The 72,089-nt window shown below is 37.5% G+C and overlaps 1 protein-coding gene across 5 annotated transcripts; it reads right to left on the bottom strand.

Moving 5' to 3' along the window:
- Nucleotides 1-5,065: 5,065 nt before the first annotated feature.
- Nucleotides 5,066-55,536, bottom strand: LOC100340280 (putative P2Y purinoceptor 10). Of its 5 annotated transcripts, none has more exons than XM_070066809.1 (2): nt 55,328-55,536; nt 5,066-6,918 (listed from the first exon to the last, which is right to left on the bottom strand). In XM_070066809.1, exon 2 carries the CDS (start codon nt 6,867-6,869, stop codon nt 5,826-5,828), a length of 1,044 nt encoding a protein of 347 aa, XP_069922910.1. In that variant the 5' UTR covers nt 6,870-6,918; nt 55,328-55,536; the 3' UTR covers nt 5,066-5,825. The 5 variants fall into 5 exon arrangements, with proteins under 5 accessions (XP_069922910.1, XP_069922909.1, XP_008271186.1 ...); XM_070066808.1 differs by lacking the exon at nt 55,328-55,536 and adding an exon at nt 54,949-55,137; XM_008272964.4 differs by lacking the exon at nt 55,328-55,536 and adding an exon at nt 54,845-55,091.
- Nucleotides 55,537-72,089: the final 16,553 nt, after the last annotated feature.

A 72,089-nucleotide genomic window follows, 5' to 3' on the forward strand; every position in this document is an offset into this window, starting at 1 on the left:
TGTGAATTGGTTTCTTTCCACACCTTTATTCTTGATTTACTCTAATGATTTTTATATCACCCTTCCTTCCTTCCTCCTGCCTTCTCTCTCTTTTTCCTACCTCCCTTACCTCTTTTCCTCTTCCTTTTTCCTTCCTTTCTGTTTTTGTATTTTGTATTTATTTGTTTTCACATTGCTTAAAATATAGGGGGAGAGAGAGAGAGAGAGAGAGAGAGAGAGAGAGAGAGAGAATCTTTTATCTGCTGGTTCACTCCCCAAATGTTCACAACAGTCAGGGCTGAGCCAGCCTGAAGCCAGGTGCTCAGCACACATGTGGGTGGTAATAATCCATATATTTGAACCTTCCTCTGCTGCCTCCCAGGGATGTGCATTAATAGGAAAGTGAATCAGAAATAAGGACAGGACTCGAACTAAGCACTTCAATATGTGATATGAGCTTTCCAAACAGTATCTTAACTACTGAGACAGATGTTCCCTCACTGTCTTTCGTTTCTTTTCCTTTCCTTTTCTTTTTTTAAGATCTACTCATGTCAATTCTCTATCTTTGGCAACAAAGTGAAATTTTGAGTGTCAAACATCAGACTTATAAACTGAGTCAAACAAGCATACAGTTATTAAGACAAAATTACTAGTAGTAGAGTTCAGGAATTTAGATGAGAGTGAATTTCAATTTCCACAGAAATAGTTGTATCACCAGGACTTATTTACATATATGACCAAGATTAAATGTCTCCATGAATCAGCATCTATTATTAAATACTGAGAATTTTGTTTTTTTCCCAAGGGCTTAAGTGTCTGCCTGTGCTGGGAACCAGCTCCTAAAAATTCCTTTGATTGCTTACATACTGATATCATGCTTCTGTTTCATTTTGAGCCACACCTCCTAACATCTACCATCTTTCATTCCTTTTGCTTCGTTCTCATGTAAATTTTAAGCTAAAATTGGTAGGCTGTATGGGAAGCAGGATATCGGGTGAAGAGGTTATTCCATGATTTTTCACCATGCCCATCACACAAACTAAATTTCCAGATGGATGAAATACAGTATTAGCTTTACATTAAAAAGATAAAACAATAAAGCCCATACCTTACGAATACCTATTACACATGACACAGATTGACATCATTAAAATGCCTTGCACATCTAATAGATGCCGTAAACCATACTAAGACCTTTCACATATTTTTGCTTCGACTTCATGATAATTCTGTAATGTATGGCTTGCTCATTTCTCTTTCCATTGAGGAAGTCACATCTTCAAGAGACCAAGTAACTCATCCAAAGTTTAATAGTCAATAAAGGAGCTGATATTTAAGCCCAAGTTTACCCAACTTTAATATCCATACCATTCTTTCAGCTTTCAGTATTAAGAGTGAAAATAAATCATGTCTCACTTTTGGAAATCAAAAGTAACAGAGATAAAGTGAAATTGATTTGTTTGATAAACGGAAGTTTGATCCACCATTTTTGGTGTCTATTCAGCTAGAATTGATCTTATATGAACATTGGGGATTGCATTTTGTTAAGACAGTAATTATTGTCTTATAATTATATATATATGGTTTATTTTTTTTTTGAAAGACATAGTTACAGAGTGGGAGAGGCATAGATCTTCCATCTACTGATTCACTCCCCAAATGACCACATCGACCAAGACTGGAATAGTCCAAAGCCAAGAGCTTGAATCTCCATACAGGTCTCCCACTTAGGTGGCAGGGGCCCAAGTACTTGGGAAACTGGATCACAGGTGAAGCAGTCAGGCACCAATATGGGATACAAACATTGCAGGTGGCAGATTAACCCACTGCATCACAATGTCAACCTTGGAATCCATTCTTTTTTTTTTTTTTTAACAGGCAGAGTGGACAATGAGAGAGAGAGAGACAGAGAAAAAGGTCTTACTTTACCATTGGTTCACCCTCCAATGGCTGCTGCGACCAGCGCACCGCGTCGATCCAAAGCCAGGAGCAAGGTGCTTCCTCCTGGTCTCCCATGCGGGTGCAGGGCCCAAGCACTTGGGCCATCCTCCACCGCACTCCCGGCCACAGCAGAGAGCTGGCCTGGAAGAGGAGCAACTGGGACAGAAACCAGCGCCCCGACCTGAACCAGAACCTGATGTGCCGGCACCGCAGGCGGAGGATTAGCCTATTGAGCTGCGGTGCCAGCCGAAAGAAGTGTTTTATAGGCCCCTAGCCCCTAGTAGTTGTTATGGTAAATGCAGAGGAAAATTTCGATTTTTGATTGATTTTTAAAATTTATTAATTTGAAAGGCACAGAGACAGAGAAATAGAGAGACACAGAGAGATCATCCACCTTCTGGTTCCCTTCCCAAATGCCTGCAATGCCCAGGTCTGAGCCAGACTAAAGCCAAGAGAGAGGAACTCATTCCAGGTCTCCCATGTGGACTGTAGGAATACTTTCAAGGGTTCACATTAGCAGGAAACTGGAATCAAAAGCAAAGCCAGGTCCCAAACTTAAGCATGTCAATACGGGATGTGGATATTCCAAGCAACATCTTTTTTTTAAGTTTTTTTTTTTTTAATTTATTTAGTAGAGAGGCAGAGTTACAGACAGAGAGAGCAAGAGATAGGGAAAGGTCTTCATCCACTGGTTCACTCCCCAAATGGCCGCAACAGCTGGAGCTGGGCTGACCCAAAGCCAGGAGTCAGGAGCTTCTTCCAGGTCTCCCACGAGGGTGCAGAGGCCCAAGCACTTGGGCCATCCTTTGCTGCTATCCAAGGCCATAGCAGAGAGCTGGATTAGAAGAGGAGCAGCCAGGACATGAACTGGCACCCATATGGGATGCTGGCACAACAGTTTATTATGCACAATCGCAATAGGACAATTGCCAGAAATGGATTAATGTATCTCAGATAGACTTTAAATACAAAAGGGAATTTCAACAAAGTACTTCTGAAGAGGAAAGAAACAATGGCCAGACTGAAATGTTTTCTAAAAAGCATTACAGAAAATAGAAAATAATCTCACTAAGAGTAATGAAGTAATTTTGAATAAACTATTTCTTTTTTTTTCTTTTTTTTTCAAGTCTTCCTTCCATTGGTTCACCCCCTAAATGGTAGGTTGTACCTGTCTAGCAATTTATTCATCTCTGCAAACTCATCCAATTTATTGGCATATAGTTGTTCATAGTAGATTTTCTCTAGTCTTATTTTTTTAAGTGATTAACAGTACGTTTGACACATTACCCAAGCATACTCTTAGTCACTTCATGGCATATACCTTTTTTTTTAAATTTATTTGACAGATAGAGTTAGACAGTGAGAGAGAGAGAGGCAGAAAGAAAGGTCTTCCTTCTGTTAATTCATCCCCCAAATGGCAGCTACAACCGGCACTGTGCTGATCTGAAGCCAGGAGCCAGGTGCTTCCTCCTGGTCTCCCATATGGGTGCAGGGGCTCAAGCACTTGGGCCATCCTCCACTGCCTTCCCGGGCCACAGCAGAGAGCTGGACTGGAAGAGGAGCGGGACTAGAACCCGGCGCCCATATGGGATGCAAGCAGAGGATTAACCAAGTGAGCCATGGCACCGGCCCCTAAACTATTTCTTGATGAAGCAAATAATGGCTTTGGATAGATCCAAAATTTAAATCTGTATCTATAGCTCTCTACTTATGTCTCTTTCTATCTGACACTAATTATTTTCCAAGAATTTCAAGTGTCAAAAATAGCTAATCACACCTCAGTAATCCAGAATTCAAATACCTGGCAATCTCACCTATCCAAACACAGCTGACAGTGCCAGGAAGGAAGTTAAATAGCTCAGGATTGCCAAAATAGATGTCATAAAACCTATAAATTAAACCCTGTACACTTCGTTCCATAGGAGATTTCCCCCTTTCCACACATAACCTCTCCAAATAAAATAAATAAAGTAGACTTTTACTCATTTTTGTTGAATTACAACTGCCTTCACTAGTTTTGTTAGTGCTTTGAAAGCCACCAAAGATTCGAAAGAATTCATCTAAATGATAGGACTTCTTAAGAAATGCCACTGACAGTGGCAGGAGGTAAGAACTGATAGCTTGAAAATGTGGAGATATAAGCACTAAACATATATCTAAAAATAAGAACAAAAACTCATGGGCCCATTTTAATGTCAACACAGATCTCAATAGCCCTGGGAGAAGTAATGGACACAGTAAAATAACTGATGTTTATAACAATGATCCTTTGTGAACCTGAAAAGATTACATTAAATGTTAGTGTTCAAATTCTTCAACAATAATAACAACTACAACAAACATTTGTGAATTGATTTAGCAATTAGAACACATTTTATAAAAAATATATCTCATATTGATCCCAATATTTTCTACCCCCTGTATATATAGATAATAAAGCTGAAACCTAGAGAGAAGTAATTTGCTCAAAATACATAGCTTAATGTTGGCAGGCCTGAAAGTAGGATCCTGGCCCTTTGAATCTGGATCAGTTCTTTCATATAGCATTTTCCCTTCTTTAACACAAACTGCTTTAGTGGGCACAAAATATATTTTAGAAATATTTGCACCTAACGTATTTTTAAATGTTTGGGTACTTGTAGAGTTACATGATCATTTCTACAGGATACAACAGTCTAAAATATAGTATGCTACCAGATTTCAGAAAATCTAGGTTTCTCCCTGTTTACTCCCGTGTGGTAAGTGTTACCTGCTGTTGTTTTGATAAGCAATCTGTTACCAATAATATTTTCACAAATAAAAACATTTTGTGGATTTCCAATTAGATACCAGCAAGGAAATAAGCCTTTATAATTTCATGAAGCTAACCACTGCTTTTTAATTTCAAGACAGTGATTAGTATTATAAAATGACCTAACTTAATAGATTTAAAAACTAGCAGTTTTTCATTCCCTACCAATAATAGAATTGAATTCAACTATATTTGTTTTACATATATCTTTACTTATGAGAAATGTGATCTGACTAGGGTTTAGCAACTGGAATTCTGTATGAGAGATTTTTGACTCTTATTAACTCACTGATTCATGCACATCAAGGGAAGTTGTGACTCAGATTGTATTCAGAGCAGTAAATCGACACAGACCATGGTACAGTTGACTTTAATGAACAAATATAACAAAATGATTTCGGAATGACTGTCATTATATAAAAACATGCATCACATCACAAACACTCAGATGCCCAAGATGAGAGTCATCATTAGAATTCCTGAAACTCAAGTTTGTGAAATATGATATAATCGAATTTTATTTCGTGTTTAATGTATATGTGCTGTGCATAAATTCCATGATACTTTTGAAATATTTGGGGTCACCTGAATTGTTTATTTACCCAAGAAGAAAAAAGGTCTCATAGATATTTTAAGTTATAGGGTTTTATTTTCATAACTCAAATTAATATTAAAAAGTCTTTCCTCTTCAACATATTCTATTCAAGTAGTGTGTATTTTCTAAATAAAGCTAGGAGTATGTTGTTTTGATATGTAGTTTTCAATGTTAGAAAATTTCCCTAAGGCCACCTGTGTTCAATTCACATTTTTTTCTCTCAGGAGAGGGTGAAAAGATTAGACCCATTGCTGAGGAACAGGTGTGCAATCCATCCTGTTGCTCATCATTTTTTGTAAATTAACATACCTTCTCACATGTTTCATAGGACAGTGTGTATCCGTCTACACAAAACAGGCATGGATAATTCCTTCAGTGGTATCATTTTGGATTATGAAGGAAAGGGGGCCCGGCCATATTTAATTAAAGCACTCAACAGCACCAGTTTTAAAGAGTAAGTCTTCGAAGTAATGTAGCTAAATTGATAGGGTATATAGATCACTTTAGCAAATTATGTGATTACATTGTCTTGGAATCGTCCAAACATTCAAGAGAGATGGTTTGAAGGTCCTCCTTCCTTTGATGAATTTCCAAAGCACTGTTCTTGCATCTCACACATGACTGAAGAACCAAGCCACCATGTTCTGAAAATTGATCACGAAATTCTGAGGTCATAAAATAATATATAACTGGATCAAGACAGCAATTCAGATTGGCAAGACACAGGGAAATGATATGGAAACATAAAGTGCTCTTAATAAAAGAGCAATTTGAAAAGACTTCTTGCTTCACCATCATGAAGAATGGGAAGTTAAGATGGTAGGGAGTGAAACACACAATGAACACCACTGCACACATCAGGACCATCTTCAAAGCCTTTTTCCTCTCTTTGGTATTCTGAGGGGCAACTTGAACTTCTCGTAAAGATTTTCTTGTTTTCCACGTGCAATAAGTAATAATAATAACAGGCAATATAAACCCTCCAAGTTCAGCTGCAGTTACCATGCCAATCGAGGAAGCCATGCTAATATTGTGAAGCCCTAAATCAGCAAAGCAGAATTTGGTGTTGTTGGCTAAGCCAGCACTTCTCAGAATAGGGATTGGCAAGCAGGCAGTCCCCACGACGACCCAGATGGCAGCACTGATGCCCACATCGTACCTCCGCTTCCAGTCTCTGGCCCTGAAGGGCTTGAGGAGAAAGAAGCACCTCTGAAGACTGATGCACGTCAGGAAGAAAATGCTGGCATACATGTTGAGATACTTCAGGTAGAAGCACAGCAGGCAAACGGCCCTCTGGAAAGGCCAGTGGTGGCTGATGTAATAGTAAATCCGGAGGGGCAAGGACAGCACGTGAGCAAGGTCAGCCACGGAGAGGTTGATCATGAAAATGATGGCTTTATTTTTCCTCCTGATGAAGCGGCACAGAACCCACAAGGCTGCAGTGTTGGCCAGAAGACCAGGGACGAATATGAGAATGTAAGTGGTAGCATACAGGGAGTATTGAAATGACATTTGAAGATCAGTGCACTTTGCTCTTGTACTGTTTGTGCTGTTACTTCCCATCTCGAGAATTTATGTTCCTTCCTTAGGGAAAGCATTAGAATGATGATATCTGCAGAAAACAGAACAAAAATATGGTCAAGGGCAAACCAGTCCATATATCAGTATATAGGCATATTTGTTTCCTACCATAGAAACATTTAGGTGTGAACTTTAATAAAAATGAAAACATGTCTATGTAAACCAAAAATATCACGCTCATCTACAAACTGATAACAGCATTGACAAAGATATTTCCATGAATAAAAAAAGATTGGCATTTTGGTAATAACCACAGTCATATTTTCCTTTTAGTTGTAAGAGGCAGTAATTGAACTTGCAGAGGTAATCAACTGGCAAGACTTCACTGCAAAACAGCCCTGATATATACATCCCAACACCTTTGTGGAGTTCCACAGTTCTGTTTTCCAGTCGTTACCATCTGTATTTTCAAAGTTTGAAATGTAACTAAGTTCCCTATCATCAAACCTAAAAGAGAAAAAACTTACTCCATTTTCAACTACAACATTATAAAGGATTCTATGATTGCTGAGGTGTATTTGTGAACTTTGTGAACAAGATATGGGATAGGAACCTGAGGATATGTTGACAGGTCACTAGGCCTTACAAGAGTAGAATCTTGGAAAAGCTAGTACAATTCTGATAATCTTTGCCTCTCTCCTTCAGAATTTTACGAGGGACAGACTTAGTCTTGCTTGCATTTCATGGTGCGTCTAAGAAGCATCTGCAACTGAATTTTTGTGTTTATTAACAAAATCATGGTGTTTTCAGACAATCATGCTAAATTGAGACTATGTTTGTAATCATTTCAGCTACTAAAGTATATGAAGGACTAGAGTGCGTTTGCTATTAGATGCAATAACAAACAAACAAACAAACAATAAATAAATAAGAGTGAAAAGGATTATCTTTCCTTCAACTCTTAGGGTAACTCTGGTGAAAAGTTATTAATATAGAAGGCTATATTTTTATAATCATACTTTTTATAAACATCTTCCCTCTATGAGTCAAAATTTGTTCCTGTCATTTCAACCTAGTTCCTCCTGCCAAACTCAAACAAAAATTGAAGTCTACTCCCTTTACACATGAAATCTCTTCAAATGTCTGAAGACAGCAATTCTGTCCCCTATCAAATATTTTTCCAGAGCAAACATGTGTTCCTAATATGACATGGGTCTTGTTCTTGGTTTTCTTTAGTGTCAGAACATTATTGCTTCTGGCCAAGAGCCACTACAGTATAGCTTATTTTATTCTTGAAAATGTTAGGTCAATTACCCAAGTGTTTGATACTTTTAAGAAATATTATTTATGCACCTTATTGTAGAAGCAAAACTATAAGTGTGATTTTAATACTCCTTTATACTCTTTATTGTTTGCAATGGAAATTTTAGTTTGATACATATTTTACAGAAATAAAGGAAAGGAAGCACAAAAGTAAATTCAAGCACAAAAGTAAATGCACATTTTGCAACAACACTTGAAATATGAGTTTTGAAAACAATATAAAGTCTGAGATAGTGTCTATTCAACTTCAAACACAGTCAGTTAAAAGAATGGAAAAATGTAGCCAACCTATGTACAGCCTGTACAGTGGGAAACAACATGCTTGATACCTTTGCACTGACCATGTGAGGCTCTCAGAAACACTGTATTTACCAAACTGACAGTTTATTGCAGTCAAACAACTAGGTCATTCAGGCGAACAGCTATTCTCAATGAGTTTTTTTGGTGTTTTTGCATTTAGTTAACTGTTTTGCTCAATCAACCAATTATTCTAGTAAACTCTAAAGACTCCACGCCATCTTTTATTGTGGTTTATTTGTCTGTTTATCAAATGCACTAACTAAAATAATCTCATGCTCTGTATAATCAATCTAAATTTTAAAAAAGCACACAATCATGAATCAGAAGTGGTCTTGATAGAATTATAGAACAGTTAATGTACATGAAATCTTTCCTAGTCACCTGTGGCTTTGTTATAAAAATGATTAACAATCACTGAACGCCTACTTTTGACCAGGTGCTCTGCTAAGTACTCTGCATATACTTTCTCAATCAATCTTCTCAGAAATCCTATGAAATAATAACATATTGATGTTACCTTACAGATGAGACTTCAAGAAAGTCAAGACTCACTTCCTACCTGAAACCTTTCCTGATTTCTCCAAACCACAAGTCTTTCCTCTGGCCTCATTGTATGCATGATTTTGAAAATTTTCTTTAGTGAGAATACACTTAGCACATTCAACATGCAGTGGTTATTTACCTTTCCATGCAATCTATTGTGTTGTTCTAAATACATAACGATCTTTTACGTATCAAAGACTGGTCCTCTTCTTCCTTTCCTCCATAGTAAAGTGCTTAGTAAAGTGCCTTAAACATATGAGGAGTTCACTAAGTTTTTGTTGAGTGAATCACAGAATGCATGATGGACAGATGAATCTAGAAGTAAAGAAAAGGTCTCACTGAGAGCATAGGAATGAGTGTCTGGGGGATTAGAATTTAGCTGTGATGTTTGACTTGACCACCAGGTGTCATAAGTATACCAACGTTCAAAAAGCTTTTGATCTTTAACATAATATTTTTTAAAGATTACATTAAGACAGCAATCTTACTAAGAAAGAGAAGTACCAGCAGCATCCTGTCAAACTTTAGAAGCAAACATCTTTAAAGGGCATTTGAGAGACTTTGGGTTTATTTTATGCTATGTTTCTCAACCTCCATCCTTCATACAGCTCTCTAATGACAGTTTGACTTTGAAATGCATTGTAGATCCCTAAAGTATTAGAGCTACTAAAGGCCATTAAGATCGTCTGATTCAGTTACTTTTTATGTGAGAAAACTAAGGCCAGAAAAGGGGGTTCGTACTAAAATTTCCAAACTCATACAAAAAGTTAGTGGCAAATGCTGACCAGGATATCTCGCCTCCCATTACAGAGCTGTTTCTATTTTTCCAGGAACTTCTAAAATGAAAACCATATTTTTACAATTATCTAGTAATAATACAAATGCTCAGAAATGAACTGGTGCCAGATTTTAAACCACTAACCTTGACTATGAACTGTTATAACAAGAGGGATTAGTTGCTTCCAAATATTCTAGGACAAATGCAGTACTTTTTTAAAATAAATATTTCTAGTCCCTAGTGATAAGATTGTGTAAGAAGCCTGTTGAATTTTAGCTTATGCTGTTTTGAAACTTTTGTATTTCTTCGCACAGGGTTGGAGTTTCACATTCAAAAACAGAGATAAGCAAAATAAACACAAATTATATATATATATATATAATATATACATTTCCAGAATTTTCATCGCTAACATTTTGGTATACATCCTTTCAGCTTTTTCTATGTACATACATCAGTAAATGACTACCCATGTAATTATTTTAATGAAATTTTACTCATATATCCTTTTAAAATTATGGTTTATATTCATTCTATAATAATCACAAATGTCTATGTCAATAAATATGCAAATCTAATTTCATATACTATAATTAATTTAACTGGTAGACAATGAAGTAGATTGCCATTGTTTTACTTTTAGAAGCAATGACTTGATAAACATTTCTGAGCACTCATCTTTGTGAATTTATCCTTTGGATAAATTCTTACAAGAAAAATTTTGAGGCTTTTGATGCATAGTGCAACACTGTCTCCAGGAAGGCATCTTATATGAAATTTCAAAACTATTGCTTTCTCATAACATCATATTTTTAAATATGTGTGTTTTCCATATATAACAAATTTTGTTTAGTTGGGAAAAGAAATATGATAGAGAATTCTGACTCATTTTTAATTTTTAAATAACAAATTCGATATAATTATGATGTACAATGTGATGTTTTGAGATACATATACAGTGTGCAATGCTAAAATCAAGCTGATTAATTCATTGCTAACCCATATACTTATTATTTTTGTGAGGATGCTTTAAATCTAATCTCCTAGCAATTTTCAAGTATGCCATACATTATTATTAATTCTAACACTATGATGTATGATAGGTCTCCAGAATTTACGTCTCATTTTTTAAGATCTAACCGAAAAGTAACTTCTGTGTTGTCACAAACCAACCCAAAAAGTATTTTTCATTCCCATCTCAAAACAGTGGTTCTCAAACTTCAGCATGCCTCAGAATTATCAGCGGGCTATCCTATCCAACGAGATTCTGATTAAGTAGTTCTGAAGTAGGGCTTGAGAATTTGCATTTCCAATAAATATTCATGTGCTCCAGAGCCCAGACTTTGAAAAACAACACCTTGAGGCCAGAGCTGTTGCTTAGAAGGTTATGTCGCTGATTGCAGCTCCCGTGTGGACAACAGTTCAAGTCCTGGCTGCTTGACTTCTGATCCAGCCCTCTTCTAATGCCTGGGAAAGCAACAGAGGGTGGCCCAACCCCTGCACCCATGTGGGAGACCAAGTTGAATGTCCTAGATCCTTGCTTTTGGCCTGGCCCAGCCTTGGCCATTGTGGCCACTTGGGAAATGGACCAGTGCATGGAAGACCTCTCTCTTTGTCTCCCCCACCTCCTGTAACTCTACCTTTGAAATAAATAAAATAAATATTTAAAACAAAAAAAGAAAATTATTACCTTAACACTTTGTTAATAAAATCAAGGATTGTATTTTATCTGAGAAATCAACATATTACCTCTTCATAAATATTGTGACTCATTTAATTAAAAAATAATTAATAATTTCTTTTCCACATGGGAAACAAGGAAACCAAGAAAATATTTGTGGCCTAACATTTATCACTGTGTACTGTGATCTGGTCTATTTATCTACATTCAATTATTTCTGTGTCCTGTACGGAAGAAAGTGATAGTAAGATAAAACACAGGAGCCGGTGCTGTGGTGCAGCTGCTTGGCGGCCACTGGAGGGTGAACCAACGGCAAAAGAAGACCTTTCTCTCTGTCTCTCTCTCTCACTGTCCACTCTGCCTGTCAAAAAAAAAAAAAAAAAAAAGCCTGATGGAAAGCCAAGACACTGTTGCAAAAATATCCTACATGAAGGATCTCTGTGTATGAGACCCCAGTGGAAAGAAAGAGCCATCAAAGATGGATGTAATTTTCTCTGAAGGGAGGAGAGAACTTTCACTTCACTTATGGCCTTATCTGAATACTGACGAAGTCTGTGGTCACAAAAGGCTTCCATAGCCTTGGTGGCTCATGGCAAGAGCCTCAGGTGATCACTGAGGTCATAAATAAGAGTGTTAATTGTTAAATTAACAACAGAAGTCACTGTGCATTTACTCCCCATGTAGGACCTCTGTTCTTAATGAGTTGTACTATGAGAATTAACTGCAAAACTTGTTCTCAAACAGTACTTTATACGGTGTGGGGGGGTGCAAACTGTTGAAATCCTTGCTTAGTATAGTGTTGGTCTTCTGTATATAAAGTTAATTAAAATGAATCTTAAAGAAGAATGGGATGGGAGAGGGATTAGGAGATTGGAGAGGCATGGGGGAGGGGGTGATTATGGGGGGAAAAACACTATATTCCTAAAGTTGTACCTATGAAAATTGTATGCATTAAATAAAAGCTTAAAAATTAATAAATAAAATAAAATAAATTAATCAAGATTTAAAAAAAAATACCGGCATGCAGTGCCGGCATCCCATACAGGCACTGGTTCAAGTCCCGACTGCTCCTCTTTGATCCAGCTTTCTGCTATGGCCTGGGAAAGCAGTAGAAGATGGCCCAAGTCCTTGGGCCCCTGCACCAGGGAGACCTGGAAGAAGCTCCAGGCTCCTGGCTTCAGATAAATTCAGCTCTGGCCTTTGCGGTCATTTGGGGGGTGAACCAGCAGATGAAGACTTCTCTCGCTCTCTGGCTCTACCTCTCTCTGTAACTCTGTCTTTCAAATAAAATAATTCTTTTTAAAAAATACAAAATACAGTGATGAAATCATTGCATTGTATTTAGATTTTAGAAAGCAAAGTATCAGGATTCTATGGTTTTTCTTTTATCACTGCATTTGGAAGAATGTCATCACTCTCTTAATACCTTATTGAAAAATTAAACGTTTAGCTGTTATTTTTTACTACTCTACATCTTTGAGAAAAGCTTAAAAAATTATTACTAAAATATTCTAACATTCTTACCCAAATTATTTCAATTTAAAAATTATTATTAATTTTCAGAATTACCACTCTTTTGGGGCCAGTGCTGTGGCGTAGCAGGTAAAGCCACCACTTGCAGTGCTAGCATCCCATATGGGCTCCGGTTCAAGTCCTGGCTACTCTTCTTCTGATCCAGCTCTCTGCTATGGCCTGGGAAAGCAATTGAAGATGGCGTAAGTCCTTGGGCCCCTGCACTCACGTGGGATACCTGGAAGAAGTTCCTGGATCCTGGCTTCAGATTGGTCCAGCTCCAAGCTTTTCAGTCATTTGGGGAGTGAAAGAGCAGACAGAAGACTTCTCTCTATCTCTTTGCCTCTTCCTCTCTGTAATTCTGCCCTCCAAATAAATAATTCTTAAAAAAAAGACTAATCACTATTTTGTGACTTATGCACTTCAAAGAACAATGTTTCTGAAAGTTCAAGACTAGTATAAAACAAAGCATGTATAAGGGTATTTAAAAATGTTCATGGGAAAAATGGACTCATTAGATAATTTGGGGTGGGCATCTGGCATAGTAGTTAGGACACCTGTTGGGACATCCACATTGCACGTGGGTGTACCTGGGTTCCATAAACCAACTCTGGTTCCTGACTCCAGCTTTCTGCTAATGCAGACCCTGGAGGTAGCAATGATGGCTCAAATAGTTGGGTTCTTGTCACTCATGTAGGGGACCTAGATTGAGATCTTGGGTACTGGCTTTGGCCCCTGTTCAGTACCAGTCCAGCCCCATGTTTGTAGTGGTCATCTGTGGAGTGAGCCAGCAGATGAGAAACCAGTCTCCCCACACAGCTGCCTATTGAATAAATACACAGGTAATATCTTAAAATATAAGCTTATGTTGGTGCAAAATTTTTGAAATCCATTCCCACAAGGAGTCTTCAAAGGGTTCATAGAAAGTAAATATTTTGAAAAACCAACTATGCACACACTTCAAAATTCTTCACACCAAAATAAACTTTTATTTTAATTCCATTTCCATGAACTTATAAGTATTCACATATTAAAGTAAGATAAACAATTTTTGAGATAAGTAATGATCTCACAAATCCTATTTTCTTCTTGAATACCAGAAAGTTGAAAACAGTAAATTCAATCAAAGAAAAAAAGTGCATTAGCCTTAAAACTTTTCATTAAATTTTAACGAAGAATGGGATGGGAAAGGGAGTAGGAAGTGGGATGGGAGTGGAGGTGGGAGCGTGGGTATAGGGGGAAGAACCACTATATTCCTAAAGTTGTACCTATGAAATTTGCATTCATTAAATAAAAGCTTTTAAAAAGCTTTCATTAGCATTCAAAATGTAACTGATAAGCACTTTGTTAATTTATGACTGATTTTCATTTGTAAAATGGGAAACATAGTTCTGATTTTTTAAATTTTCCCCCAGAAATTGGAGAGGCATATACATTTTCATGCCCAAACACTTTTTGAAATTCCTATTCTGATGCCAACAAGTTTTTAATTCAATTTTCTAGATTTATTACTTTTTTATTGACAGTAGATGTACTATAGTGGTTCCAACTACAATCTTTGGAGTCAGGAAGACCTGAATTTGAGTATGAATTATATTTCCTAGCTTAGTTGAGCCACAATTTCTTAAACTATATAATTTATACTATTGCCTTTTTTTTACATTCAAAGAGTTAAGCAATGCATATATATATAATACTTCATATTATCATAACTAGTGTGGTTGTTTTTCCATTTCATTGCATGTAATTTTTGTAAGTTATTAAATAAGATGTATATAAATACATTCCAAAGTTCAGCTTAACATTCATGTAACACAGGAAGCTGCTCCTGATTTCTTTGGTTTTTGTTGACTTTCTTGGGATTTTTGAAGTATCTAGCAACTTATACCACATAGCAGCAGTGTTTAACAACAATTACATTTGCTTTGTGCCAGGCATTATCTAGCTTATGTTTAACCTATATTTAAACTTAATCTTCATAAAAATCATATAAGTAAGGATATATTGTCATTATGCCCATTTGAATTTTGAGAAATGATTCTTCTTTTTGTTCTTATTGCTAAACTGCTAGTTCATGATGGAACATGAATTTAAACCCAATAAACCTGGAGTGATGTCGTGGATGCAGCAGGTTAAGTCACCACCTGTGACACTAGCATCCCATATGAGTGCTGATTTCTTGAACTGTAGGACCAGGAATGTCTGCTAAGTAAGGAAAGAGAGAGCTGCTGATTTCAGATAAACAAGGGTTGAGCACAGGATAGTCTGACTACACCTCAGGCTGTTGTTGAATTTCATGTTTGTTACCAACTTCTCAACCAGCAGATTATTTCAGGGCACTACTTCTTCAGAAATATTTAAGCCACAGACCTATAGTAAACTACCTACTTATGTAAGGCCCACCTCATTGGCCCCATCATTGGAGTATTCTACCCACAGAAAATAAAAATTATCATTTTAATTTTTATATTTGTAATCTTTTTTGATGAGGGACAGTTATGAAGTGGCCAAGAAACTTGCCTGAGAATAAAGGACCCTGTTAACTAGATTTTGGATTGTGGCAGTAATCATTCCTCTCACTCTATGAATCATTCTAATTCACCTCACTGTGCCCTAACCTTGATGAGTGAAGGAAATGCTTAGGATATCCCGTCTACTCCCCTATCCAACAAAAATTACAAGGGTCAAGGAAGTCATAGAGTAGATGAATTTTGGTTTTGTGGGGAGAACACAGAGGCATCAATAGGAATTTTTATTACACAGATTTAGCCTTTTCTATCATCTCCCACTTTGCACAAGTGATATTTAAGTCCATACAGTCTTTTAGGACCTTTCCCCTAGTTATATCTTTCATGTTACTTCTAAATGCAAAGCTTTCCTTATCTGGGTCTCAGATCACAGCCTTATCTTCAAATATAATAGATATTAACTTATTAATTTAACATCTTTCATGTCTTCAATGTGTTAGGTATTGTTTTAGGTACTGATGATGACATGGTATACAGACAAAAATGGTCTCTGCCCTCACAAAGTTGCAACCTCCATTGCATTGCGGCAACTCCTCTTTCACACTTAAAGAAATATTACCTATCCATCAAAGTTCCATTTATGTCACATCTCCCTAATGAAGGCTTCTATTGCCACCCAACCAGCACTGTCCTTCCACAGTCTTGCTGCTGAAATCCCTTCCTAGTAGCCTAATCAATAATGTAAAACACCAAAACAAATGCTAATGAATGCCTAAAACTTAATAATATTCTCTGTAATGATATTTGTACTTAAGGGAAAATATTAAAGGAAAATAATAGCTTTATTCAAATATTTGAATGGTGAAATTTCACATAGTAGAACTCAAACTGAAACATACTTTGGGGATCAGAGATCTGTTGGACTCCCTCAAATCATAGCTATTGGACTTAAACATGTAAATCCAGACCTGCTGTAAAGTTTATGGTCCACTACTTTCAGTACTAGAAAGGACTATGCTGCCTATGTTCATTGCATTCTTTCTTTGTTCTTGTTCGCACTCAGGATGGGTGACCCTGGAGTATAATTAAGACTCAGGCAGGAAAAGCACTGACTAACTTCATGGTCAAAACTCCAGTGCCCTGTGCAGAACCCAATAGCTCATTTGTTTCCTTTTACATGACTGTAGCACAGAGAAATAAAATATTTTACTCTAACTCCACGCCCGCTGTCCTGTGACTCCAAGGACACGAGAGTGCCCAAATCTAGTCTGTTAAGGAACTAAATTGGCTAATATTCCATTGATAATGTAGCGTTGTGATGAGGAGCACAGACTTTTTTGAAAAACGGAGTTTGGTTACTGGCTTTGCCACATACTAATTTGGGGAAAGTGTTTTAACTTCCATGTGCTTTGATTTCCTCACTTCATAATGGAATTAACAGAACTGCCATGAGTGTCAAGCCCACAGAAGGTAGTTAATAAATTTTAACTATTATCATTGTTATTTAGAAATTGCCTGGGCCTGTGATCAGTTGGCACAGCCATGTTACATTGGGGTAAAAGGTAGTACGTCACTACAGAAGGAAAAATAAGGCATCAGCGCAAAATAGACTAGTCTCTTAATCTGGAATAATCTTTATCCCTGGGAGATTTAGGATTTATGTAATACTTCTGGATTTATTTGACATTACAACATTGTCACACATTGTTTTGTTATTAAGTTTTCTTTTGCTACATATTTAGCATTTATTTGGCTAAACAACGTTCAGAAAATCATAACTCTGGAAGAGAGCCTATGTATTATCTAATCTATCATTTCTGTGCTAAAAATGAGTAATCTGAAGCTCAGAAATTGATGAGCCTTGCCGAAAGACATATAGAGAACTCAAGACAAAACCAGGTCCAGAATCTAAGTCTTATGACTCTCTGTTCATTGTACTTTTCCCAATATATCACATTAGAAATATTGAATTCTATTTATGCTTGAATAATGTTTTTCAGTAATTAAAATAATTTTCTATAATTATCCCATATTTCACATCTGTTCATATGTAATCTGATCCAAGCCAAATATTGTCAAACTGCGGATCCAGTAAAGACTTTTGAATATGTTGGTTACATTTTGGGATAACTTAGTCACACAAGAGGTGGTATCTCTGGGGTCGCTGCAAATGTAACACTATCCTGACTTTAAAGACTACCTCTGGGGAATACATAAGAATGAACTCATACATCTTTTCTGAAAGCATAGATTGATTCATTGTAAAATCTAAAATCACACTCATCCCCATTTCATTCTTAGTGTCCATACTGTCTTACTATCCTTAGCTCACTGAAACCTACTTTTGTGAAAAGTAATTCATTGTGCGACTAAATATTGAAAACAATTGTTATACCTTCCAGAAGGTTGTAATTTAGCAGAGATAATTGTTAATAATGGTGTACAACTATACTTTTAATGATCCGTGAATATTTTAAAATTGACTGTATATGAGTAAAATACACATATTTTCATTTGATTATTGTTTATAGCCCTTACCCAAATCCCTGCTGAACTATGATCATTTAACTTTTTATTTATTGAGCATTAAGCCTTTGACTATAATGTTAATTAAAAATATTTTCTGTTCAATTATTGTTTATGACTATTGTCTACATTCCCACTAAACTAGGGTCTTTTTTATTTTTACGTGTTAAACTTCTTATTTGATGAACTATTAATTCTTTTATTGTAATGTAAATTTAAAATATGTTATCTCAAAAACTTAAAAAAAAAGAAAGGGAGAAGGAATCAGGGTAGGAGGGGGAAAGGGAATATCATTATGTTCATAGAATTGTTATCTACAAACTACACTGAATCTGTTAAAAGCTAATTAAAATTTTATAAAAACCTAAAAATATATTTACTGCTAAATATATGTTGTCTCAACAATATACTATCTCAAAAATAAACAAAATTTTAGAAAGCCATGACCTAATTCATTTCAGGTATTTTCCTACAAAAGTTTCCAATTGTGTTCTTGTTGCTAAATGTACTAGAATCACATATAACCCCATCATATCTGACCTCTGTTCAGCATTTTATTCGTTAACCATTCCTTACATCACAGAAGACTTTCTTTGGATTTTATGATTACATTTTTCTATTTTTCTCCTTTTCTGAGTGACTCTTATTTTTATAGAATCTTTTTATAATTCCAGAAATGCCAGGGTTCCCAGTTTTGTTCTAAGGATTCTTTTCACACTGCTTAATTTCTCAAGTCTTTCTCATCTACTCTTGCATATAACCTCATGATTCTCAATTCCATTGTTCCAGTCTGTAGCTATCTCCAGAAATCTAGATATACACATACATATATACATATATAAATCTAACATACATACTTATACATAGGTAAAAGTACCTATTGTACTCCAAAATAGTCCCATAGGCATGTAAGACTAAATCGTTTTTATTTGAAAGTCAGAGTTACAAAGAAAGAAGGAGAGACAGAGAGAGAGAGAGAGAGAGAGAGGAAAAAGAGAGAGAGAGATGAGAGAGAGAGAGAGAGAATCTTCCATCTGATGGTTCACTTCCAAATAGCTTCAATGGCCAGGGCTGGACCAGGTTGAAGCCAGGAGCTAGGAACATCTTCTGGGCTTCCATGTGGCTGCAGCGGCCCAAAGTCTTTGGCCACCCTCCGCTGATTTTCCTAGGCTGTTAGCAAGGACTGGGTTGGAAGTAGAGCAGCCAGGACAGGAATCAGTGCCCATTTGGGATGCCGGCATCACAGGCAGTGGCTTTACCAGCTATGCCACAATGCCAGCCCCAAGATTAAAACTTTTTAAACAGAATATAAAGCACATCCTTTTTTTTTTTTTTACTATTATCACCATATGTTAGGTGAATTGTATATATATCCTAATTTGTCTGTCACTCTCCTGGTTTACATGTTATCCCACTCTATAATTAATAATGACAAAGCCTTTCACTCTTAAAAGTATCTGATTTGGATGGTGTTATATGATTACTCAACTCACACAATCTAGGTAATATTTTTAGCATATTCATCTGCTGATACCCTACTCACATGTCAACAAATCCTGTGATTTATGTCTTTTTTAAATTTAGCCAATTCTTTATCCATTATCTTCATTCTAATACAGGCAACCATATCATCTGCTTATTCCTTACTATTATCAGCCTCTCTAAATTATTTCTGCTTATAATTTTGCCCATTCTAATCAACATATTTTACATCCGAAAGATATTTTTAAAGGCCAAATCTATAGTGCCACTTCCGCTTATTTTCCTCAATGATTCTTCCATATTAGAACACATTTTACTATGTTTTATTTAAATCCTGCAGGCCTATCTTTCCAATATCATTTCTACAGTCCTCCTCATCACCATTCTCTACTCTTACCATGATGAAGTACTTGCATTTCCATGGATGTTTTCCTTTGTAGCTATGATTTTGCACAATCCTCTGCACCTGAAATATTATTTCCCATTTTGCATGTAGGTAATTCACTTTCTTTCAGTTCCTGGCTTCCAATGATCCTCTAGGACACGTTTGCTGACTTCTCTCCAGGTCTCATTTCGGCACATCCCTAAGCTCTCATAGGGCCTCGTATTTCCTTTATTGATTCTATCACCTATTAAATTGTACGCTCTTGGGCAGAGACTGTGTTTACCTTTATAAAACTTGAACCAAGAGAACTAGAAATAAAAGAGAGCTAGAAATGTTTCAATCAGTAACCAAATACTCAAAACATACCTGTCAATTAAATTAATTAACATATAGTGTAATTTCAGGTACAAAATAAAAGATAAGATTATTACAAACAGGCAGCCTGCATCCTGATTCCTCCTCCCAAATTATTCCAGAAAGACCTAATGATAATACTACTGTTCCATGAATTTTTCAATATAAGTTAATATGTAGTAAGTTCATTCTGCCCTATTCCCACTACTAATTATGATGAAAATTTCGGTAAGACATGTGAAACAAATGTCAGACAACTGTAAACTGTGAAGGAAAATAGTGTCTTAAAACTTAAGGGGGCCGGCGCCGCGGCTCACTAAGCTAATTCTCCGCCTTGTGGCGCCGGCACACCGGGTTCTAGTCCCGGTTGGGGCGCTGGATTCTGCCCCGGTTGCCCCTCTTCCAGGCCAGCTCTCTGTTGTGGCCCGGGAGTGCAGTGGAGGATGGCCCAAGTGCTTGGGCCCTGCACCCCATGGGAGACCAGGAGGAACAGTGTAACCGTGAATTGTGTGAGTGTGTGTGTGTGTGTTCCTTCCTATAAATCTTGGCCCGACACTGAAGAAGCTCAGAAGCAGAAAAAATTCTTTAAAAAATGATGGCTGAGTTTGGGGTAGCATCACGGCACAGTGGGTTAACCTGCTACCTGTGATGCCAGCATTCTATATGGGTACTGGTTCAAGTCCGAGCTGTTCCACTTCTAATCCAGTTCCCTATTAATGGCACAAGTCTTTGGACCCTTGCCACGCATGTGAGAAAACCAGATGTTCCTGGATCCTGCTTTGGCCTGACAATCTAGGAAGTGAATCAGGAGATGAAAGATCTCTGTATTTCTATATCTCTCCCTTTCTCTTTCTCTCTAACTCTGCCTTTCAAATAAGCAAATAAATTTTTTTTTTGACAGGCAGAGTGGACAGTGAGAGAGAGAGACAGAGAGAAAGGTCTTCCTTTGCCGTTGGTTCACCCCCCAATGGCTGCTGCAGCCAGTGCACCACGCTGATCCGAAGGCAGGAGCCAGGTACTTCTCCTGGTCTCCCATGGGGTGCAGGGCCCAAGCACTTGGGCCATCCTCCACTGCACTCCCTGGCCACAGCAGAGAGCTGGCCTGGAAGAGGGGCAACCGGGACAGAATCCAGCGCCCCGACCAGCAGAACCCGGTGTGCCAGCGCTGCAGGCAGAGGATTAGCCTATTGAGCCGCAGCGATGGCCATAAATAAATTATTTAAAAAAAAAGTTTGATGGCTCAAATTTCCTCAAATCTGGTTCAGGATATCAATCAATGGATTCAAGAAGTTAATTTGTCCCAAACAGGATAAATGGGCAGACATACATGTCTTAATCAACCTTACGAAAACAAGACTTACAAACACATCTTGAGAGGCATTGGAAGGAAACCATACATCATCAGTATGGAACAATTGCTCAAATAACACAGATTTATAATCTTAAATCATGAATCTCAGCAAAAATATCTCTTGGAAATAGCTATTACCAGGGAAGTAATACTAAGCTGTCCTCCTCTAAAAGAACTGCTAAAGCAATTTTTTAAAACACCAAATAAATGAAAATAAAAAAAGAAAACCTTTTGAACACCAAGAACGAAACAGTATCTAAAACACAAAAAAGGAAGAAAAGATTACTAATGTAGGTAATCATAACTTAGTACAAAATTAAGTATAAATACCTATTTGTTGTTTACCTAATGACATGAGGAAATATAAAACAAAGTCTATACCTTTATTTGACTCACTTTTCTTTTAGTTTCTAACTTGAAATATTGCAAAGAGCAACAAATAATGATAAAACTGTGTTGGTGGGTTTATAATGCCTATGGATGTAATTTATATGGCAATAACAGAACAAAACAGGGGGGAATAAACTGGGTTATATTAGAACATTAGAGTAAATTCTTGAAATTGGTATCAGTCTGCACTTGATTGTCTTCAGGTCAGATGTTAATTGAAATACACAGAGGAAGCGCTAAGAAAATACTTCAGAAATGAAAGTAAAAGAAAAAACAAATAAATTAAAGTGGTATACAATAAAATATCTATGTAACACAAATTAAGAAATGGTAAATTAAGGAAAAATATCATGATATCACTTGACATTAAGAAAACAAATAGCAATATAAATATCCACTCAACGTTATCCCTAATTACAATGAAACTACATAAATTAAACATACCAATAAAAAGGCAGAGATTGGTAGAATGAATTAAAATAAAGAACAATATGCTGCTTAAATATACACACACTATATTCAAAAGAACTGATACATTTATACCAAAAGGAGGTTAAAAGATATGCCTTTTGGGGGCTGCCACTGTGGCTTAGTGGGTAAAGCCACCGCCTGCAGTATCAGCATCCCATATGGGCACCAGTTCAAGTGCCAGATACTCCATTTCCTATCCAGCTCCTTGCTAATGCACCTGGGAGGGCACTGGAGGATGGCCCTTGTCCATGGGTCCCTGAACCCATGTGGGAGACCTGATGAGACTCCTGGCTCCTAGCTTCAGCAGTTGTGGCTGTTTAGAGAGTAAGATGGAAGTCTCTCTCTCTTTCTCTTTCTCTCTCTGCCTCTGCCTCTCCCTCTTCCTCTCTGTGACTCTGGCTTTCAAATAAATGTGTGGATCTTCAAAAAAGATATGTCTTGCAAATTGTGTACACAAAAAAAATAGGTAGGAGGATATGCTAATAGCAAGCAAAATACACTTTAGACAACAATTTCTATTAAAGACAAAGGACATCATATGATAAAGAGATCATTTGATCAGGAAATCATATCAATTAAAAATATACATGCAATAAACATAGAACCTTGAAATATGTGAAGTAAAAGCTGGAATAAATTTAAAGTGAAACAATAATAGTGAGAGGATTCATTATTCAGCTTTCAGCAGTGAATAGTACAACTTGGCAGATATCCACAGAATCTGTAATAGTTGAGCAACACTATAAATTAACTAAACTGAGCAGACAATAACACAGCAATTTACATAACAACAGCAGGGTGTGTAAGTTTATTTTTCTCAAGTACACATGAAACATTCTCCAAAATATAACACATGTCAACCCATAAAAGAATCTGAAAAGTTTAAAATGCTTGCCATCAAAAAAGTATGTTCTCTGACCATAATGGTATGGAAATCTTAGGAATTCACAATTATGAAGAAATTTGAATATGCACTTAAATAACAAATGGGTCAAAGGAAAAAGCCACAAGAGAAATTAGAAAATATTTTAAGATGAGTGAAAATTAAAATACAGCATTCCAGAACTTACTGGACAGAACTAAGATATCTGTGAGGAAAACTTAGAGACTATAAACATATATGAAAGAAGAGATCACAAATAAATGATATAATCTACTTTTAGTACACTAAAATATAAATTCAAACTAAACCCAAAGCAAGAAGTAATAATGATTAGAGTATATATAAATAGAAAATAGAATAGAGAAAATCGTTGAAATAGTATTTATTCTCTGAAAAAAATCAACAAAATTGTGTTTCTGTGTGGGTGCAAACTGTTGAAAGCTTTACTTAATATAGGCTAAATTGATCTTCTGTATATAAAGATAATTGAAAATGAATCTTGATGTGAATGGAGTGGGAGGGGGAGGGTTGCAGGTGGGAGGGAAGTTATGGGGGGGGGGAAGCCATTGTAATCCATAAACTGTACTTTGGAAATTTATATTTATTAAATAAAAGTTTAAAAAATCAACAAAATTTATAAAACTTTAAATAGATGGACCAAAAATGGGAAAGAAAAGCTTTAGTCACTAAAATCAGTATTGAAAGAGGAGATTCCATTACTAACCCAACCAATATTAAAAAAATCATGAGAATATTATGAAAAATGCAAATGAACAAATGAAATGAATAAATGTACATAATAACTGAATATAAATATAAAAGAAACTTTAAAAATTGAAGAGTTGTAACAAATCGGTCTTTAAAAACCATGCCACAAAGAAAAGCCTAGGCCCAGGTGGTATCTTCTGTGAATGACACTAAACTTTCAAGTAGCATTTTTTAAAGTTATTTATTTATTTGAAAGGCAGTTACAGAGAGATCTTCCATCCACTGGTTCGCTCTCCAAATAGCCACAATGGCTGGGGCTGGGCCAAGCTGAAGCCAAGAGCCAGGAGCCAGGAACGCCATCCTGATCTCCCAAGTGGGTGGCAAGGGCCCACATACTTGGGCCATCTTCCACTGCCTTCCCAGGTGCATTAGCAGAGAGCTAGATCAGAAATGGAGCAGCCAGAAATGGAACAAACTTTAAAACAAAGTTTGAAAAAACTCTGTACTTGTGGAAAAACTGATATGTGCAGGCAATTACTTTTCTTTCTTTCTTTCTTTCTTTCTTTCTTTCTTTCTTTCTTTCTTTCTTTAAATTTTAGTTACACATATAAGGGAGATTATATATTTGTATTTCTTCATCTTATTTCACTCAATATGATGTCTTCCAGTTCCAACCATTTGGCTGCAAATGATAGAATTTCATTATTTTTATACAACTGAATATATTCTATTATATTTATTTTGATTTATGAGAGAGAGAGAGAGAGAAAGAGAAAGAGATATTCTATCTGCTAGTTCACTGCCCAAACTAGATCTCTCATGTGGAGGCCAGGAAGCTGATCAGAGGCAGGACTTAAACGAGGCACCCTGATATTTCATTTAGGTGTCTCAATCAGCAGCTTAATTCATCATACCAAAATGCCAACCTCTACAGTAAACTTTTAAAGGAGAATTAATACCAATCTTTCACAAATTGTTCCAAATATGGAAGTGGATTTATAGGAATTGTAAATATATCCTAATATAAATATATCCTAATATAGGAATTAATAATATATCCTAATATAAAGAGGATTTTATATAGGCCGTAGCTAGAGACGGTTTAACATAAGACTCAGTCAAGGTAATACAACTAATAAATCAGAAAACAAAAGCCATACCATCATCTCAATAAAAGCAAAAAATTGACAAATCTAACATCTTTCATGATTAAAAACATTCAACAAACGGTACAAAATGACACCCAACCAGAAAAAGGACATCTGTAAAAAACCAAAGCTAATTTTAGACTCTAAAAGACTCAGTGCTTTCTCACTAAGATAAGGAACAAGAAAAATTATTTGCTCTCATCACTTCCATTAAATGTTGCACCATAATTTGTAGCAAGTGAAATTAAGCAAGAAAAGAAAGGAAAAAAGTAAATCTTTGTTTATTTGTAGATGACATAATCTTGTATATAGAAAATACCAAATGTAACAAATGTAACAAAATATCAAATGTTACCAATGTAACAAATGTAACAACATATGTTGTTACATAACTATGGTGTATTAAATACGTTATATATTATATGATATATGTTATATATTATATACATAATATATAATAGTTATATAGCTATGGCGTGTTAGCCTTTTTATATGCTGGCCTGTATTTTACTGAGGGTTTGAAATATTTTTTTAGAGTTATTTGTTCTTTTTGTCACATTTTTACCTGGCTTTGGTATTAAGGTAATACTGACATCCTCATAAAATGTAACAACATATTGTTGAATTAATGAACAACGTCAGCATGGTTTAAGAATACATGACTAATGGACTGGCACTGTGGCAATATATCTCTCTCTCTCTCCACTTCCAATCTAGCTCTCTGCTATGTCCTGGGAAAGTAGTAAAAGATGGCCCAAGTCCTTGGGCCCCCACACACATGTGTGAAACCCGGAGGAAGCTCCTGCCTCCTGGCTTTGGATCAGCACAGCTCCAGCCGTTGCGGCCAACTGGGGAGTGAACCAGCGGATGGAAGACCTCTCTTTCTCTCTCTGCCTCTCCTTCCCTCTCTGTGTAACTCTGATTTTCAAGTAAATAAATAAATCTTAAAAAAGAACACATGATCAATACAAAGATAATCGTGTAATTCTATACACTAACAAAGGGACAATCCTAAAAAATTAAGAAAGTAATAATATTTATAATAGCAATAAAAAGAATAAAATACTTCAAATAAATTTAGCCAAGAGTTTCAATATTTTTAAAATGACTAAACATTTTTGAGAGAAATTAAAAAAAAAAACTAAATGAAATAGCATAGCATGTTGTATATTGGAAGACTTGATAGTTAATATGGCAATATAATGAAGTTATCTACAGTTTAAATGCAATGCCTATGAAAATTCCACCTGCTTTATTTATAGAAATTGATAACCCACTACTAAAATTATATTGAAATGCTATATAGTATCAAAACAGACTGCTTGATAGAAGAAAAAGCTTGAAGGACTCACACTTTCTAATTTCAAAACTTATTGCAGTTATATCATCAAATCAATGTGGCACTAGCATATAGACATTTAGTGGCTAGCACTGTAGTATTATGGATAAAGACACCACCTGTGACTCTGGCATCCCATATAGGCTCCAGTTCAATTCCTGGCTGTTCCCTTTGCAATCCAGATCCCTGCTAATGGCCTGGGAAAAGCAGCAGAATATGGCCCAAGTGCTTGGGCCCCTGCCACCTGTGTGGGAGACCCAGATGATGCTCCTGGATCCTGGTTTCAGCTGTTGCAGCCACTAGGGTGTGAACCAGCAGAAGGAAGATATCTCTCTCTCTCTCTCTCTCTCTCTCTCTCTCTCTCCTTTCTCTTTCAAATAAATAAAATAAATCATTAAAAACAGCCATATAAATTTTTATAGTTTATTTGAGAGTCTAGGAATAAACTCTGGCATTTATGGCCAACTGATTTATTTACCGAAGTGTTAATAAAGTACAAGAAGGAAGGAAGACAATGCTGCTAGGACAATTTGATATCCATGCAGAAAAGAATGGAGTTGGAAGCAATGATGGTCTTTTTTGTATGCCAACTTGTCTGGGCTACAGTCACCAGTTATTCAAATGGTAACATAAGCTTGAAGGTATTTTATCGATATATGTAAAACCCATAATCAGTTCACCTCAAGTGAATTATTTCTCATAATCAGGATAGGCCTGATTCAACTAGCTGAAAGGCTCTAAGAGCATAGTTGAAGTTTCCCTGCACAAGAAGTTCTGCCTGGAATCAAAGCCTGACAGCCTGACCAATGCATTCCTGACTTACCTATCCAGCCTCTACAAATGCATAAACTATTACTTGTAATATACATGTTATTCATATCTCCTACTGGTTCTGTTTCACTGGCTAACTGCTGACTGACACAGATTTTAGTACTGACAGTTGTTTTTGGAGAATTAGCGTCTTAAGGATGAGTTTCTGATTTGCATCTGGGTGTTATGAAATTGCAGTTTTCTCTTTTTAAAACAAGATTTATTCATTTATTTGAAAATCAGAGTTACAAAGAGAGAGAAAGAGAGACAGAGAGACACAGAGAGAGAGAGAGGTCTTCCATCCTCTGGTTCACTCCCCAATTGGATGCAACGACTGGAGCTGCACCGATCTGAAGCCAGGAGCCAGGAGCTTCTTCCTGGTCTCCCACATAGGTGTAGGGGCCCAAGGACTTGGGTCATCTTGTACTTCTTTCCCAGCCATAGCAGAGAGCTGGATCAGAAGTGGAGCAGCTGAGTCTCAAACCGGCGCCCATATAGGATGCTGGCACTGCAGGTGGTGGCTTAACCTGCTTGCTATGCCACAGCGCCGACCCGAAATTGGATTTTTCCAATCTTATTAAAATGAAAGGAACCAATATTTTTCACGGCAAAAATATTGTCGTGTGGCATGATGTGGCATAGAAGATAAGGTTTTGGATGGACATGTATTTATTGCTTAAGAAGATTTGAATCAAATGAACGAATACAATGGAATTGCCTTGCTATTCCTAACTGAGCTAGAAAAAGTGTCAAAAGAAAAGATTGAACCCAGGTATTCAAGTTTTCAGTTCAATCTTCACTTGAATGATTTATGTTTCTTTTATCTTACCTAGAAGAAACCCTTACCACTTTCTGTAACCACAGTTAAACCAACAACAGAGTTTCTTCCTGCAATTGGCTGAATTATAATACGAGTTAAGTTCCCAAACTTAACTGTTCTATTAAAGTAACATATTGATTAGAAAGGACTAGATAATAAAAGGGCAACATATCGGCAGATCCTAATGAAGCCGAAGACATTAAATCGTTCTTCTTTACATTAGGAACACACTCTCCAGCCCTGTCTAAAGATTTTCCTGTCCTTTTGAGAATAAGTCATGACCACCCCTGAGGTAGTTGTTTCTGATTCTCTTCAGCACCTACCCCCATAATGCCTCTTACTTCTAGAACTATAAGTATATTCAAGTCTTAACAAAGAATGAAATGAAAAATGTGACCCATGATAAGTTACAATGTTCACCCCCCCCAGAAGTACATGGTTTTCCCAATTTATTTATTTTTCCCAGAGAAAAATTAGAAATGTGTATGAAAATGTTTCTTAAGGATGTGGGATAACTGTTGGGGCAGTATATCATTGGAACAGGCTGAATTTATCTATAGGATTACACTAAGCAGAGATTCAAGATTCAAAATTTTAGTTCAGAAGATTAGAAAGGGCTCTAAGACTTTGCTTGTTTATTTGGATGTCCTTGTTTATAAGGTAGTATATACTAGCATAAGTATAAATTCTACAACAACCTTGGCTTAATGTACAGGAAGTGATCCAGAAAATAAAAGAGATTTTACTGTTAAAAGTGGTTTCATGTACTATCTGCTCACTGACCTAGAAAGGGTCCAAGTTACACAACTTTCATCAACCTGGAAGTAACACATTATCTGAGAGTACCACAATATCCTTTAAGAGTTGTATGGTTGGGGTCAGCACTGTGACATAGCAGGTAAAACCACTGCCTGCAGTGCCAGCATCCCATATGAGCGCTGGTTTGAGACCTGGCTGCTCCACTTCTGATCCAGCTCTCTGCTATGGCCTGGGAAAGCAGTAGAAGATGGCCTGAGTCCTTGGGCCCCTGCACCCATGTGGGAGACCAGGAAGAAGCTCCTGGTTCCTGGCTTCGGATTAACACAGCTCCAGCCGTTGTGGCCAATTGGGCAGTGAATCAGTGGCTGGAAGACCTCTCTTTGTCTCTCCTTCTCTCTCTGTGTAACTCTGATTTCAAGTAAATAAATAAATCTTTTAAAAAAATAGCCGCATGGTTGTTCATCTCCATAAGTCATTTGCATATCTTTAAAAAAATTTTTTATTTAAAAATCAGAGAGAGAGAGAGGGAAAGAGAGAGAGAGAGGGAATGCTGCATTCACCAGCTCACTACCCAAATATTTGCAACAGCCAGGGTTAGGCCAGACTAAAACCAGGAGCCAAGAACTCCATCTTGGTCTGCTACATGGGTGGCAAGAACCCAAGTTCTTACATTAACAGGAACCTGGATTGAAACTACAGAGTAGCTATGACTCTAACCAAGACTCCAATATAGGATGTGATTGTCCCAAGAGGTAACTTAACCTGCTGTATCACAATGTCTACCCTACATCTCTTAATCTAGGAATCTTCTTCTTTATACCTGCTAGTAAAGACTATCAGAAGCAGTTTGCTTTCAACTAATAAAGACAGAATGAGAGTGGAAGAGGGAGGAGGAAGAAGAAGGGTGGGAAATGGGCAGGAGGAAGTTAGGGTGGGAAGGATCACTATGTTCCTAAATTTGTATATATAGAATGTATGAAGTATGTATTCCTTATATAAAATTAAAAAATAACTTAATTACAAAAGAATATGTCATCTATGAATCACAGAGGAGATGATCAGTTGATACCAAGGTGCCTTGATCTTATACTTGCAAGCCTGTATAAAAATGATAAATAAATTTTGGTTGTTGATAAGCTTCCCAGTTTATGGTATTTTATTAGAGCTGTCCAAATGCACCGAGATAATCACATTTATTGAGTGACTGAAGAAGCTACTAGTTTTGACTGGAGTACAGAATTAGAGAGGCTCTTCAACAAGTTGAGGCAGGCATGCAAGATGTTCCTCCACTTGGATCATTTAATTCAGTAGACCTGATGATTTTTGAAATGTCATTGGGAGATAAAGCTGATATGTGGAAACTTTGGGGGGCTCTATCTGTGAATCATAATACACTCAGAATTTAGAGAGAAGCTCTGTTATCCTCTGCAGATAAATGCTATTCTTTTGTTAAAAAAAAAAAAACACACTTTGATTTGGTACCAGGCCTTAGTGGAGACTGAACATTTAACCATGGGCCTACAAGCTCACCACATGAATTGCTCATCATAAAACTTGTTGCTTGACCCTCAAGTCACAGATTTGTGTGTACACAGTGACATGGAAAATTAGACAGGGAGTTAGGTAGAAATAAATGAGCTGGAATATTGTCCCACAATTTCTTTCTTTGTAGCCAGACACTACAACTCTACCCCATTACCTATTGATGTAGTATGCCCACTTTTCCGTGATGTGTCTGCATCTCATCCAGGATTGTGAAGGAGGAGACACCATAAGGAGCATGTGTGAGCTAAATTCCACATGGAGGAGCCACAAAGCGCCCAGAAAAACATAATTCACACTAAACTCCACCCAAACTTCACCCTGTTTGTATGTTCAATTAGGACACCATCCCTTATTCCATAAAGGGAAGTGTTCATGGTTGGCAATGTGGTGCAATGGGTTAAGCCACCACCTGCAATGCTGGCACTCCATATCAGAGCACCAGTTGGATTTCAGGTTGCCCCACTTTCAAGAACAAGAGGACCCTAGCAGCCCTGACATCTATCAAAGTTTTTGCCATTTTCTCCAAAGAGGACTCATGCAATCTTTGCCAACATGGACCCTAGCTGCAAGTGCTTCTCTAAGCCAATGAATTTATATCTTATAGGCCTTAATATTTAAGTCTTTAACCTGTTCAATAGATTTTTATATATAGAGTGATGTAAGGATTCAGTTTCATTAGCATGTGGATATCCAGATTTCCCAATACTACTTATTAAAAAGAACACTCTTTCCCATCTTTCCCACTTTGTGTTCTTAGCTTAGTTGAAGAAAAGTTTACTATCCATGTATGGATTTACTTCTAGGCTTTTAGTCTGTTCCTTATATTTTTGTGCCAATACCATACTCTGTTGATTTTTAAGGTTTTGTAGTAGATTTGGAGATCAGGCAGCATGATGTCTCCAGTTTTGTTTTTTTGCTTAGGATTGTTGGAGTTGTTTGAGGTTTTCCTTGGTTTCATATAAATTAAGGATGCTTTTTCTATTTCTCTGAAAATATCTCTGGAATTTTGAAAGGGACTAAAAAGAGTTTATATACCATTTTGAGTTTTTATTCACAGTTTAATAGTATTAATTGTTCTACTTTCAATGCTTTCTGACTTCAATTTCATTCATTTCTTTTTCTTAATTGCTCTGGCTAGGACATATAGTATTGTGCTGAATAAAAGAGATGAGAGTGGGAATCTTGATCTTGTTCCTGATATTAGAGAAAAAGCTTTCAACTTTTTACTATTATGACAAGTATGATGTTAGCTATGGGCTTGTGACATGGACAATATTGTTCTGAGGTGCATTCCTTCTGTATTTGATTTGTTGAGAATTTTTTTCATGAAAGAATTTCATCAAAGGCTTTTCTGTATCTTTTGAGATCTTTTGTCCTTAATTCTGTTAATGTGGCATATCATATTTATTATATTGGGTATGATGAATCATTTTTTAGTCCCAGGGATAAATTGCACTTGATATTGATATGTGATTTTATTTATATGCTGTAACATATTATTTGCTAGTATTTCATTGGAGATTTTTGAATCTACACTTATCAGAAATATTGGCCTAAAATTTTTTGTGTCTTTGCTTGGCTTTGGTGTGAAAGCAATGCTGGCCTTTAAAATGAGCTTTGAAGTTTGAGAAAATTTGTGAAAGCTTGCTATTGATATTCTTTTCTTTTTTTTATTTTATTTTTTTTTTTTGACAGGCAGAGTGGACAGTGAGAGAGAGAGAGACGGAGAGAAAGGTCTTCCTTTGCTGTTGGTTCACCCTCCAATGGCCGCTGCGGCCAGCGCGCTGCGGCTGGCGCACCGCGCTGATCCGGTGGCAGGAGTCAGGTGCTTCTCCTGGTCTCCCATGGGGTGCAGGGCCCAAGCACCTGGGCCATCCTCCACTGCACTCCCTGGCCACAGCAGAGAGCTGGCCTGGAAGAGGGGCAACCGGGACAGAATCCAGTGCGCCGGCGCCGCTAGGCGGAGGATTAGCCTAGTGAGCCGTGGCGCCGGCCACCATCATTTTAGTATTCTGAATTTGACCATATGGTTGTGTTTTAAAAATTATTTAATTATTTACTATGAGAGATATAGAGACCGGCAGACAGACAAATACAGACAGGTACATAGAGCTCCCATTTGCTGATTCATTCCTCAGATGCCCACAGTAGCCAATACTTTATGGCTGGTTTTTGGTGGAGAAAGACCTTCGCCTATTAATGGGTGCAAAGAGTCTAGCTGAGTTGCATGCAGCAATTCTGACTCCAGTGAGGACCCAGTGGCATGGTCTTGGTGCAACTTGATGCAACTTGTAGCTGGGATCAACACTGATAAAGATTGCAGGGGTCCTCAGCATCCAGTGTTTTGATTGTCTATAATAGCAGTAAGGGCTTTTGGAGTTTTCAGTGGTACATGTTGTGGGATCCTCTTTTCTCTTTTCCACTACCTGGAAAGTTGTACCCGATGAAATTCCTCTTGACAATGGGTCTGGCTTGAGGGTGTGCTTGCACTTGTGTCTGGTGTGTAGTGCTCATGAAGTAGTCACAGAGCAAGGATCTAAAGTCTAGACACCAGGCTCCAGGATTAGGAGGATGGTGGCACTGATATCGGAAGTACCCACACTTACTCCCACATTGTTAATGGTTAGGAAGATGCAGGGTTTGTGGGGATCACATGCACAGAGCTCATGAGTTTGTAGAGTGACAACATTACCAGAGTGTGTGGGGTTCGGACCACCCATAGTAGTGTTTCCGGTCCTGAGGTGTGGGCATGTGCTATGTATCTATGGAGCCTGGATTTGGAACATGGGCACACAAGGAGCTACAGAAGCTCTGGAGACTAGGGGGTGAGTTAGATCTCTAATTGAGACTCAAATTCCAGAGCCAAAGGCATTTGAGGAATGACTGTGGTGCTGGAATCCATAAATTGGATGCACTCAGAGCAGTCAATGGTTTCAGGACCTGTGATAGGGCTATCCCCTAGCTGTGACAGAGCTGGTGTTTGATGTGTAGGTGTGTGCTGTGCAACTTCAGAGTCTGAGTGTAAAATACTGGCAAGGACGGGGCAACCAGGGAAGACAGGTACAGAAGTGTGAGCTTCTGTGGGGTGGCTGGAACCTCAAGGTCAAGAACATGCTTGGGATTGGGAATGGTGCAATAATGAATACTTCTTGAAAGGGGTTATAGCTGTATCTCCATCTCCAGTGGTCCTCAGTAACAAAGGATGCCAGTGTTCTCTGCAGAGACCACTGGATACTGTGTTGGCACTTGCCACATGGCTGATACTGATAGTTGCCCTGCTGCTTCTTTGTTCCTGCCTACTGCCAGGTGTCTAAAATATCTACTCAGCAATACTGTCTGTGCAGTTATTCTCTGGGTTTATTTGATATTTATTTATCTATTGATTGATCGATTGATTGCTATACTGTGTTGCAGCAGCTGACTCCTCCCAAGGCTATTTTCATTGGTAAGTACACATTTATTTGAAGGATGATGAACACAGATACCTCCAACTTTGCCTTCTTGTTGACATCACTTAAGAAAGATTAGTATAGATCACCTGGATGAGCCTGACTCAATCAGTCGAAAAGCTTTAATTTAGCCTTCCCTGAAGAACCAATTCCACCTGGGGACAGAAGTGCTTGTGCCCAGCAGTACAAACCTTTTATTCCTAAAAACTATCTTACAGATTTTAGAGTTGTTCAGGCAGTACCTACAATTTTATATACCATTTCCTTGTAATAAACAGATATGTGTGTTACTAGTCAATTTTCATTGCAAAGTGCCAGAGACTAGGTGATGTATAAACAAAAGAAGATTGCTTGCTTCACAGTTTTGGAGTCTGAAAGTCCAAGATTGGTTAACTCTATAAATTAATCCTCTGGTGTAGGCCTCATAGAAGATAGCATCACAATGGTGGGAGTGTGTGTGTAGATATCACATGGCAAGACAGGAAGCCATAGTGTGGGGAGGGCTTAGCCTTGCCCTTTTATAACAATTCAGTCTTGTGAGAACTCAGTGTCCCATAAGAATTACACTAATCCTTTCTAAGGGAAGGACCACCAGTGACCTAATTACCTTTCCTTAGGCCTTACCTTTTAAAAGTTTAATCCCCTCTGACTTTACAAAACTGAGGACCAAGCATCAAATATATGACCCTTTGGGGAACAGACCATGATCAAACCATTATCTATCTATCTATTTATACATCCAGGACAAATGATTTTACCAAGTTTTCTGTCTTTTGGTTATGCAATGAATTCGTACATATAACAAATACAAAAACAACAAAAGAATACACAAAAGTAAATAAATCTGACTTTACCAAGACTTAAAATAAAATCTTTGTACTTTAAAGGACACCAATAAAGAAAATGATAAGACATCCACATATTGGGAGAAAATACTTGTAAATCACAATCTGGTAAATGAGTGTACCTAGAAAATCCTTTTTAAAACTTCCACAATTTGGGGCCAGTGCTGTGGGTGTCATGGTTAAGCTGCAGCCTGTGGCCTCAGCATCTCATATAAGCACTTGATCATGTGCCAGTTGCTCCAATTCCCATCCAGCTTCCTGCTAATAGCCTGAGAAAAACAGCAGAGGAAGAACTGAGGTCTTGGGCCCTTGACAAGCACATAGGAGATCCAGATGAAGCATCTGGCTCCTGGCTTCAGCCTGGTCCAATCCAGGCCACTCAGGGAGAGTACCAGTGGATGGAAGATCGATTCTCTCTCTCTCTATCTCCCCCCACCCCCATGTAACTCTGACTTTCAAATAAATAGATAAAATATTTTTTAAAAACTCCCACAATTGAAGTATAAAAAGACAAATAACAAGATCTTGACGTTAGCAGCACCTGCTGCACATTTGAATGGACATTTCCCCAAGAAACTACAAAAAGTTAAATGAGCACATGAAACATGCCTGGCTTAACTAGTTATTAGGGACATACAAATGAAAACCATGAGATAATGCTTCATGTACACTAGGATAGCTAATCTTCAAAAAAGTCAGACAATAACAAATATTAGGGAACATGAGTACCAATTTGAACTCTTATCTATTATTGGTGAGATTGTAAAATGGTGCAGTTCCTTTGGAAAACAAGTTAGCATTTTCTCAAAATGTTATACACAAAGTCACCATATGAACTAGCAATTCTATTTCTATGTATATGAGGACATTTAAAAAGTTCATGAACAAATAAAAGATAGAACAATTTTGGTGCAAAAATTTAAATAAATGCATAAATTTTTCATAATACATATTTCCATATTTCCATGAATATTTTAAAGAACTCTTCAAAACATAGACTTTAACTCCATATTTACATGAAAGTTTCGAATCTCCCTCATCTAACCAAGAGCAATGAAAACTCTTTCCATGCAAAAAATATTGTACATGAGTGTTAGTAGCATCAACGCTTATGATAGTCAAAAGGTAGAAATTACCAAAATGTCCATCAAGTGAAGAATGGATGAGTAAAATGTAATATGCTAAAGAATAGGATATTTATCCAGCAATAAACAGATACAAGATATTGTTACCCAATGAATTTTGTCCTCTCAAGATAGAATGAAGCTCCAATACCTCATTTTATATAGGGTCATTAAGGAGGTGAATAAAGTTATATGAGATTATAAGAGCATAACTCCCACCTGATAGAACTTGTACTCTTTCAAGCAGAGAAAGAGATACCTGAGCTCTCCCTCTACTATGTAAGCTTACAGCCAGAAGGTGGTTATCTTCCAAGACAGCGTCCTCGGCAGAACCTGACTACAGGACCTCAGACTTCTAGCCTCCAGAAATGTGATAAAATAAATTCCGGTTGTTTAAGCTATTGTCTGTGTTATTCTATAAGGCCAACATAAATGGATTAATACAAGTACTGGTACTTGGTATAACACAAATTATTATTGGAAACATTATTATAATTTGCAAAATACTGATCAAAATAAACCAATAGTGGATATATTAATATCAGCCGCACTTCAGAAAATAATTATAAGGGTAAAGAGAGATATTACATAATGATAAAATAATATAACCACTGGAGATAATGTGGCACAGCAACTTAAGCCACCACGTACAATGCCAGTATCCAAAATGGATACTGATTTTAGTCCTGCTGCCCAACTTCTAATCCAGCTCCCTGCTAATGGCCTGGGAAAGCAGTGGAAGATGACCAAAGTGCTTGGGCCCCTGCACTCGTGTGAGACACCTGGATGAAGCTCCTGGCTCCTTGCTTTGGTCTGGCCCAACCCTGGCCATTGCAGCCATTTTTTTTTATTTGACAGGTAGAGTTATAGACAGTGAGAGAAAGAGACAGAGAAAGGTCTTCCTTCCATTGGTTCACTCCCCAAATGGCCGCTATGGCCGGCGCTACACCGATCCGAAACCAGGAGCCAGGTGCTTCCTCCTGGTCTCCCATGCGGGTGCAGGGCTCAAGGATTTGGGCCATCCTCCACTGCCCTCCCGGGCCACAGCAGAGAGCTGGACTGGAAGAGGAGCAATTGGGACTAGACCCCAGTGCCCATATTGGATGCCAAGCACTGCAGGCAGAGGATTAACCAAGTGAGCCATTTTGAGAGTGAAACAGTGAATGGAAGATCTCTTTCGCTCTCTGTCTCTCCCTCTCTTTGTAACTCTGCCTAACAAATGAATAAATAAATATTAAAAAGAATAGATCCACCAAAATGTTGCAATTTTAACTGTTTGTTATGAAAAAATAAAACTTTTAACTACATGAAACATAAATGGATTTAACTGAGAAGAAAATCAAATTCACAATGATACCTGGGGATTTCAATGTCCTCTGTAATATATAGAAATACCAGAGAGAAATATGCAAAATGTTCAACTGGATGCATTAACCAACAAAATCTTTAAAAAGTTATATAACTTGTATAACCTTATCTCATAAAAATGTGTATGTGTTTTTCGTCTTCAGTTCCTGGCACAGAAATTCTAAAACTCTGAATGATAAGAAGCAAAAGAAATCTTTTGATATCCATAATAAGACCCCTTTTGAACAAATGTGAATTCGTGCTAATGAAATGGCATGTGATGTGTCCCTAAATCCTTCATGATTGGGGCTAGTAGCCAAGAGGAACCAACTATGTGATGTGAGGGTTGGAACATGCTCCCCAACCCACACTCAATCTCTAGAGAGTGAAGAAAGGCTGGAGATCGGGTTGAATAACCAAACGAAACTCCAATGATCCAATTGTTCTGACTGCTATGAACTGAACAGGACTTGGCTCATCATATTCATGCATATATTTGAGCCCCACAGTCTTATGTTAATAGTTAATGGACTAATGTTGGTAGTTCATGGATTAGTTTGGAAGGTTTTTTCCCCAAAATATGGCATCTGAAGGTGAAGTCTTTCGGTAAGTGATTGGATTGGATAGGGTTGCTAGGGTGGGTCCTCATAATAGAGTCATGATGACATTATAGGAAAAATCATATAGAGGGTAGAAAAAGGGTGTGGTCACTGTGAGTTGGCTTCCTGTTTCACAACTTGATCATTTCTCCACACATGCTCAGCCACTGCCAACATCCATCAGATGTCTGACTAATAGTGCTGCCTGATTTAGAACTGGGAACCTCCAAACTATAAACCAAAATAAACCTTTTCCTTCTCAAGAAGTTCCTCTAAGTTATTTTAGTTAAGGTAATGAAAAATTGATTAATATGCATCCCTGCATAATGGAAATTCCATAAAAACCTAAACAGTGAGCTTTGAAAATATTCTGGGATGGTAGCACATCCAAAACTCCATGGAGACAGAAGCTTCCACAGCCTAAATCCTTCCAGATATTTCTTATGACCTGTTCACTTGGCTATTCATTTGCACCCCTTATGATAAACAGGAAAATGTAAATAAAGTATTTCCCTGACTTATGTGAGCCATTATACCCTTATAACTTATTGTTGAACCTCTGGAGAGTATATGAGAACTCTCAATTTGTAGTTAAACAGAAGTATGACTAATTTAGAGACCCACTACTTGTAACTGACATTTTAATAAGGAAGCAGACTTGTGTGACTGGATATCTAATATATAAGGTTTGTCCTAAACCCAGGTAGTTAATATCAGAATTGAATTAAATTTAAAATTCTCCATGGAGAATTAGAACACTGTTTGGTATAGAAAACCCATACATTTGGTGTTAGAAATGTTGTTGATAGATAGTTTTATTTTTTCAAAAGATTTATTTATTTATTTGAAAGTCAGAGTTACACACAGAGAGAGGGAAAGACAGACACACAGAGAGAGAAAAATAGAGAGCGAGAGACAGAGAGATACAGAGACAGAGATATCTTCCATCCACTGGTTCACTCCCCAGATGGCTACAATAGCCAGCACTGGGCCAGGCTGAAGCCAGGGGCCAGGAGCTTCATCCAGGTCGCCCACATGGGTGGCAGGGGCCCAAGAACTTGGGCCAGCCTCCACTGCCTTTCCTAGACCATCAGCAGGGAGCTGGATTGGCAAAGGAGCAGCCAGAACAGGAACCAGGGCCCATTTGGGATGCCGGCATTACAGGCAGTGGCCCTACCCTCTACATCATAGTGACAGTCCCAGATAAAACCTTTATTTATTTATTTATTTATTTATTGACAGGCAGAGTGGACAGTGAGAGAGAGAGAGACAGAGAGAAAGGTCTTCCTTTTTTTCCATTGGTTCACCCTTGAATGGCTGCCGCGGCCAGTGTGCTGTGGCCGGCGCATCGTGCCGATCCGAAGGCAGGAGCCAGGTGCTTCCTCCTGGTCTCCCATGCGGGTGCAGGGCCCTAGCACTTGGGCCATCCTCCACTGCACTCCCAGGCCATAGCAGAGAGCTGGCCTGGAAGATGGGCAACCGGGACAGAATCCAGCGCCCCTACCGGGACTAGAACCCGGTGTGCCGGCGCTGCAGGCGGAGGATTAGCCTAGTGAGCCACGGTGCTGGCCAAAACTTTCTTTTAACATATCATCTGTCAAGAGCAAAATCCATGTTCCTTTATAGCAAGCATTCAACGTTCAGGAAGACAGACTGCATAGTAGATCCTGAAAAAATATTTAACATTTCTTAAAAAAAAAAAAGGGTGTGTTCTCTCACTACAGTGAAACCAATATAAAAAATCAAGGTAGAAATTTAACTAATAATCAATAATACCCTAGAACTCAAGTTAGAAGACTGCAAAAACTTTTCTAAACCTTTGGAAATAAAGAGGCACTTTTCTTTTAACTCCACGAATCAAAGAGTACTTCTAGAGGAAAATAATATTATGCATTGAGCTGGGTGAAAGTCAAAATGTAACATGCAAAATGTGTGAGGTGCAGCTAAAAGACACTAAAAGAGATACTAAGATTATTAGGGGCTTATATTAGAAAATAAGGAAGGTTTCAAATCTATAATATAGACTTTCACCTTAAAGAGATAAAGAATTAGAACAGAATAAAACACACAAAAGGAAGGAAATAATAAGAAGAAATCACTGAAATTGAAAAAAATATATTTAATTGGGGAAATAAATCAAACAGAAATCACAAGTCTTTCAAAGATTTTCAAAATGGTAAACATTTAACACTACCAACAAACAGAAATGAAAATAATACTAACTACCAGTTTCAGAGATGAAGGAAAAATGTCACTATACACCCTACAAACAGGCCCATGCAGTGATATTATGAATAATTCTATAAACATAATTTTTTTGACAAGCAGAGTGGACAGTGAGAGAGAGAGAGACGGAGAGAAAGGTCTTCCTTTGCCGTTGGTTCATCCTCCAATGGCCGCCGCAGCCAGCGCGCTGCGGCGGGTGCACCGCGCTGATCCGATGGCAGGAGCCAGGTGCTTCTCCTGATCTCCCATGGGGTGCAGGGCCCAAGGACTTGGGCCATCCTCCACTGCACTCCCTGGCCACAACAGAGAGCTGGCCTGGAAGAGGGGCCACCAGGACAGATTCCGGCGCCCCGACTGTGACCAGAACCCGGTGTGCAGGCGCCGCAAGGCGGAGGATTAGCCTAGTGAGCCGCGGCGCCGGCCTAAACATAATTTTTTTTTGACAGGCAGAGTTAGACAGGGAGAGAGAGAAAGAGAGTAAGGTCTTCCTCCTGTTGGTTCACCCCCAAAATGGCCGCCACAGCTAGAGCTATACTAATCCGAAGCCAGGAGCCAGGTGCTTGCTCTTGGTCTCCCATGCAGGTGCAGGGCCCAAGCACATGGGCCATCCTCCACTGCCTTCCCGGGCCACAGCAGAGAGCTGGACTGGAAGACGAGCAACTGGGACAGAATCCAGCACCCCAACCAGGACTAGAACCCGGGGTTCCAGCGCCACAGGCAGAGGATTAGCCTAGTGAGCCTTGGTGCCAGCCATAAACATAAATTTGACAACTTACATGAAATGGATAGATTTTTTTCAAAAACCACAAATCATCAAACTCACCAAAGATAGAACCTATCATCTTAATAAGTGCTATAACTGTTAAATAAATTAATAAGACAGAAACTTCAAAAAAATAAATCTCCAGACCCCCATGGTTTCACAGACAAATTTTATCAAATATTGGTAAAGAAATAACCAATTCTACACAATCGCTTTCAGTAACAAAGGAAGAGAGAAGACTCCCAAATCATATTGTGCAGTCGGCGTATCCATGATACACAAAGAAAAAAAGAGAAATGTAATACTGCACCATAAATGTGTATAATTGTTAATGAAATATTTTAATCAAAGAGAAATCAGAGTTTCTCAAAAATAAAAATATAATCACACAATGTAACCTACTATATGAATGTGCTGAAGAAAACAACACATGACTATATCCACTAATGCAGGAAATGCATTTAAAAAATTCAAAATCCCTTCAGTTAACAACCTTTCAGAAAACTAGACAACGAGAGGATCTACCACAACTTGAATGGAATATCTTTTAAAAACACACAGTAACTATTATGTTTAAGGATGAAAAATTTATATCTTCCCTCAAAATTCACCAACAAGGTAGTGATTTTCATTCTCATCTCTTTTATTTAAAATAATCTTGGAAATTTTAGCCAGTGCAGTAAGGTAAGGAAAAAGAGTAAAGGGCAAATTGGAAAGGAATAAAAAAAAAAAAAAACGGATTCCTATTTTCAGATGACATAATTATACACGTGGAAAATATCAAGGAATCTACCAAGAAAACACTTAGAAATAACATACACATTTAGAAAGGCTTTAGTATACAATGTTAACACAAAAAATCTATTTTATTTGTATAAAATAGCCACAAACATGTTAAATCTGAAATTAAAAACACAATACCATTTACAATTGCTCAAAACATCCAAGAAATATTTTGTCAATGTATAAGTCACGGGAACTGTATGTCTAACAATAAAATGTTGATAAGTAATCAAATATTTATATAAATAGAGAAATTTAATATTTATGTTTTTTGGAAGATTCAATAAAGTAAAAATTTAAATTTTCCCTGAAGTGATAAGTATAATAACATTACTATCAAAATCTCAGCACATAGTTTTGTAGGTACAAATAAGTTTATTCTAAAACTTACGTGGAAAAACAAGCAACTAAAATAGCTAAAACTACTATGAAAAACAAAAATAAAGTTGGAAGAATCACCATACTTGATTTTAAGATCTATATGGTTGGAGTAATCACGTGTGTGTGTTATTGTTGGAAGACAATAGAACAAGGAAACTGAATAGAGGATGGAAATGGATCTACAAAAGTAAGGCCTGCTTATTCGTTTACACAGATGCAAAATTCAATAAAGAAGCATTATTCTTTTAATAAATGATGTTTTTATAATTATCCATGTGAAAACAGAAAACCTAATGTTTATTATATGTAATTATCCAAAATATAGAGAAAACAACACAAAATGAGTGACATGTTTAATTGCAAAAAGACAGAAAAATGACTTTAAATAAAACATAGGAGGAAATCTTCAGAATCTGGTGTATAATAAATGGTTCTTAGACTTAACACAAAAAGAATGATTAAGGGAAGGCATTTGTCTCAGTAGACATCACGTGATCAAATTAATCATGATCGACTTGGATTTATTAATATATGTAAGGATGATCAAGCATATGCAAATAAATGAACACAATACACCAGAGCAACAGAATGAAGGATAGGAAAGATGCAGAAAAGTATCCAATAAAACTCAACATCCATCTGTTATAAAAACCTTAAACTAATTAGATATAATAAAGCATATATATTAAAAACCCACAGTCAGTTTCACATTGAATGAGGAAAAGCTGAAATTATTTTCTCTAAAATCTAGAACCAGGTAATGATGTCCACTCTCACTGCTCTTATTCAATATAGTATCAGAAATTTTAGCCAGAGCAATTAAAAAAGAAAAAGGAATAAAAGGCATATAAACAGGAAAGGAAGAAATCACATTCTTTTGCAGGTAACATGATTCATGTTTTTCTATATATTTATATGAAAGGCAAAGAGAAACACAGACAGAGATCTTCCATCTTTCGGTTGACTCCCCAAGTGCCTTCAATGGCTCCTAGCTGGATATAAAGCTAAGATCCTGGAACCTAATCCAGGTCTCCCATGTGGGTGGCAGGGACACAACTACTTGAGCCATCAGCTGCTGCCTCCCAGGATCTGCATTAACAGGAAGCTGGAATTAGGAGGGGAGCTAGACTCAAATCCATACACTCTGATATGGATTGCAGGCAACTGCTCTGCCAGACACTCACGCTACCATGATTCTTTATATCAAGAAAACAAAGTGTTCCACCACAAGACTATTGGATCTGGCAAATTCAGTAAGTTGCAGAATACAAAATTATCACACAAAAATCGGTAGCATTTCATACAGCAATAATGGACACATTGAGAAAATAAATTATAAAGGCAATCCCATTCATCATAGCTATAAGAAGTACCTTGGAATAAATCTAAACAAGGGTGTGAAAGACCTCTCCATTGAAAATTACAAAACATTGGTGAAAGCCTTTGAAGAAGACACCAAAAAATTGGAAATATTTCACATGCTCATGTATTGGAAGAATGAATATTAGTAGTAGTATCAGTATTATTAATTATTATTATACCCAAAGTAATTTACAAATTCAATAAAATCTCCATCAAAATAACAGTGGTATTCTTCATAGAAACAGGGAAAAGACACTGAAATACAGATAGAAGAACAAAAGACCTTGAATAGACAAAATAACCTTGAACAAAAGAACAAACCCGTAAACATCACAATACCTAATTTTAAGACATACTATAGACCTTTCGTAAGCAAAACAGCATAGTACTGGCATAAAAATCAACGCATTGACAAGTGGAACAAAATAGAAGTCCGAGAGAGAGAGGACAATCTCTTCAATTATACTCAAAAGCTGGGTATCAACAAATTGGAAAATCTAGAAGTGGATAGATTCCTGGACTCATACAATCTACCAAAATTGAGGCACGAAGACTTTGAAAACTGAGACAGGCCAATAATCAAGATGGGGATTGAATTAATAAAGACACTCCCAACAAAGAAAAGCTCAGGACCGGATGGTTTCACTGCTGAATTCTACCACACTTTTAAAGAAGAACTGCTTCCAATTATTCCCAAACTATTCAAAACAATTGAAAGGGAAGGAATCCTCCCAAACTCCTTCTATGAGTTCAACATCACCTTAAATTCAAAGCCAAAAATAGACACAACAGAGAAAGAGAACCATAGACTAATATCCCTGACTAACATATATGCAAAAATCCTCAACAAAATACTATCTAAAGGAATATAACAAAACACCAGAAAGATCATTCACCCAGACCAAATAGGATATATGCAAGGGTGGTTCAACATATGTAAATCAATAGGTGTGATACATAGAATTGACAAATTGAAGAATAAGAACCATATGATTTATCTCAACAGATGCAGAGCATCTGATAAAATACAACATCCTTTCATGAAAACAACCTTAAGCAAATTTGTTATAGAAGGAACATTCCTCAACACAATCAATTGTTGATTGCTACAATCAAGGCAATATATGACAAACCCACAGCCAGCAATCATATTGAATGGGGAAATGCTGGAAACATTTCCACTAAGATCCAGAACCAAAAATGCTCACTCTCACCATTATTATTCAATATAATCCTGGAAATTTTACCCAGAATCAATAAACAAAAAAACTAAATCAAAGAGGCAGAAATGGGAAAAGACGGAGTCAAATTATTCCTGCTTGAAAATGATATGATCTTGGGCCGGCACTATGGTTCAATAGGCTAATCCTCCACCTTGCGGCACCGGCACACCGGGTTCTGGTCGCAGTCGGGGCTCCGGATTCTGTCCCGGTTGCTCCTCTTCCAGGCCAGCTCTCTGCTGTGGCCAGGGAGTGCAGTGGAGGATGGCCCAAGTGCTTGGGCCCTGCACCCCATGGGAGACCAGGAGAAGCACCTGGCTCCTGCCTTTGGATCAGCATGTTGCACCGGCCGCAGCGCGCCAGCTGTGGCGGCCATTGGAGGGTGAACCAACGGCAAAAGGAAGACCTTTCTCTCTGTCTCTCTCTCTCTCACTGTCCACTCTGCCTGCCAAAAAAAAAATGATATGATCTTATGATAGGATTAAGAGTCAAAGGGATCACATAAACAAGACTAGTGTCTGCAAATACTAACTGATAGAATAAAAAAGGGAGAGAACAATCCAACATGGGAAGCAAGATACACAGCAGACTCATAGAATGGCGGATGTCCTAAACAGCACTCTGGCCTCAGAAGCAGCCCTTAAGCCATGTGGATCCGGCTGAAAAGCCCATGAGAGTATTTCAGGCATGGAAAGCCAAGACATTCTGGCAAAAAAAAAAAAAAATGACCTAAATGAAAGATCTCTGCGAGTGAGATCCCAATGGAAAGAACAGGTCATCAAAGAAGGAGGTACCTTTCTCTGAAGGGAGGAGAGAACTTCCACTTGTCTAAATATGATAAGAGTCGGTGAACTCAAAAGTCTTCCATAGCCTTGGCAACTCATGACAAGAGCCTCAGGTGATTACTGATGCCATAAACAAGAGTGTCAATTTGTTAAGTCAACAACAGGAGTCACTGTGCACTTACTCCTCATGTAGGATCTCTGTCCTTAATGTGCTGTACATTGTGATTTAATGCTATAACTAGTACTCAAACAGTATTTTTCACTCTGTGTTTCTATGTGGGTGCAAACTGTTGAAATCTTTACTTAATGTATGCTAAACTGATCTTCTGTACATAAAGAGAATTGAAAATGAAGCTTGATGTGAATGGAAGGGGGGAGGGAGTGGGAAAGGGGAGGGTTGCGGGTGGAAGGGAAGTTATGGTGGGGGGAAGCCATTGTAATCCATAAGCTGTACTTTGGAAATTTATATTCATTAAATAAAAGTTAAAAAAAGAAAATGATATGATCTTATACACAGGGGAATCAAAAGACTGCACTAAGAGATTATTAGATCTCATAAGAGAGTTTGGCAAAGTTGCAGAATATAAAACCAACACACAAAAATCAATAGCCTTTGTATACGCAAACAATGTCATGGCTGAGAAAGGTCTTTATAAAGTCAGTACCATTCAAAATAGCCCCCTCCCAAATAAATTAAATACTTTGGTATAAACTTCACCAAGAATGTGAAAGATTTTGAAAATTACAAAACTTTAAGGAAAGAATTAACATACACAAAAATGGAGATATTTTGAATTTTCATGAATTAAAGAATTAATATCATTAAGATGGCCATACTACCCAAAGAAATTTATATATTCAATACAATCCCAACCAAAACACCAAAGATGTTCTTCTCAGATCTCGAAAAACGACTGCAAAATTCATATGGAATCACAAGAAACACTGAATAGCTAAAATAATACTAAACATCCAAAACAAAGCTGGATGCATCGCAATACCAGATTTCAATACATACTACTGGGCAGTTTTAATCAAATTAGCTTAGTGCTGGCACAAGAATACACATGTGGACCAGTGGAACAGATTAGAGAGCCCCAAAATTCATCCACATATCTAGAACCAACTATTGGACAAACAAGCTAAAATCACTCCCTGGAGAAAGTACAATCTCTTCAACAAAGGGTGTTGGGAAAATTGAATGCCTGCATGCAGAAGTATGAAATAAGACCAGTACATTACACCCTATAAAAAATCAACTAACTGCATCAGGGATCTAAATCTAAGACATGAAACCATCAACTTACTAGAGGAATATATAGAGAAAACTCTGCAAGACATTGGCATAGGCAAAGACTTCTTGGAAAAGACCCCAGAAGCACAGGCAATCAAAGCAAAAAGAGACAAATGGGATTACATGAAGCAAACAAGCTTCAGCACACACACACAAAAAAAACACTCAAGAAAGGAACAAGGCAACCAACAGAATGGGAGAAAATGGGAGAAAAGTAGTTACGTATTATACATCTGATAGAGGATTAATACCCAAGATATTATAAGGAGTTCATGAAACTCAACGACAAGCCAAGCAATCTAGTTAAGAAATGGTCTAAAGAAAGTTCATGTTCTAGCTTCTTCAGTTCTGATCCAGCTACTTGTGAACAGTCTGGGATGAGTAGTGGAGGATGGCTTAAGTGCTTGGGCTTCAGTTATCCAGGCAGGAAGCTCCTGGCTCCTGGCTTTGGCTTGGCTCAGCCCTGGATGGTACAGCCATCTGGGGGATGAACCAGCGAATGAAAATTCATTCTCTCTCTCTCTCTCTCTCTCTCTCTCTTTCTCTCTCCTCATTTTCAAATAAATAAATCATTTTTAAAAAAGAAATGGTCTAAGGATATGAGCAGAAATTTTTAAAAGGATGAAATTCAAATGGCCAACAGACACGTGAGAAGATGCTCAGGATCACCAGCCATCGGGGGATGGAAATAAAGTAAAAACCACAATGAGGTGGTAAGCATTTTGTGCTGGGTGAGGATGTGGGGAAAAATGTACCCTAAATCACTGTAGGTGGGAATGTAAACTAGTACACCAGTTATGGAAGACAGTATGGAGATTCAACAGAAATCTGAAAATAGGTCTACCATATGACCCAGCCATCTCACTCCTGGGAGTGTACCCTAAGGAAATAGCATTGGCACATGCAAGAGTTATCTGTATTCCAATGTTTACAGTAGCTCAACTCACAATAGTTAAGATGCAGAATCAACCTGCATGTCCATTAACCAATGACAGTATAAAGAAATTTTGGTACATATACAGAATGGATTTCTGCTCAGCCATAAAAAGAATGAAACCCTGTCTTTCACAACAAATGGATGCAATGGAAGACTATTATGCTTTGTGAAATAAGTCAGGGGCCAGCACCGTGGTGTAGTAGGTTAAGCCTAGGCCTGCAGCACCAGCATCCCATATGGGTGTTGTTTCATGTCCCACTGCTCCACTTCCAATCTAGCTCCCTGCTAACAGACTGGGAAAACAGTGAAAGATGGCACACATGATTGGGCCCCTGCACCAATGTAGGAGACCTGGAAGAATCTCCTGTCTCCTGGCTTCAGATCAGTTCAACTCCAACGGTTGCCCCCATTTGGGGGAGTGAAACAGTAGATGGAAGACCTTCCCCTCTCTCTGTAACTCTGCCTCTCAAGTAAATAAGTACACAAGTCTTTTACTTTTTAAATATTTTTTTAATTTATTTATTTGAGAGGTAGAGTTACAGACAGTGAGAGAGACACAGAGAGATGTCTTCCATCCTTTCGTTCACTCCCCAAATGGCCACAACAGCCGGAGCTGAGCTGATCTGAAGCCAGGAGCCAGGAGCCTCTTCCAGTTCCTCCACATGGATGCAGGGGTCCAAGTGCTTGGGCCATCTTCCATTACTTTCCCAGGCCACATAAGAGAGCTGGATCAGAGGAGGAGCAGCCGGAACTAGAACCATCAGCAATATGGGATGCGGGCGCCACAGGCAGAGGATTAACCTACTGCGCCACAGCAGCAGCCCCATGCTTTTAAAAAAAAATCTCAAAAAGACAAATGTCATATTTTTCCCTAGTTTGTGGTAACTAATATACCAAACACAAAAAATCAATGTACATCAGTGAGAGCAACATTTTGAGATATGATTACTGCTTATAGATCTTGTCTATATTCTTGAGGAACAGTGGTGTTTCTGACTGTATTTGTGGAATCCTTCACTTAGTAGAGGGTTAAGCTTTTGATTATAAAGTAAATTGAAAATATTTCCTTGTAAAAATTAAAATAAAAATGAGAAAGGAAGGAGGAGGGAGGTTTGGGTGAGAGGCATCATTAGTCTCTTAAAGCTATAAATATGAAATACTTAAGATTTGTTCCATTTATATAAATAAAAATATCTCAAAAACGAAAGAAAAGAAACAGGCAAAGGACCTGAAAAAACACTTCTTAGAAGAAATTGTGGGGCCGGCACGGTGGCGCAGGAGGGTAACCCTCCACCTGCAGTGCCAGCATCCCATATGGGCGCCAGTTCTAGTCCTGGCTGTTCCTCTTCCAATCCAGCTCTCTGCTGTGGCCTGGGAAAGCAGTAGAGGATGGCCCAAGTTCTTAGGCCTCTGCACCCATGTGGGAGATCGGAGGAAGCTCCTGGCTCCTGGCTTCGGATCAGCGCAGCTCCAGCCACTGCAGCCATCTGAAGAGTGACCCAGAGGACGGAAGACTTTTCTCTCTGTCTCTCTCTCTCACTCTTTGTAACTCTACCTCTCAAATAAATAAATAAAATCTTAAAAAAAGAAATCATACAAATGGTCAACCAATACATGAAAAATTAATATTATTAGTATCAGGAAAGCACAAGTGAAAACCACAATGAGTATCATCTCTGAAGTTAGAAAGGGTCTCATGAAAAAAACAAAACTAACAAATGCTGAGGAAGTGGAGAAAAGGAAAGAAATGCAAAATAGCACAGCTGTTATAGTTAAGTTATGTTAACTGTTATAGTTAAGAGTATGTCATTTACTCAAAAAAAAACCTACAACTAGATCTACCATCTATCTTGATTTCAAGTAAACAAATAAATCTTTTAAAATAAATAAAGAAATAAATAGAATTGTTATACATGCACAATGGAATATTATTTACCTATAAAAATTATATAATCCTAAACTTGCAGAAAATGGATGAAAGTAGATCATATGATTAAGTGAAATAAACTAGACCCAGAAAGGCAATCATGAAAGACTTCACAATCTCTTTTATATGTGAAAGTTTGATAAATTGATCTTAACTTAGAACAGTGCTTGTTAAAGGTTGGGAAAAATGTGGAGAAACAGGAGAGAGGGAGGTTGGATAATGGGGCTCTAACATAGTCCCATAGTAGTAATAAATCCCAGTGTTCCACAGACGAATGGTATGAATGTAGTTCATGGTTATGTTTTATATATGGTATAGAGAATTGGAAGACAGGAACTAGTAGGCTCCAAATACACCAATGGTAAGGAAATAGAAAGGCTAATTGCTTGGCCTCTTTAGTTTATGTGTATGTACTGAAATATTACAATGTATACTACAAAAATATGCAAGTATTTCAGGTTAATAATTTTTGAATAAAATGATTTCAGAATTTTCTTGAACTGTAGACACACAAACAAGAATATATGTAAAAACTGATGAAATGGGGCCAGGATTGTGGGGCAAGGAGTTAAGCTGCCGTATGTAGTGCTGGCATCTTATATCAGAACACCCACACCAGTCCCAGATATTCTGCTTCCAACCCAACTTCATGCTAATTCACCTAGGAAAACAGCAGAAGATGACCCATTTACTCAGGCCCCTGTCACCCATGTGGGAGACACAGATGGAATTACAGACTCCCAGCTTTAGCCTGGACCAGATTCAGCCATTGCATTCTTTTGGGGAGTGAACAGATGGAAGATCTCTTTCTCTGTGTGCCTCTCCATCTTTCTGTGTCTCAATGAATTTCAAATAAATAAAATTAATCTTTTAAAAATAGCTTTAAAGATTTATTTATTTGAAAGTCAGAGTTACAGAAAGAGAGTGAGAGACAGTGAAAGAGATCATTCATCTGTTGGTTCAGATGGCCACAATAGCCAGCACTGGGCCAGGCTGAAGTCAGGAGCCCAGAGCTTCTTCCAAGTCTCCCATATGAGTGTCAGAGGCTCAAATACTTGGGCCATATTCAGCTCTTTCTCAAGCCATCAGCAGGGTGCTGGATCAGAAGTGAAGCAGCCAGTACACAAAAATGTGTCCATATGAGATGCTCACATTGCAGGCAGTGGCTTTACCTGCTATGCCACAATGCTGTCCCCTAAAATAAATCTTTAAAAAACAAACTGCTGAATTTAGGTGAGATCTGTAGTCTAGTTAATACACAGTGTTCTACCAATGCCAGTTTTCTGATTTTGATATTATACTATAGTCTTACAATTTCTTATCATTGGGAAAACTGAATGAAGAGTGCTCAATGATTCTATATTATTTTTACAGCTTGATATGAGACTAAAATTACTCCAAATTAAAAAGTTTAAAAGACGTCCTGTTGAACTGCACTGATGTCAATGAAGAAACTAGTAAAAATGTATCTGATTTTTCATATGTAAAACACTTTTACAGAAGTTATCCTAAGATTTACTATATCTTGACTTTCCACAGTATTTATTGTCACAAATGTTGATCCACAATCAAGAAATAGGTTTTTCTTTTGGTTTTGTTTGGCATAAAAATTGTTCTCTGGCTTTGGGAAGTGCAATTACAAACCTTCAGAAGCCTGTCTGGAAAAAATATGTGGTCATTCTTCAGCCACTGAACTGAATCCACTGTTGGAGCCAGCTCTAAAGCAAGGCATTCAGAAAGTTTCATTGTTAAGACCAGGCCAACTCTTTACTCTGACTTGTCCACAGAAATGCACAGCATTGCTCCAATTTAAAGCCAGTAAAGAAAAATCCAGCCAGAAAAGGGAGCTCTTGTAGACTGTAGATGGGAATATAAATTAGTACAGCCATTTTGGAAAACAGTAAGGAAGGTTCTCAAAAAACTGAAAATAGAAACACCATATGATCCAATCATCCCAATTCTTGGATCTGAAGAAATTGAAATCATTATGTCAAAGAGATATCTGCACCTTCATGTTCTTTTCACCACTTTTCACAATAGATAAGATATGTCTTCACATATGGTTTGAGTTTGTCCCCCAATAATTCATGTGTTGAAAGTTTTGTCCCCAGTGTGCAATGCTGGGAGGTGATAACACCTTGAAGAGATAGAACCTAATGTAAGGTGGTTAGGGCATTAGGATCACTGCTTCAGAAGGGATTAATTTAGATTTTATGGAACTCCAGTTAGTTCATGCAAGAGTGAATTGTTACAAAAGAGCAAAATTGGCTGCTCCCTGCTCTCTCTAACTTCCTACTTCACTATATAAATTGTTTTGCATTCACTACCACCATTGTGAGGCTGTCTGCCCTACGTCCTTATCCAGAGGCTGAACCAATTGAGCTGTTGGATCTTGGGATTTCTGCCTCCAAAACTCTAAACCAAACAAACCTCTTTTCTTTAAACGTTACCGAGCCTCAGATATTTTTTTGGCAGTGGAAAGTGGACTAATATATTATGAATAAAATATAGAACTCAATGATGGATGAATGGAAGAAGAAAATACAAATACATATATACACACAATGGTGTATTACACAGCCATAAAGACAAAAGGAATTCTGTCATTCATAACAACATGGGTAAAACTAGGAAAAATTAAGCTAAGTGAAATAAGTCAGGCACAGAAAGACAAATATTGCATGGCTTCATGTTCATGTGTAGTCTAAATCTTGTTGCTCTCATGTAAACATAAGGTAGAAAAGTGGTCCCTAGAGGCTGGAAAAGAGAAGAAAGCTGTGAAGAAAGGGAAAATAGTCACCAAAGTGTCAAAGTTTCAGTTAGATTGCATGAATCTGTTTTAGTGATCCATTGTACTTCATGGTGACCACAGAATAAAAATTTATTGTACATTTCAAAATTGATAAAATAATAGATTTTAAATATTATCGCCAGAAAAATAGATCAGATGTTAGAGAGGTGATGGGTATGTTAATTAGCTTGATTGAATTTCTCTACAATGTATACAAGGATTAAAATATCACATCATGCATGTGCAATTATTATCTGTCAATTAACACCAGTTTCTCAAAAGAAGATAATTAAAGTAAACTCATCTATAGACATTACCAGGGTAAATATGAGACATATTTGTGATTAATTTTAAGAAGTAATCAGATTCTTCTCAGAACATAAATAAGAAAGAAATCTCACTCTTTGGGTTGTTCATAGGTAAGTTCATAGGTTTTTGGCTTGGCATGAAGCACATACATACATTATCAGTGCATGTAGTAAGATTTCCCTTTCCACTACATGGTAACTTCTTCCCCTTCGTTCCCATTTCCCACTTCCCTCTATCACCTAGTATGTTTGGAAATGCCAACCTTCCTCATTTAAAAAATGAAAAAGCCAGCTGATAAACCTAACTCATAAACTCATTGACTGAATTGCCATTAGCTTAACATTTATCAGCTGGCAGGAATATGTGCATTTCAAGAAATAAGAATTTAAAATGGCTTTTAGTAACCTCTGGGAAAATATTACTAATAGTGGCATTTCTGGTTCAAGGCAGACAGAGGCAGTGTAAGGAAATACATCAGACTGGGGGTGCCTCAAAATAATACGCTCAAGCAGTTGCCAATTTGGAAGTCTAATTCTAGTGTTATGTTATTGGTTTATACCCCTAGAAACTACAAGTATTATTTTCCAATCTTGAGCAGTAATTTTGACCATGTGGAAAAATGTCTCGAGCTCTAGCAGTAATTTCTTTCTCAGTCTTCCTCCCTCGCCCTAGGGCTCTACAATTCAGTAAATGTCTAGTCCCTACTAAGCACCAAGTTTGAGCTAAACTTTGCTTTTAAGGATACACAGATGATTAATTTCCCCCACCCCCAACACAGTCTCAGTATTTCATTGTATAGCTAGCCTCCTCCTCATTGAATTAGATAGGGGAAGGAGAACCAATTGAGAAGAAAAAATTCCATCCTGAGATTACAAATCTTCTGAGAATATCCTTTTTTTTTCACACAGTTCCACCAAAACTAACTTCTGAGGAAAATCTGTGCAAGGAGTACTGCTGACCTCAGCTCTTCTGGAGATCCCCAGAGCCATGCAGCTGCTTAGCCTGCTCATACACTGTCCCAAGTTTCAGTCACTTTAGAACTACTTTGAGGGAGGAAAAACTCCACCTATACTTGCGGTCGGAGAGATTAGGCAAAGCTACTTTCAATATCCAGTATTATGGTGCCACTTGGCAACCATAATATACAGATAGGGCCATCCTGTGAGTCATGCTCATGTAGTCTACAGCTGTTAGTAACAGTTTTTTTTCTGGAAAAAAAATAAGCTAATCATACAATAAAATCTTTATTCTTATATTTCACAAGAAAAATTTCATTGAGGCACCTTTTAGTAAAAGGAAATGTAGTATGACCAACTTTTTCATTGGAGGAATTCAGTATAAACTGAATATATTAATTTGCTCATATATTTATGTGGTGGTATAACTAGGTCTCACTGATCTTAAAATGGCTTGCACTAACTTCTGTAGGATTACATAAAATTTTACATATTGGAAATAAAAGTTAGCTGTTCAGTTAAAAGTTAGCTGACTTTTAACAAGAACAACGGCTCTTATTATTTCAAATAAGGAAAATGGAGAGAATCCCTTCTTTAAAAAGAAAAGACAACAAAATGCTTGAAGCCCATTACTAAAATGTTTCCCATGTTTTCAACTTAAAAATACACTCAAAGAAATGTTCATTGTAAATTGAGAATCAGCCCCACTGAGATTGGACAGCTGTGCTAGCTTCTACGGTTTGACGAAAATCCTTTTGTGCTATTTGAAGCCATCACATCCCACCCGAGAATGTACACATGGAAAATGTCCCAATCCAAGAAAACATGTCAAATCTCATCTTATGAAAAGATTTAGGTATTTAAATGTATTTACTATCTAATTACCACTTAATTTGGTTGACAGAAACCATGGATTTAAAATTTTAACTTTATTTTACCCAACTGCTCACAGTAAAAGAAATGCATTTAATCAACCACAATCTAAAGTTTAACATAGAATTGTTATGAGCAGTGTTTAATATAAGTCTGGACTCCTGGTTTTTGTCAATGACATATTAAATTGTAGAGAAAGGAGCTTTCTATCTAGACAGCCACATTTCCTTTCACAAAGCATGCAGCAGTTTCAGTGAACATTTTAAGCACTTAAACTTATAAATAGATATTACCTCACTGGAGTCTCCATTCTTCAAAACAATATATTCCCCGAAAGGTAAGATTTTAGCAGATTCACAGTTATATTTTTCAATGGAAGTAGCAGAAAAGTTCACATTGTTTCAATTCACAGAGATTTTTAAGCTCTGTGGGTTTTTTTTAATGTATAAAGAGAAAGCCAAGAACCTTACCCTTTCTACCCAGATATCCTGTAGAGAAGTGCAGGCTTGTTCAGCTACAAGAGGAAGTAACGTAGTTTATTCAGCAAAACAGGAAAAAAAACAAAATCGTTTACCTCTAATAGGAGGTAGAACTGTTCGTCAGCATCACTCAGTTGTTTAGGAAAGCATTTCCCTCAGAGGATATTGTGGGCAAAGAAAATTCAAATTTTGGCTTTGATAAATTCAGAGTTTCCATGATTTGTACACTTCTTCAATCAGGAACAGAATGTCTGACTTTAATTTGCCACGTATTACCATAGTTTTCTCAGTCTATTTTGAAAGTTTAAATTTTGGACTATGCAAAATCCAGCTTAACTGTCACAATTTTACTTTGTCATTTAAAAAATGAGCGGTAATGTATTTAAAATAAAAATGACTTTTTTAGCAGAGAGCAATAAAAATCTATTTTTACACTGATCCCCCATTGTCTGTCCATTGTATTTTGTTCCTTACCATGACTTCTTCCTGCTTCAATCTTGCAAGGCTGGGGGAATTCATTTTCATCATCGCTCTGAAGGGTCTTAGTTAGCCATAGCTTGCTAAACTTATAGAAGATATTATACTCCCAGACACCATTAGATATCACATGGAGACAACGACTGCTGTTTCCATCTAAAGACATGAAAGGTCATATGTCTTTGCTATGGTGCTTGGAAAGAGAATGTGTCAAAAATGCACTGAGCTTCCTGCTATGCACACGCCCATCTTACTATATCATCATCTTTCTTCTTCCTTTTTTTCTCTCATGCATGCATCCATGTGAGTCAAATATAATAGTTAAGCTAGTTGTATGAAATAAATTTTTCCAATCTATATAAAAATGTTTAGGCCACATTGCTGCACTCTACCATATTGTTTGTTTCAAATGTTAAAGCATGGTAATAATAGGAACCTTATTGGGAATTAGGGAAAACCTTATTGGCTCTCCAAAATGGAATGATTTGAGGTCACCAGAAAGATTGTGCTTAACATTGCCTCTCATAAAGATGACTAAAGTTACTCCTTTAGGAATTCTTTTGGTTTAAAAATTTTACTCTGAATACACTTGTCTTGGAAAATGATAATTTCACCACATTAAATCCTTAACATCATATTGGAAATATGTTGTCTGGGTAGCCATGTGCATGGGTGGAAGAGCAGTAAGATGCCTAAAATGGGGAAAACTTACCAGAAAGGAGCGGAAGGGATTTCAAAACAAACATGCAGGATTTCATAATCTCATTGTCATTGACTCCTTTTGGTAGGATTAACCAACAGTCATTTACAAACTGTTGCCTGAAAAGATCATTAAATGCAGCTAATGAAAAGTTTTGATTCCAAAAAGTAGGTGAAATATTTAAAGTATATCTCATTAATTTCTCCCTAAAATGTTGACTTTACTATTGATGCTGTTGTAACTTGAGGATCTAAGCTTTTAAGTGGCCCTCAGGGACTTCCTTTTGCTTTGGGGTATTTTTCCTTTTATATATAAAGGTTATTTTGTATCTGTTTAAAATGAAGAAAATTCAAATGGTCATGATATAATCCATGGGGCCTCAAAATGTTTAACTTAGAATAATGTAAACAAAGCCAGGGCCACTGCATAAGGATATATAGTGGAAAACAATGAAAATTTGAAATGTGCACAGGAGTTGAAATTTAAGCCAATCAGTTCTCTAAGCTGTTCACAGGGCTGCTTCACTTGGAAGAAAATGTTCAATTTTCTAATTCACAAATCACAAAACTATTCTAACCAGAAGACCATGTCAGAATGGAGGGGATTCCTTACTGTAATTTTATAAAGAAGCCACATAGAGTAGAGATGATCCTGATCAAATTATTATTTTTAGACAAACTGAAGATGATATCTGGATAGATTGGTGAGGAAGTGAGTCTGAAGGCAAGTGAATGAGTCATAAGTATTGTAATAATCCAAACATGAATTGATAAGGATGTAGAGTTGGGAACTATCATGGACAGTTGTCAGCTAAGGTTAAGAAACACTCAAACCAGAAGGTGAGTTAGGTTATTGGAAAAGAATAGACTGAACTGTTATTACATCAAAAGAAAGTAGTCAGGAGATCAGCTGCTTTAGGAGGTGGTTATGACAATCATATAATGGAACTGCCTAACCACATGACTGAGCAGACATCTAGGTTTATGCTTTCTTCGCACTAGTTTCTCTGATATTCAGGGCTAAATTTAGGCTTCAAATTCCTCATTCCATATTTCTACCATAATCCCCTCTTGCCCTTCATCTAAATTAGGAGATCCTAGTTGTGATTCCCTGAACCTCCCTCTGTAGGTTCATAAAACTCTTGGAACCCTGAGCAACAGTTGACAGGCTTTTACTGCTATTGTAATATTGATTTTAGGCCGGCACCGCGGCTTACTAGGCTAATCCTCCGCTTGCAGTGCCCTGGGGTTCTAGTCCTCGTTGGGGCGCTGGATTCTGTCCTGGTTGCTCCTCTTCCAGTCCAGCTCTCTGCTGTGGCCTGGGAGTGCAATGGAGGATGGCCCAAGTGCTTGGGTCCCAACACCCGCATGAGAGATCAGGAGGAAGCACCTGGCTCCTGGCTTTGGATCAGCGCAGCACACCAGCTGCAACACGCCGGCTGTAGCAGCCACTTGGGGGGTGAACCAATGGAAAAAGGAAGACCTTTCTGTCTCTCTCTCTCTCATTGTCTAACTCTGCCTGTCAAAAAAAATATTTATTTTAAGTGCCATGTTTTAGAATTGTTTTCATTTTACTGCAAAGGGGGGTGGGGAATTGAGCATGAGACATATATAGATGATAAAGAAATGAATATAAGATCGATAGATATAGTCAGTATCATTGCAGTATTTGACAGAGAATTAAATAGATTGGAGTCATCATTTTCAGAATAAAGTAAATTAACAGTTCAATTAGTCTCAGAATCACAGTTTAAGTAGTAGGGGAAGGGAATGATGGGCTTCTCTTTTAAGTCTCACATTCCATCATACAGAAGTAATTCTATATAAGTAAAATGAAAAATTGTGATGGTGATGAGAAGAAATAATTCCCAAACTTCTACTGTCTATTGGCTGTGAGTAAACTCAGTTTAGCAGAATGTGTGCTGAAGAGAAACAAGAAGACAAGACACTTCACTGTACTGCAGACTGCAGCAAATAGGATTGGTGGTAGTTACAGTTGGATGGAAGGAGTTTGAGAGATGTCATAAAGGAAGAAGCAACAGAATTTTGTATCTAACTGGCTTGAAGGGTGAGGGAGAAGGAAGGATTCAACACATACGGTATTTGGGGCCTGGGTCACTGAATAAATGACAGCATCATAAAAGGGAAATGGCGCATCATTCATCTGTTTAAGAAGTTTTTACTGAATGTCCACTACTTGTAATTCTCTGCTTATGTGACCTCTACCCCCAAGGATTGTTTGTTTAACATATTAGGGTTTATTTTCCTACTAGGATGGACTCCATTAGAAAGGAATCTTAGCACCTTTTAGAAGAGTAGATAAGGGAAAAAGAAGAAAGGAAAGCTCAAGGATAATTTATCTGATAGCCAAAAGCTATTATTTTCACAAGAATGCAATAAACACATATAAATTAAGAATTTATTTCCTCTCATTGATAAGAGCTGCTCCCGCACATCTTTATTTGAGCCCTTGCTTTTATAAATCTCTCTGATTGAGAAACAGCTCAAGAGAATCCAGTGTTGTTCACTTATTTGGGGGTGATGGAGGTAGCCTGTAGTCTCCTCTAAACAACATTGATTCCTTCTTGACACTAATAGACAAGAACCATTGTCAGAGAAATCTGTGGTGTTGCATCATTGTGTTCAAGGAAATGGTTGATTAGGAGCAATTGATCTAGATTGTAGGTTGCTTGATATATCCAGACCAGAGCAAGTTAATCTGCCCCAAGCCCTGTCATATATTTCTGTGAAATTGAAATATCAGGGTCCTGTTTCCACACTTTCTACAGTTGTTGATGAGATGTCAATACACTTGTAGTTGCTTTTCAAATTTACAGCATTGGCTCAGAGACACTTTTTTTCTTTAAATTTGTTCAAAATAATTTAAAAATGAAATTGTGTTTTCCCATGGAGTGCTGAAACCTTCATATATGGGCATGGAGCAATTAATTCAGACATTTATAAATTTATTTTTGAATGGGGATTTATTTAATTAATGAGTAGGTCCTATTAAAACACAAATGCTTTTAATTTTGCTTTTTCTTTGTTCCTTAAAAAACTGGCTGAGAATATATGTCTGCACAAATTGTACCTAATTTGCAAATTAACTACAGAAACACTGAACATTTCCCACATAACAGAGACATTTCAGTGGTGCATGACTGCAAAGATTAAAATGAGGTTTGGGAGGAGGTTCAAAGCCTAGCTCTGAAATTAGAATTTTGCATACATATATTATCTCATGAAATCCTTAGAGCAACTTCATAAGAGTATTATTGCTATACACATTTCACAAATAAGGAATTTGAGGTTTAGAAACTTCCTCAAACATAGGGTATTTGGCACAATGGTTAAAATGCCACTTGGGACACCTGCATCCCATATTGGAGTGCCTGGGTTTGAGTTCTGGCTCCACTTCTAATTCCACGGGAGGTAGCAGGTGATGGCTCAAGTATTTAGGTCCCTGTCACCCATGTAGGATACCTAGACTGAGTTTATGGCCCCTGGCTGTTGTGGGCATTTGGACAGTGAACCAACAGATGGAAGATTAATTCTCTCTCTCTCTCCCCTTTAAAATAAAAAAATTAAATAAATACCTTTGAAAAATACTACAAACAACTTGTCCAAGATAACCTTTACACAAATAGCTTAAGTAGAACTGCAAGCCATGTACCTCAAGTGACTATATTTTTTCCACAAAATTACACAGTCTTTCACATGGGAAGAACACATTTTTTATTTATTTTTCATCTTACATAATATCTAATATTAAACTCTTCATACCATAATCATTGCAAGTTAACAAACATATTAATATTCATCAGCTACATGAGTAAACTCACTTTGGCACAGGAAGCAAGATTTGGTTACACATCAACTGCAAGCTTCCTTTAGCTTCTTGGTGAAAGATTATCTCATTGCAGATGGGTAGAGGTGTGTTGGGAAATTTAAGGCCTCATCAACAATGACAAAAGAAAGAGGACCTTCTCAGAGGGTTGCCTGTAGGTGCCCTATGACAACTCTCAGGTGCATTTGTTTGAGAGGTGGGATCTAACCCATTCTCTCCTATGTATTCACTTCTTGAGTCCATATTTGCTAATAAGTCCAAGCACTCTGGCAGGTGCTGGGTGTTCAAAGACAACAATACAAAGTGCCTGACTCTGAATTAGTAAGTTTTCAGTGTAATTATAGTGTTCCCAGTCTACTTCTGTAAGATTCTTTTGTGATGACTCTGATCTGCAGAACCCATTGACACACATGGAAGTTATTTTAGGGTCCTTCAAATACTTCCCAGGGGTGCCTACAATGCCAAAGTTTGACAAATCAGTCTTTGAATTAAAAACTTTGATTTCAATAAAAATGATAACCACTTTGACAGGAATAAAATTTTAAGTTGTGATCTGTGAGTTACTTGAATGTGGAAATCCTGTTTAATTCATCTCTGTATCCCTGGCACCCACCCAGTTCTTTGTACAAAGTAAAGATACCATAAATGATGAAAGAACCAAACAAGTCATTCATGCCTCAGCATAAATAAAAGACAAGTTTTGAGTATGAGGAAAAATAGCATATAAACACCCTGTGAGAAAAAGGTGGGGAAAACTAATGTGAAGAGGAAGTTTAAGACAAAATTAGCCTGCTTTGCATTTTCCCAAGAGTTCAATTCTGGTTTTTCTAAAATATCTCAAAATTTTAAGCTCCACTAATCATCCTTGACACTTTACCACTTTTCTCTGTGACTTTTCAGAGTCCGTGTTCTGTACGATGGCCTTGAGAGGCTGGAGGAAGAACTTTCAAGCTTTCCTCCGAAGTATGCATCCTGAAAGGCCACCCATGGACAACAATGAAACATACTCGCTTTTGGAAAACAACCAGTCCATCGTCTCCATGCCCCTATTCGTTCCTGGCTGTCCTTACAAGAATCTAAAAGGGTCGCTGGGCATCCAAAATAAATGAGAGAAAGTGAGTTAAGTTCCTACAATGTAAGTCTAATGCTTACAATCTTGTGGCCATGGTTTAGGAGGGCTCCAGGACAGTCTATTCACAAGAAGCCAAAGGATGATAAGTGTTCGTTCTGTTTGTCTTTCAGAGAAATCTACTCAGTGTTTCCTCCAGAGGGAAGTCTAGAGGGGAAGCGATAATTTGGGGTTCTTATGACAGGACTTAACTTGGTTTGATCTGTTTCCACACATTTAATCTCCAAAATAGATGTCAGCACATTTTGTAGACCTCTCCAAGACCCTGGCTTCTGAAATCTGTATAATTCTGATATTTAAAATGAATGCTAGTCAGGATCTTGGTTTTTGCAGGAATGTTTCTACATTAAGGGCCAAACCCTAATTCCTAATAAGAATGCTGGTCTGCGCTGGGCCTGGAAACTAACAGAGCTGCTTATAATTAATGAACTGGTAAAGACCCTGCTGACGCTTAATGACCAGGTGTTAACATTTAAAAAGTGTTTTCAGTTTCTCCACAGAAGGGTATTGAAAATCTAAGATTTCAAGAAGCTCTTTGTTATCCTAAACAATTTTTTAAGAGCTAAGATCAAGAGAGAATAGGAAATATGGGAGAGAGCTAAGTATACGTAGGATCTGACTCATGGCACTGTGCATTAAAGGTAAGTTTATTTTATTCTCTGTATATTATACATCAACTTACAAGAAATCCTACTATGATAAAGAAAATAAGAAGTAAAAATTTTCTAAAGGTAAGATTTCAAGCCGGTGGAGGAATATTGAGTTGATATTTACATAATTTTGGAATAGGGAAGGTAAAACACCAAATGCCAGAAAAAAAAAATTTTTAAAAAAGAGCAATAGTATTGACCACATAATTTTTAAATTATTAATAAATGAATAAAAATAAGGAACATACTTGCAGTGAACATTGGAGTTCTATTATTAACAAGGATTACTTAAGAGTTAATAGAGGCCAGCGCCGCAGCTCAATAGGCTAATCCTCCACCTTGCAGCGCCGGCACACCAGGTTCTAGTCCCAGTCGGGGCGTCGGATTCTGTCCCGGTTGCCCCTCTTCCAGGCCAGCTCTCTGCTGTGGCCACGGAGTGCAGTGGAGGATGGCCCAAGTCCTTGTGCCCTGCACCCCATGGGAGACCAGGATAAGCACCTGGCTCCTGCCTTCGGATCAGCGTGGTGTGCTGGCCACAGCACACCGGCCACGGCGGCCATTGGAGGGTGAACCAACGGCAAAGGAAAACCTTTCTCTCTGTCTCTCTCACTGTCCACTCTGCCTGTCAAAAAAAAAGAGTTAATAGAGAAAATTTCAGCTTTTCAATAAAAGCTAAACATAAGATGTGTAGGGAATAAAGAAGAGAGGAAAAAATAACAGCTGATACACACTTGAGAAAATGTCCCCTCAGTCAAAGATATGAAAATAAAAAGAATTAAATGAATAAATTTTGTTTCTGAAAACATGGAGTATATGTATTTTTCTCTATTTCTCCTAATAAGTACAACATGAGAAGGGTCTGAAAGATATAAAGAAGGCAGACTGGCTAAAGAAATTAGGACTTGAGAAGCAATAGAAAAATGAGTTTTCCTGGACTTTCTTTTTGCTTCATATATTCCAGGTTTGATGCTGTAAAGGTAGCAGCATAAAAATATCAATAGTTATAGAGTAGAAAAATCTCAAGAAAAGCTACATTAGTTAAGTAAAAGGATCAGGAAAGGGGCACTCAGCAAGGTACAAACCTTTGTGATAATAGCCCCCATATGCTAGTCAAATGCCGCAGAAAGATGGTGAGCCCTACTCCACACTTGCCAATATGCACACACACAAATGATGAACCTAGATTGACTCTGTTATCAGGTTATAACAATTTTTGTTAACGCCCATCCTCCCCACCTAGAGTGATGTCAGACAACGGAGGAGTCAAAGCTTTTATCCTCAGTATGCAATAGTATGTTCTCTCCCACCTGTACTGTTAGTGAAGAACACAGGTTGGGCCTGGGCTTCCAATAAGACCTGAAGTAAAAAAGCATCCCCCAACCTTCGGGTTGAGGTGGAATCAGAGGAGGAGTAAGGTAGAGTCATGAATTTCACCAGTGATAATGAGGACAGCACCCCTCACAATATCTGTGGAGGCCACATGGGGGCAGAAACAAGGCAATCATTCCCAGGTGGTAGAGTGGGGAGACTGAACTTCAGTCCTGTTTGTCAGTAGTAAAATAGTATCCCCCTAACAGCACTGAAGTGGTGTCAGATGAGAAGATTTAGACAGGATCCAGTCTCTCATAACAATACTTAAAACTTTGACATTTCATTTTAAAAGTATTTCTTATACCAATACCCAGGAAAATCACCACAGGAATGAGAAAAGAATAAAGAAGACCAATAGTGTGATAAAATAATTTCTAAAATGATCTAGAATTGATTTTAAAGTAATTATAATTAAAATAGCAATGAAAAAATACTCGATACAAATGGAAACATAGAAAGTATCAGTAAATAAATAATCTCAGACAAAAGTGAATATAGAACAAAGAATGGAAATTTTACTGGAGTACCAGTGGTGTAGCAGTTAAGCTGCTGCTTGGTATTCCCGCATCCTGTATCAGGGTTTCTGGGTTCGAGTCTTGGCTCTACTCTCTATTTTAGCTCCCTGCCAATGCATACCCCAGAGGGCAACAGGTGATGGCTCAAGTAGTTGGTTCCCTTTCACCTACTTGGCAACATTGAGTTTTCAGCTCTTGAACCAGCAGATAAGACATTCTCTCCCTTTCTCTCTCCCCCTCCTTCTCCCAATAATTAAATACATAAATACATAAGTACATAAATAACATATAGATTTGTAGGGTGGATTTTAAAAAGACTATACTATATACAAGAAACAGTCTTCAAACTTAATGATGCATGTAAACTGAACAGAAAAAGTTGTGCCATGTAAATACTAGCAAAAGGAAACCAGGAGGGTCTAACTTCTGCAATGGCAGAATGAGGAGTGCAGTGGACATTCTCCCCAGCAAGACAACTATTTAACTCAAGAAAAATATAAATTATTTATTTGAAGTATCTGGAAATTGGAACATGCATTTAGCCTAGTGGTTAACATGCTAGTTAGGATGCCTGCATCCCATATAGGAATGTGTTTGATGCCTGGCTTCAGCTCCTATCATAAGCTTCCTGCCAATGCAAAGACCCAGTGAGGCAGTAGTAATAGCTCAAGTAAGTGGGTTCCTACCACTTACATGGGAGATGTAGGTTGAGTCTCAGCTATTAGCTTTGGTCCCCAACTGTTGCAAGAATTAAGGGAGTGAATGAGTGGATAGGAGCTCTCTCTCTCTCTCCCTCTCTGTATATATATATATATATATATATATCCTCAAAACAAAATATCTGAAAGGGCCCTAAAGGCATACAGCAAATGGAGACATTCACTCAAGTAAATCTATTACATCTCATAACTGCGTGTCATTCAAACAGCAAGAAAAGGAGGAATGAACTAATTCTAGTAATATCAGACAACATATAATTTAAATACAAAATATTACTATACATTAAAAAGACATCTCATAATGATAAATGGCTGAATATATCAGTAACATATGACTACTCTCCACACATACAGATTAAAAAAACAGGCTGGAAATACATAAAATAAACATGGTCAATTAAAGATGAAAATAGATCATCAAAAGTCATAGCTGGTAAAACTCATCTTTCACTAGGGGAAAGGACACTAGGCATAAGATCAACAAAGATATAGAAGACTTGAACAACATTAAACTGTATCTATGGAGTATTCTGAGAGCAGAATATATACTTTTCTCAAGTTCATATGGAATGTACTTCAGGATAGAACATACATCACACCATTAAACAAGTCTGGATAAATTTGAAAGGAGTCGCACTAAACAGAGTATATACTCACAAGAAGAAAAACCTGGAATGAAATTATAAAACAACAGTAGGACATTTGGAAAATTCACAAATATTCAAAAGCACACTCCTGAATGACTAATGGGTCAAAGAATAAATCATAAATCACAAGGGAAATTAGAAAATACCTGGAAATGAATAAAAATTACAATAACAACAATTATTACATAACATAAAAGAAATTTAGTGATGCTAACATGAACATTAAAAATAAGGAAACTGAAAATCATTGCCTTAACTTCTTACCTTAAGACACTAAAAATTAATAAATAAATAAAAGATCAAATATCCAATCAAGCAGAAGGAAGAAACTGATAAAATTAGAGGAGTAATACATGAAATATAAAATGGCAAGCAGGAGCAAAACTCAACAAAAGCAATGATACAGCCCCAATGTTCATTGTAAGTACATTCTTTAATTTTAGTCATTTTATTAATCATTTGAAAATTATGTAGTCAACACTATTGTTCATTAAAGTGATAATGAAATCGACAAATTTTTAGTTATACTAACCAAGAACAAAGAAAAAAGACTCAAATTATTAAATTCACAAGTGAAATAACAGTCATAATTATAGGGTTAGAATAGAATAGAATGGAAACTACATGCCCCTAAATTAGATAACTTACAGTAAAAGAAAAAATTACTAGAAAAATGCAAATCAAATGGACTCTACAAATTAATAGAAAACCTAAATAGACTAATAACAGTGAAAGGGTTTGAAATAACAAGTGAAGTACTCCTTTAAAGAAAAAAACAGCAGCAATTGATTTCACTTGATCAATTGTTTCACCAAATTTTTAAAGGAGAATTACAGGATTGCGGGAAACACTTCCAAAAAACTGAAAAAGGAAAGAACAATTTCCAGCTCAATCTATAAAAAGCACAATATTACCTTGATACCAAAACACTACAAAGATACCACAAGAAGATAAAACTACATATCAATATCCTTTAAGACTATAGATGCCAATTTTTCAACAAAATATGAATCAACTGAATTCAGCAACACATTAAAAGGATTATAATCAAGTGGAATTTGTCTCAGGAACAGCTGATTGATTTAACATCTGACTTTCAAAAATTGTCCTTAGTCGGGCGGCGCCACAGCTCACTAGGCTAATCCTCCACCTTGCGGTGCCGGCACACCAGGTTCCAGTCCCGGTCAGGGCTCCGGATTCTGTCCCGGTTGCCCCTCTTCCAGGCCAGCTCTCTGCTGTGGCCAGGGAGTGCAGTGGAGGATGGCCCAAGTACTTGGGCCCTGCACCCCATGGGAGACCTGGATAAGTACCTGGCTCCTGCCATCGGATCAGCGCGGTGTGCCGGCCACAGTGCGCTGGCCGTGGGGGCCATTGGAGGGTGAACCAACAGCAAAAGGAAGACCTTTCTCTCTGTCTCTCTCTCTCACTGTCCACTCTGTCAAAAAAAAAAAATTGTCCTTAGTCAAATGAACAGAACAAAAGGGGGAAAACACATAATCATCTTGGTAGATGCAAATAAAGCATTTTGTATAATCCGACACACTTTGATGGAAAAATTCTAGAAACAGAAGGAAACTAGAAATAGAAAGTAACTTCTTCAACTTGATAAAGGTCTTCATGAAAATGTACTAATGATATCTTACTTAATGTCAGGTTGAAAGAATGTATTATTTCCTTCTAAGAGCAGCCCATATCCTCTTGCCACTTCTAATTAACATTGATCTGGATGGTCTTGGAAGAGCAAATAGGCAAGGGAATGAAATAAAAGTCATTCAAACTGAAAGTAATATTAAAACTCTGATTGAAAATGACTGGATCCTGCCTGTTAAATATCCTGAGGCTTACACTAAAATGACTTTAATTAATAACTAAGTTTAGCAAGTTTTCAGGATATAGGATTGAGTACAAAAATAAATTTATTTCTATATACTAGAAATGAAAAATTCAAAAATAAAATCACAAAAACAATTCCTGCTACAATAACACCGAAAATAATAAAGTACTTAGAAAGAAAATAATAAAAATAAGACTTGTACATCTATAACTATGAACTATCACCGAAATAAGTCAAAGTTTTGAATAAATGGAAAGATATACTATGTTGATCTATCAGAAGAGTTACCATATTTAAGAAGGCAGTGCCCTCTAAACTTATCTGCAGATTCAACACTATTCCTGTAAAACTTTCAGCATGGTATTTTTCAGAGTTTTCAATATTAACTCAAAATTCATATGGAAATACAAAAAACAGAATAGCTACAACAATTTAGAAAAGAAAGAACAAAATCAGAGGATTTACATTTCTTGATTTCAACACTTACTATGAATCTACAATAATCAAGACTGATCTATATGCCTATATGTAAGTGCGAGCATAGTTTCACAGAACAGAATCCAGATGATTTTCATTAAGAGGGCCACAATGATTCATTAGGGGAAACAGTGCTCTTCTCATAAAACAGTTCTGGGACAACTGTATATCCACATAAATAGAATGAAACTCAATCATTCCCTTAAGCCACATATAAAAGTTAACTGAAAGTGAACCATATATCTAAATACAAGAGCTAAAACTTTAAAAGTTTGAAGAAAAAGTAGAAGCAAATATGTTGATTTACCATTAGGCAAGGGATTCTTACACAGATGTGACACAAAAAACCTAGGGAATAATAATAATATATTAAAATTTTGAATTACATCAAAATCAAAATTAAATTCTTGGGGCCTGTGCTGTGGCGTAGCAGGGAAACCCGCTGCCTGCAGTACCGGCATCACATCCGGATTCCAGTTCAAATCCCAGCTGCTCCACTTCCCATCCAGCTCTCTGCTATGGCCTGGGAAAACTGTAGAAAAAGGCCCATGTCCTTGGGCACCTGTACCCACTTGGGAGACCTAGAGGAAGCTCCTGGCTCCTGGCTTCTGATCGGTGCAGCTCCGCCCACTGTGGCCAACTGGGGAGTGAACCAGCAGATGGAAGGCCTCTGTCTCTCTCTCTCTCTCTCTCTCTCTTTCTCTCTCTCTCTCCCTCTCTCTCTGCCTCTCCTTCTCTCTGTGTATAACTCTGACTTTCAAATCAATAAATAAATCTTTAAAAACAAATCTTCTGAGGCCGGTCGAGCACCTGAGATGTCAGCATCTCATATCTAAGTGCTGGTTAGAGTCCCAACTGCTCTACTTCTAATCCAGCTTCCTACTAATGCACCTGGGAAGAAAGAAAATGTCTAAAGTACTTGAGCCCTGCCATACATGTGGGAGATGTAGATGGAGTTCTGGCTTCAGGCTTCAGCTTGGCTCAGCCAATGAAATTGAGTTGATTTTTAAAATAAAAATATCAAAATATCAAAAAACATTAGCCTCATTGAAACACAAAAAGGTTTACATAAATAACATCAGAAACTAATTAAGACATTCCAGTTGGTACTGGAGACATGCAAAGAATCATAACAGATTACTTTGAACAAGTATGTACCAACAAATTGGATAACCTATAAGAAATGTGTACAATCCTAGAAGCATATAAGATACCAAAATTAAATCATAATGAAATAGAAAATCCGAACAGAACAATGACTAATGTGATTGAATAATAAATCAAAAACCTCCCAAGAAAGAAAATCCCAGGACTGGATGGATTCATGGCTGAATTCTACCAAACATTAAATGAGCTAATACCATTCCTTCTCAAACTCGTCCAAAAGGATTTGAAGATAAGAGAGTACTTCCAAACTCATCTAATGAGGCCAGTATTATTCTAATACCTAAAACATATAGATGTTATAGGAAATAAAATGAAAGGCCTAAAGCTCTGATGACCACAGACACAAAAATACTCAACAAAATACTAACAAATTGGCGGGCGCCATGGCTCACTAGGCTAATCCTCCACCTGCGGCGCCAGCACTCCTGGTTCTATTAACAGTTGGGGCGCTGGATTCTGTCCAGGTTGCTCCTCTTCCAGGCCAGCTCTCTGCTGTGGCCCGGGAAGGCAGTGGAGGATGGCCCAAGTGCTTCGGCCCTGCACAGGCATGGGAGACCAGGAGGAAGCTCCTGGCTCCTGGCTTCGGATCGGCGCAGCCCGCTGGCCGTAGCAGCCATTTGAGGGGGTGAACCAACGGAAAAGTAAGATCTTCCTCTCTCTCTCTCTCTCTCTCTCTCTCTGTCTAACTGCCTGTCAAAAAAAAAAATACTAACAAATCAATTTTAACAGCACAATGACAGGTTTATGTAACAAATTTTATATTGCTCACTTATTTATTTGAAAAGTGCAATAGAGAGAAAGAGAGATTTTCCATCCATTGGTTTGCTTTCCAAATGCCTGCAACAGGAAGGCTGTGCCAAGCCAAAGTCAGGAGCCTGAAATTCAATACAGATCAAATGATACATAGCATTAAAATTTTAGAATTTTTATTGGAATAAAATGAGCATAACATAAAATTCATAATATTATACATTGTATAGTTTAGTGACTCTTAATACATTTATAATGTTGATCACCATACTGTTATCTAGTAAATTCATTTTCCATTAAGAAGTCACTCATCCCCTTATCTGAAACCCAGTCCCAGGCAGTTAATAATCTGCTGTATATTCCTATGGATTTCCTTTTCTGGATGTTTCATATAATTTGAATCATACAATATGTGGCATTTTGTATCTTGCTATTTACACTTAGCATAATCTTTTCATTGTAGAGCATTCCTAAGCATGTATCATTATTTCACTCCTTTTTCATGGCTAAATAATATTCTGCATAGCAATACCACATTTTATTTATCATTCATCAATTTGCAGACACTTGGGTTTTTCCATCTTTTTTGACAATTGTGAAGAGTGCTGTACAAACACACATGTACAGATTTTTGTTTGAACACCGACTTTCATTTCTTTTAGCTATATACCTAGGAGTGGAATTGTTAAATCATATGGTAATTCTTTTTTTAAAGATTTATTTTATTTATTTGAAAGACAGAGTTACAGAGAGAGGCAGAGAGAGGGAGAGGTCTTCCATCCGCTGGTTCATTCCCCAGATTCCTGTAACAGCCAAAGTTTCACTGATCCGAAGCCAGGAGCTTCTTCTAGGTCTCCCATGTGGGTGCAGGGGCTCCAAGCACTTGGGCCATCTTCTACTGCTATCCCAGGCCATAGCAGAGAGCTGGATTGGAAAAACCAATTTCTTGACATCTTCCCCAATACTAGTTATTTTCTTTACTAATGTTATTATTATACTAATAAGTATAAAGTGGTATTTCATGGTGGTTCAGATATTTATTTTCTTGCTGACTATTAATAATGAGCATCATTTCATGTGCATATAGATCATTTGTGTATCTGTATTAGAGAACTGTCTATTCAGAATTTTTGCCCATTTTTTTAGCTGGAATGTGTTTCTTTATATACATCATGGCTGACACTAATGATCTTTGTTTTCCTCTGAAAAATGTTATGTTACTCCTTTGTTGAATACATTATAAAATATGTCATTGTAAATGTTAATTTTATATGTCAACTGGACTGGACTAAAGGATGCCCAGATGACATGTAAAACACTGCTTCTGAGTGTGTTTGAAAGGGTGTCTCCTGAAGAGACTGGAAGCACATAGATTAAATACAGCAGCCTCATTAATGTGAGTTAGCACCCAATACACTAAGGGAATGAAAACAACAAAAATGTAAAGAAAAGGTAACTTGATCTCTCTGGTTGAGCTGGGACTTTCATCGTTTCCTGTCTACAGAAATTGTAACTCCTGTTTTTTGGACCTTTGGACCTTGATGGAGATTTACATCACTAAGTCCCTTAGTTCTCATGCTTTTGAACATGGCCCAAATTACTTCAATTGTTTTCCTAGTTTTTCAATCTTCAGATGACAGATATGAAACTTCCCAGTCTTCATAATCATATGATGAGAATAAACCCATACCATAAACCTTTCCATCAAGTGAAAAAATATTCTTCACCAGCATGTATTTATCTATCATTATTGTTATTGTTATTGCTTTGTAATAATAGCATGCAAGATATACTCTCCTAGTAAATTTTAATATACAGTATAATATTGTTAACTATTGGCAGTATGGTAGACAACAGACCTCCAGAATTTATTAATCTTCTATAACCTTGCCAAAATCAGTAGACCATCAATACAGGGTTTCACTTCAAGACTCTCAACTCTATTCAATAGATCCACTTGTCTATCCATATGTAACTTAATTACTGCAGCTTTGTGCTTCTTCTTTAAGACTTTAAAGTTTGCAGTATTCCTTGAAATTATCTATGAATTTTATCATCAGCTTTTCCATTCCTGCAAAAAAGAAATTTTGATAGAAATTGCATTGAATTTGTGTCTGTCTTGCCTTGGGGCACACTGGCATTGTAATAATATTAGATTTTCTAATCTATTAAAATGAAATGTTTTTAAATTGCTTTCAACAATATTTGGTTGTTTTCTGCATACAATTCTTGTACTTCCTTGGTTGGATTTATTCCTAAGTATTTTTTATACTATCATAAATTTAATTGACCTTCTAATTTCTTTTTAAGACTGTTACTGGTGTATAGGAAAAGAAATAATTTTTGTGTTTTCCTGAAACTTCACTGGATTCATTAATTATTTTTTTTTTTGACAGGCAGAGTGGACAGTGAGAGAGAGAGACAGAGAGAAAGGTCTTCCTTTGCCGTTGGTTCACCCTCCAATGGCCGCCGCGGCCGGCGCGCTGCGGCCGGCGCACCGCGCTGATCCGATGGCAGGAGCCAGGAGCCAGGTGCTTTTCCTGGTCTCCCATGGGGTGCAGGGCCCAAGCACCTGGGCCATCCTCCACTGCACTCCCTGGCCATAGCAGAGAGCTGGCCTGGAAGAGGGGCAACCGGGACAGAATCCGGCGCCCCGACCGGGACTAGAACCCGGTGTGCCGGCGCCGCTAGGCGGAGGATTAGCCTAGTGAGCCACGGCGCCGGCCTGGATTCATTAATTATTTTATAAAAAGATTTATTTTTTTGAATGTCAAAGCAACAGAGAAAAAGGGTGAAAGACAGGAAGAGAGAGAGAGAGAGACAGAGAGACAAAAGACAGAGAGACAGAGACAGAGAGACAGAGAGACTGATCTTCCATCTGTGTGTTCACTCTCCAACTTGCCATAACAGAAAATCTGTGCTCGGCTGCAGCCAGGACCTAGAAACTTCCTCCT

The sequence above is a fragment of the Oryctolagus cuniculus genome, chromosome X (assembly GCF_964237555.1).
Source record: "Oryctolagus cuniculus chromosome X, mOryCun1.1, whole genome shotgun sequence".
NCBI lineage: Eukaryota > Metazoa > Chordata > Mammalia > Lagomorpha > Leporidae > Oryctolagus > Oryctolagus cuniculus.

What these genes read in the sequence shown, in the direction of transcription:
- LOC100340280 (XM_070066809.1), bottom strand. Translation starts at nt 6,869, where the DNA reads ATGGGAAGTAACAGCACAAACAGTACAAGAGCAAAGTGCACTGATCTT.